Source organism: Linepithema humile, chromosome 4 (assembly GCF_040581485.1).
Source record: "Linepithema humile isolate Giens D197 chromosome 4, Lhum_UNIL_v1.0, whole genome shotgun sequence".
NCBI classification, from domain to species: Eukaryota; Metazoa; Arthropoda; class Insecta; order Hymenoptera; family Formicidae; genus Linepithema; species Linepithema humile.
This window is the reverse complement of record NC_090131.1, coordinates 12,535,895-12,592,397: the sequence shown is the minus strand read 5'-3', so window position 1 is coordinate 12,592,397 and position 56,503 is coordinate 12,535,895. Positions and strand designations below refer to the sequence as shown.

The following is a 56,503-nucleotide window of genomic DNA, read 5'->3' as shown; positions in this document are numbered from 1 at the left end:
TCGACTAACTTTTTGTTTTTACCGACCGAATTATCAGCTGTTGCCTTTCCGGATTTATCGGTTGTATTTTCGACAGATTCGTCTAGGTCTTTTAGGATTTCGCGAGTTCGAATAATTGCTAATCCTTTCGCGTTCCTGTTTTCGACTTTCGACACGGCTTCGTCCTTATTTCCTTTTCGCTCCGGAGTGTCTACGGGTTTTTTTCCCTCTTCACCTTCGCGTATTGCCGAGATAGCCTTTTTACGATCAGCTGTTTTACCGGTCCCCGTTTTTTTACTCGCGTCGTTCGATTTGAGTGCGGTTCGCGATTTGTTTGTCGCCTTTTTACGATCGTCTTCGCTTTCGCTCGATGGCATCTGAACAATCGGTTTTGGACTTTTGCCTTTCTGCCTACTTCTCTCGAGATTGTCACGCCACGGAAGAGCTTTTAGTTGCATTTTTCCCTCGTTTGGATTGTATCTCGCGTATCTATTCGCTTGCGTGGAATTTTTTACGGGTTCGACTCGTTTCTGAGAAGAATTATTTTGCGCCAAGGCTTTCCCTTCCGTACGCGTTTTCGCGAAGATCTCTTTCTCGTCCTGAATTTCTTCTAGGAGAGTCACGAGTTCCGTTATAGAGGATGCGGTTGTCGCTCGTATTTCACGTGCGATTTCTCGTTCGAAGTGTCTTTTTATGCATCGAATTAATTCGCGATCTTTCATCGGCGGTTCGAGCATTTTCGCTTGCTTTGCAAGGTCTAGCGCGTAATCTGACATACGCGTATTTTTCACCGGTTTGTATTTTCCAGTGTATAATTTTTCGCGGAATTTCGCTTGTTGATCCTCGCCCCAAAAATAATTTATAAATTCTCTTTTCGCGTTTGCTATGTGTTCAAAGTCCTGTAATTCGTACCAGGTTGAAGCATTTTCGCGTAGGCATTTACCGAAGAAAAACAGCTGTTCCGGATTGCTTATTTGCTCGTATCTAGCTACGTTTTCGAATTTCTTCAAAAATCGCATAGGATTTAACGAGTCTTGTTTTCCCGTGAATCTAATTTCTTCAAACGGGTTTTTTAACCATCCGCCTCTCGGTAATCGTATCCCTTCCGTACCTCGCACTTTGCTCGGTCTCGGCTCGTTCGCATTTTTATCGTCGCTTGAGCTAGTGCTCGTTGGACTGCGTCGTCTGCGCGAAATCGGCAATTTTTTAAGCGTGTTTAGTATTTCGGTCAACGACTCCTCCAGCTTCAGGATTCTTTCGTCTTGTGATAGTACTTCCATTCTCGCGCTTGTTTCAGTATTTTCGGATTCTTTATCCGCGGTAGGATTGGTTACTATTTTGCCTGATCGCAACGTCCGGTGTGGAGTGTACGATGTATTGGGTACCTTAAATTCGATTCTTCCCTCGTCCCTATCCATTTTGGAATTATTGAGAGTCTACGAGAACATTCGCAACACGGAGAATTTAACTCGCGAGCAATTTTGTCGTTTTATGAGCTTCCCGTGTAAGGATTTTATTAGTTATTATTAAACGCACGCTTTATTACGGTTTTCGCGTTACTTGTCTCGTCCGATTTGTTTATCCAGTCCGCGAGACGTTATTTCACCTTTTGAGCTACTTGACCCGCTGTGTCGGAATTTCGGCTTGTTAGAAGACGTTTCGCGTTACTAGTCGTTCACGTATATCGCGATAATAATAAAAAAAAAATTTTAAAATTTTTCGGCTTCCTTTCACCTATTGAAATCTTATTTCACCGCTTTGTGGATATATCCTTCTTTGTCAGAGTGTTTTTCTGTCTCACTCGACTTGTTTACGACGCTCGGCTCGAGAACCAAGGTGTTCGCCGCTTTCAATAGACTATTGTCTATATTTTTCCCGTGGGACAAAACTTTCTCGCTTGAAAAGAATTGACCGGGACAAAACATTCACGCTTGAATAGAATTGACCGTACTTCACTTTTGACTTTGATATCGGTTACCGCGCCGCCTCTACGCATTTTATTTTATTACGCGACGAGTATGTGATATTATTATTAACATTTATCACGGTCATTTTTACTTATTGACGCTAATGTGATTTTATGTTGGAAAAATGTATCGCGTCGCGTTTCTTGTTTCGCAACGGATATCTTTCTTACTATCGCCAATTTAATGGTGATTAGTAACATTTTCTTGACTCGTGTTTGTTATAAATTTTGCAAAAATTTCTTGACACCACGCCGCGCCTAACTTTATTTTCTTAAGCGACGGGTTACTTGTCACGTTCGCCATATTATTGGTAATAAGTGACAGTTGATTTATTTTCATATTCGCAAAGTTTCTTTACACCACGCCGCGCCTAACTTTATTTTCTAAAGCGACGGGTGTCCTGTCACGGTCGCCATGCTTTTCACACTTTTAGAAATTCGCGCACGTCGAGCTTGACACACGCGCGTTCCATGGCTTCGTGAGACATACTAGTTATCGCCTTTGATACTGTAACCGGACGCGCCCTATGGAGAGATAATACTCAGGACTCACCGGTCGCAGGCAGCAATACGTTCGCCGTAGTTTTGGTCGCCACTCGCTTTAACCTTACAAGCGAGAAGGTTGCGATCCTCGTCTCGTCCTTCCTTGACCCTCGGGCTCGGATGTCGCTTCCTTCAGCGTGGACGAAGACGCCTGATGAGATGTTGCAGCGTATCTCGTTCTAATCCTTTTATTGTGTTCACAGGTTCACCTCGCGCACGGACGACGGATCACCAGGATGCAGAACGGATAAGGTAAGTGCTACCAACTATCTTTACACAGGTTCGGACCGAAATAAGTTTTGCACATTTTATTTAATGGTTAATTAAAATAAACAGTATATATTTAACACCAAATAAAACAAAAGTACACTTGTAATTAGCCATGATGGCTTACAAAGTTTTTACACGCACCGATAACATTTCGGTAACTCGCGCGTTACTATTGGTCGTCGCGTAACCGACCACTATGAGTGGTGGACTCTCGCTTCGAGTCGCCTGTTCCGGCTCCTCTCTCAACTTCCACTCTCTACTACTACTACTTCTACTGGCACGGGTTTATATACCCGTCCGCTGGCATGGTATCCCTTCCGCTTGTTCTGCGGCCAATCACCGCTCTGGAAGGTCTACGCCAATCGTAGAGCTCGTGCTGGCGGTCGTCAGTTGCCGCCATGTTGGTTTGGTCCGTGTCTCAACTGTTGTGTAGTGGTTGAGACTTTACGCGCTTAATTTAAAATCGTCTTATTGCTAATTCTAAACTAAACGATTAAACAATTGTTTGTCAGTATATTTACATTGTCCTGACTATGTTCTATGTTAACCTAGGCTGAAAATCTTACATCGATTAACATGGATTTCTATCTCTACTTTATTAACATGTCTTTTTATTTACAGGCTTATGCTACTGAGGTTCTTACAACTACTTTATTTATCAACTAGGAAATGTAATTGTAGTATTAAAATGTTAATAAAGTCTTTAATAAGTATCGGTTATTTACAAGGTGCTAGTCGCTATTCCTAAACCTAACTTATCTTTATCGGGAGGTTATGTTTACCACGTTTTTATTTAATTACGCGTATTTCTAACATATTTAGAAATTTTAACCTATAACTTTATAATTATCGTTATGTAGCTGTTCTGGGCCTCGGTCTCTGCTCAGCTACCCCTTATGGTTTCTCGGCAGGATGTAGGATTTCCTGTTACGGATTCAACCCTGATCTACGGATGGCTCGTTCCGGCTGCATCCGCCTACCGGTTGCAAGGTTAGGTTAGGTTAGATCTGTCAATGTAAAATGTAAGAAAAATTTATCGAGACATGAAAAAAAAATGTTTTATTATTTAGGTAGAAAAATGTTTTATTTTTAACAATTTCTGAACTTTTTAGCTTATAACTGCGTCAGGCATAAGCAGCATTCATATAAAATATTTATTTACATGTTACAAGAAATAAATGTTTTACAATATTTATACTTTTGAAAAAAAATACAGCACGAAATTACAGAGCAATTTACATTATTAAAAACAGTAATAAAAGTATCTCGACATTTTGTACATTTGTACAATGTAAAATCTCTATATGTTAACTTGTATGTCAATCGTAATTACTTAGAGTAATTATATGAGCGAATTTTTATAACAGTTCGTTTCTGAGAAAATATGAACGGTTTTCTCTAATAAGACGTAATGAAGAAATGAATGCGAAATTTTGTGTTGCCAATCAACTTGTAGCTAAATATTCGCAACGATCGGATATAATAAATAGTAATCATCCCAGCTATGACAGTCAGATATAACGGTACATTTCATCGATTACATATGAATTAATTTGTGCAAATGTGTGAGATACCAAACGTTCTCTACTTATATTCAAATGAAAACGAAGCACTGATACTAAATATATAAAATGCGGCACACTATATTTTAAATATTTATTTAAACAATAGTTTAAAGTGAAAAATAAGAATTGAAATATCTTTGGCTCAAGAAACATACATTTGCAGAAATTAAATCTGTATCTTCATATAAATGACCTATATTACTTAGAAGTATAAAACTATCACAACACTTAGTACATATTCGTAACAGTATTACAGAAAAAAGTAAAAGTATCTTTGGCATCTTATAGCTTTGCACAAATTGGAATCTCTAATTACGTTATATGCGAAAGATACATTTTTCTTAGAATATAAAATGCTGCCATTTCTATAATGATACGTCTTTTAAAAGATATAACTTATAGTCATTCTTACTCGCATAGTTATAAACAGGAAAAAAATTAAAAAATTTGACGTCATCCATCAATTTGTAGCTAAATGTTCAATGCGATTGGATAAAATAAATTGTACGTACCATTATAGCAAAGACATTCCGGTACATTTAATTGATATCAACTTCTCAACTCTACTTATATTTAGGTAATAATCTCTGGTATTATATATAAAATACATACAATAAGTCAGGTACTTTGCCTTATTTGGTTAAGGCTGTATAATAGTATAAAATAAAATCACAGTTTCATACTATATGTAACAAAAAAAGAATAAAAACATTCATATATCTTTGACGCAAGAAACATACATTTAGAGAAATTGAATGTCTGTATCTGATTATAAATTATACCTATATTTTGACTTAAAATAAATCTGAAAAAAGCTGAAATTTCTATAATCTATACATCTTTCAAAATATACAAACTATTATTCTGAGGGTGATCCTACAACGCAAATTGTCGCCTGATTGTCAGTCAATACAAAGTATTTTTCAGTTAAAGCCATTATTAAGTTGTCATTCTTCGCGATAAAAACCGAAATTTTCAATGCACTGTAGAACCACTCTGTAGACAAATAGAAAAAAGTGTAACGTGTTTAGCACTTATTATCGGAGAAAAGAATCGAACTTTTATCTATCTTATTAAAGTAAGTTATTAACTCCGCTTGCAACAATGTATAATCAATCTATAGATGTGTATATATGTATATATATATATATATATATATATATATATATATATCTTTCCAAAGTAAAATTACACAAACATCTATCTCTATCACAGAATCTTTTTGTCATCAATATTGATATCATTCGAGTAATATTGATATCAGTGTTTTTGAAACTTAAATTCTCGAAACTCATCAAGTAATATTAATATCAGCAATTTTGAAATTTAAATTTTTTACGTGGATAGATATAAATGTTTTATGTAGATAGATATGAATGTTTTATGGTTTTCTAATTCTTACGTAATTATCATATGTTACGTTACATATCGGACATCGATCGGCTTCTAAACGTTCGATGCATAAAAAGCAACAAGCCAAATGACCGCAAGGTATAAAAGCATGTGTACGTTCGTTTATAAGACACACAGTACATATGTCTTTCGTACATTCTTCTTCTGATGCAGTTGTATCCTCCAAGTTCCAGTCCACAGGATGGTACGGAATGCCTGAAGTAGCATCATTAGCGTCATTCAAATACGAGTAATCATCATAGGGTACTTCGTAAATCGATTCATCTAAAATGAAAACATTAATAATATATATATTTATGTACTTTGAAGATTAATGTTAATCTTCCTTAAAATATTTGAGCTGTAATTACCTTCATTTATTTCAATATTGTTCTCAGAAGTAATGTCGTGATGTTGTCTTACTGCTTGTGTATTTGCAGGGATTTCTCCTTGGTTATTCCTGGTATCCCATACTTGTTCTATTTCACTAGAAGACGATTCTGTGTTTACTGGTTCATCTGCAAAAAAGAAGTGTAATTTTTACTATAGATCTAATAATTTATATTATTTCCCTTAAAATAGTTTGATTTATAAATTACCTTCTACTACAATTGTATTCTCTGTCTCTGTGTCAGAAATAATTATTTCATTCTCATTTATTATTGTCTGCATGTCTGAACTTTCTTCATCGTTATCTTCTAATGTATTATCCTCTCTCTGTACATTGTTATGTATGCGTCGAGATCTGTGTCTATTTTGTCTTCCTAAAACAAAAATAAAATAATTGTTTTTAAAACAAGTGTACCATAATAATTATTACGTAATTAAATTTTTGTATTTGTTGTATTTAACTGTGTTCTGTGTGAAAAAAGACTAAAGCAGTTAAATACTTACTTGTTTGTTGAATAGTTTCGTCCAAATCATCTGAAAACAACTCCATGTTTATTTGTTCATCAGTTGTTAATTCAGCATCTGCAAATAATAAACAATTATTAAAGTAGTTCAGAATAGATCTATGTAGTAATAAATTAACATAATTTTATTTTTCAATGTTATAAAAATTGTAACATTATAACATGTATTTATGATAAATATAATATAGATATAGCATATTTACCTTCCATTGATACTATTTGTTCCATTTGTTCCATTGGGAGGATATTATTGTTGGTGGTGAATATTAATAAAAATTCATTCAGTGACAATCTGAAAAAAATTGAAGTTTTAATTCATAATTCATCAAATTTTATTTAATATATAAATTATTACAAAATGTTACCTTTTATTTACTAGATCCTCTTGCGCATTTATAATTTTAGAATCTAGTTCTCTCCTTGCCCTTGTGCGAAGTCGTCGAGATCTAACACCATTGTTTAATCGACGTAAGTCTAATTCTTGATCAGTAATTAAATATGATAATTTATCTGGAAAAAGAGATAAAGCAATGTATAAGATACAAAGCGAGCTAAAAGAATGCAACACAGGAAGAGAAATGTATGAAATGAAGTGGAAGGTAAGAGTGATTGCTCGCGACAAACAAAAAAATCTTGATTTTAACTTACTTTCTGAAAACAAATCTATTTAATTTACTTAAAAAGTGGATATTTGAAATTTTGCACAATGTGGAAAAATGTTACATTTAATTTTCATATTAAACGCACGTTTAAAATATAGATAAAATGTGACATGTGTTATACGTTTATAATGCAACTACTTTATAATAAAAATATTTTAATCCAGTATTATATATGTAAAATGATACATGTAACTTTTTTTTATACATTTTTATCATTTCATACAATATACGCATTTCATAAATATGCGTTATTTCAAAAATATATAATAGTCGCGTACACATTATAGAATTTCATACTTGATATAAAATACTTTGACATAAAAATTACCTAGAAATGTCCAAACATTAATATTCCTTGTTCCCAATTTTTGTGCCGCAATGTTATGAAAACTTTCTACTATATTATTAGTACGCACAGGACAACGATAGGTACTAATTTTTAATGCCATGTTAGACCAAGTAAGTCTTAGATATGACATAAATTGTAAAATATCTGGATGTTCATTAGAAAGTTCATCAGCTTTGGTTTGTATTATTAATAAAGCTTCTTGAAACATATCTGGTGGTAATAAAGGCAATGCCATAGTCATTGAGAGTATCTTTTTTGGAACATTTGAAAGACGTAGTTTGCGCCATTTACGCAGTACAGCCTGAAATAAAAAATGTAATTTAATTAATGCAATGCAATTTTTCACATTTACTACGATTTTGATCAATGCAGAAACATAATATTTGTCACGTGTGATACATTCTGTCTGCATTGAAGAACTCCGAAAAAAGATAAACAATACTAACAATACTTTTTAATTTTTAATTTGAATAATATGGGTAATATGAGCACAATAGCTACAACAAAAGCGATATTACGACAAAAAAGCATTTCAGGCGTATATTCGAGCATGATTAAGAATAAAAGTTATGTATCACGTAAAAATCGCGAGGAAAATGCACGCATACGCTGTATTTGTCGGATAAAACACGAGAATGATGACAACAAAAGTGATAATATGTTAGAAGCACATCAGACACGTAACGACAAGAGCATAGATAGAAAACTAAGCACATCGCGAGAAAAAGCGCGGGAAACGTGTATGCGTGTGCACGCATTTATCACGTGCCTAGGCCGACATTCATTTTTCAATAATATTATTGGCCGCATTCAGCGGATTCAACAGTTGAATAAGCGATTATTGCTATTGGGCTGTTCTATTATTAAACTTTTCATATAACATATATACATATATATATTATACTTCAATCACAAATAAAATTTATCAAATATAAAATTTCTTATACTACCCATACATTACTTACTTTGATAATCGAACAATCAAACAAGACAAAAATATGTTTGGATAAGAACTATGTTCTTCTCGCAGAAATATTTTGATATATTTGATATTCTTCTAATTGTTACTTGGACAACATGACCACGATGGTTACGACAAAAGCGGTATTACGACGACAGCATTTCAGGCACATAATGACACGAGCGTAGGATAGATTAAAAGTTATGTACCACAGAAAAATCGCGAAAATCGAGCACATATATGTACTGCATTAATCACATACAAGGCGAGCACGGTAGTTATAAGAAAAGCGGTATTACGACTAGAACATTTCAGGCACATATATTGACAAGAGCATAATATGGACTGAAAATGATGTACCGTGTAAAAATTGCGTAAACGCGAGCTGTTTTATTAGATTTCTCACATATTTTGAATATGTGAGAAATCTAATAAAACAGTTCGCGTTTTAATAATATACTCCAATCAAAAATAATAATTATTAATTATCGATCTCTCATTCAATTGTTAACTCTATTAAATGCGATAAATATACTGTATATAAAGCTGATCTTACATTGTTCTTAATATTATTGTAGCATTGTGATAGCCTACTCATTTTCTTGTTATTCAGACACCCATAGAAATTTCGAAAAACCCATGCGGAAAACATGTTTTAAGTCAGCAGTGCACGTATAATACGTTTTTATCTATTAATTGCTTGCAAGATAGTAAAAAAAAAATTAAAAATGCACAGTATACAGCCTTGCTTTGTAACATACCATAAAAAATAATATTATCAGATGTATTCATAAACAAAATAAATTTTAAAAATGTTTTTACATGAAAAAATTCTTATAAATTTTTTTAGAGCTTTGTATCTTTAAACTTTAAAATATATTTTTTTAATATTTTATAACAATATTTTTAAAATATCTTTGTATTTATTACTTAAAATATGCAATAATTTTATCAATATTTACAAAAGTATTGATTGTTTTATGGAAATTTCATATGTTCTAAACTCTGTGAAAGTTATGAAAAAATCTGCCCCTTTTCTAAAGATTAATTTCTAAAATTTTCTTTATATAATTATTTATTAATAGCAAATATATATACAGGGTGTCAATTAAGTCCCGGGACGGCTGAATATTTTCTCATGTAAGGTATTTTTGAAAAAGGTCAAGGTCATTTCTGAAGTAATTTTTAACGAGAAATTCAACGGTGACCTTCAATTTGACCTTGAGCTTGACCTTCAAGGTCATTTCAAGGTTAGGTTAGGTTTTTTAAATAGAAACCCCTATTTTTGATTCCAAAATCTAATAGCTGGTGTCAAGAGCTTTTCAAAACACTATAATAAAGTTATTTTTCATTAAGTACTTTTCGAGTTATGAGGCTTGTAAATTACAGTATTTTGACATAAAATACAAAATATCTTGTAAAACATTCAATTTTTGGGAATCTTACCTTAATACTTTTATGCATAAAATAATGAGACAAATCAATTGGTATAAAGAAAACACATAGTTGCTTTCAAGAAAAAGTATGCAGTTGCATGTTGCAAACTACATATTTTTTCTTGAAAGCAACTATGTGTTTTCTTTATACCAATTGATTCGTCTCATTATTTTATGCATAAAAGTATTAAGGTAAGATTCCCAAAAATTGAATGTTTTACAAGATATTTTGTATTTTATGTCAAAATACGCACGTACGTATGCACACACAGACAGACAGAGAGAGAGAGAGAGAGAGAGAGAGAGAGAGAGAGAGAGAGAGAGAGAGAGAGAGAGAGAGAGAGAGAGAGAGAGAGAGAGAGAGAGAGAGAGAGAGAGAGAGAGAGAGAGAGAGAGAGAGAGAGAGAGAGAGAGAGAGAGAGAGAGAGAGAGAGAGAGAGAGAGAGAGAGAGAGAGAGAGAGAGAGAGAGAGAGAGAGAGAGAGAGAGAGAGAGAGAGAGAGAGAGAGAGAGAGAGAGAGAGAGAGAGAGAGAGAGAGAGAGAGAGAGAGAGAGAGAGAGAGAGAGAGAGAGAGAGAGAGAGAGAGAGAGAGAGAGAGAGAGAGAGAGAGAGAGAGAGAGAGAGAGAGAGAGAGAGAGAGAGAGAGAGAGAGAGAGAGAGAGAGAGAGAGAGAGAGAGAGAGAGAGAGAGAGAGAGAGAGAGAGAGAGAGAGAGAGAGAGAGAGAGAGAGAGAGAGAGAGAGAGAGAGAGAGAGAGAGAGAGAGAGAGAGAGAGAGAGAGAGAGAGAGAGAGAGAGAGAGAGAGAGAGAGAGAGAGAGAGAGAGAGAGAGAGAGAGAGAGAGAGAGAGAGAGAGAGAGAGAGAGAGAGAGAGAGAGAGAGAGAGAGAGAGAGAGAGAGAGAGAGAGAGAGAGAGAGAGAGAGAGAGAGAGAGAGAGAGAGAGAGAGAGAGAGAGAGAGAGAGAGAGAGAGAGAGAGAGAGAGAGAGAGAGAGAGAGAGAGAGAGAGAGAGAGAGAGAGAGAGAGAGAGAGAGAGAGAGAGAGAGAGAGAGAGAGAGAGAGAGAGAGAGAGAGAGAGAGAGAGAGAGAGAGAGAGAGAGAGAGAGAGAGAGAGAGAGAGAGAGAGAGAGAGAGAGAGAGAGAGAGAGAGAGAGAGAGAGAGAGAGAGAGAGAGAGAGAGAGAGAGAGAGAGAGAGAGAGAGAGAGAGAGAGAGAGAGAGAGAGAGAGAGAGAGAGAGAGAGAGAGAGAGAGAGAGAGAGAGAGAGAGAGAGAGAGAGAGAGAGAGAGAGAGAGAGAGAGAGAGAGAGAGAGAGAGAGAGAGAGAGAGAGAGAGAGAGAGAGAGAGAGAGAGAGAGAGAGAGAGAGAGAGAGAGAGAGAGAGAGAGAGAGAGACATTTATGTGTTTTATATACTACTAATGATTATATGTAAAAATCTATATATACCTGATTGAAATGGAACCAACATCCAGTTAACTTAGCTCTAGGAAACTTTTTGTTCAACGATTTTACTGCAGCCATTTCAAAGTCGCTCATGATAAACTTGATATTTTGTTCAAGTTGTGGTATCAGTTGTGTAATTTTATCCCATAAAGCGTCATACATAGTTATTGTACGTACATCACATAATATAAATAATGTTGCAATACCCTGAAAAAGTCATGTTACTTATTTTCGTCATCTATTCCTGATACTTGGAAAAATTAAATAATTAAAATTTTAATTTTAATTTTAGTATCTTACCGTATCCATATATCGCATATGTACAGAGTAAAGCTGCGCAATGTGAGGTTTACATGGGAGAACCTTAGGCAAAATATGCAAAATAAAAGTTAATTATTAAATAAAATTAAATAGTAAATAAAAGGTAATTAGACTCTATATGTTATATTGCTCTATATGTTATAATAACTTGGTTACTGTCACAATTTTATAAACACTTATAAAACTTATATACACTTATATAATTTTATAACACTTATAAAAATTTATATAAAATTTCTTTATTACAGAAAAAGATAGTCATATACTTACAGAAAAAGTTCCATCGACGTAGATTTCAGTAGCAGAAGATAATGCTTGTAATAAATAATTGGTTGATAAAATTATTGCATTTTTTCCATCACTTGTAATTACGTTTTCTTTATAGATATTTTGTATGATATCAGAACTTTGTAAAATGTCATATAATGATGCCAATGTATTAGGTACGGATGGCTGATTTTTTGTTCGTTCACGATGCATACTGCATCTTATAGCTGCAAAACTCAAGTATTGTGCTGCATCTGGGTTGCTGAAAAGAAGAGAGATATTGTAAATATAATATAATATTGATAGAAAAACTTTTGTGAAAATACAATTATATAAATTGATTGATTTTTTTCATAATTGTTTAATAAATTTATTCTATTATGACTGATGCGCTGATAAAGTAAAATAGAAAAATTTGTATTTATATAAATTTTAATAAAATTGTTAAATTAATATAAATTGAGAAGCAACATTTGAAATTAGTAAAAAAAACGTAATTAAAGTATATTAGCAAAATAATGTTTTTAATAATATTAACAGAAGTATTCAAACAATTAAAATAAACAATTTAAGTTAACATAAGAAATTAAAAAATTTAGTTGAAGTTTTTAATTTCTTATTTTAACTTAGATTGTTTATTTTAATTGTTTGAATACTTCTGTTAATATTATTAGAAACATTATTTTGCTAATATACTTTAATTACGTTTTTTTTACTAATTTCAAATGTTGCTTTTCAATTTATATTAATTTAACAATTTTATTAAAATTTATATAAATACAAATTTTTCTATTTTATTTTATCAGCGCATTAGTCATAATAGAATAAATTTATTAAACAATTATGAAAAAAATCATTCAATTTATTGCGACGACTTTTCCGTCGGGCAGAAGTAGTCCCGCCGGTAAGCGTATCAAACCTCGTTGCTTTATTTACCGGATGTTAATAATTCTCATGATTGGGCGCCAGGCGCGGATTAACGCGCCGCACGAACAAATTACGTCAACACAATATTTTATTTATTTGAAAGCAACGGCGATAAGCGCGACTAGCCCACTCCACAAATGGCAGAGGGGCGAGGTTCTTTAGAGATGCTAACCCGGTTTGGAGAGGGGAGTCTGAAATAGACGGTTATTAAGAACACACTAATCAGTAACAAATAACATGTATTTCCAGTAATGAGGTGATATAAATAATTGAGTAATCAAGTGAGTTTGACGCCGGGTGATCGGCGCCTTAACAATTCCGTGGAGCGGAGACATAAATTACCTCGGAGAGAGGCTCTATGATTTTGGATATTCGACTCGCGGAAATCCGCGTACTTCCGTCTCACGCGGTATAATATTTTCGACGTACCAGTTCTATACTTCTCATTGGGTACGGTCGTTGCTATTCACTCTACGTTAATCTCTCTTGATAATAGTCAGCGTACAACGCAATTCTTTCCTTACGCGGTTCTTAATTGTTCTTAGTATTAACGCTCGACAGAAGGTCGAGATGAGAAATACACGACAGGCTAACTTCAATAAGTTCTTACGCTCGGTACACCATTACGAGAATTGACGCGAAATTATTACTTATACAAAAGACATTATACTATACAAAACGACCGTCGGCTCGGCAGCCCCGAGGGGAATAGCATGGTGGAATCTTATTCTATAGAAGCGGTAGTCAGCGGGGCCCGGCCTAAATCTAACCTCGCACAATATTGCGAGACATTTCGACACTCTTAATACTCTTTCACGAAAACCAGGCGGGTTCTTATTTCCGCGAGGCTCGGGCCGCCTACTGATACCGCTCTTACCGCGAAGTCGAAGTGGTGGCCTTACAAAACGTCGGTACGCCCGGTGTGGTCCTTGAGGTTCCTCTCAGGTTGCTGACTCGCCGAACAGTGACGACAGCGAGGCTCGCCGGACAGCGGTGACATTCCGCGCATCGTCCTGCGCATGTAGATCCTCGCTATCGATTAGCGATTCTTGATCCTTCGATGTTTACTAGATCTCGATGCTCGCGTCGCTCCTCGATACTTCGGCCCTCGGTGACGCTTCTCCGAGGTGACCCCGGTCTCTCTCTTAGGGCAGCTGCCGTTAACGCCCCTCGCGGCCTTTTCCGTTTACGGATCCAAACCTTCTCTGAATCGGCCGGGAACTGATCAGGTTCCGACCTGATTCTGCTTTGGCTCGTTACGACAGCTCCTTTTTCGGGTACTCCACTCCGGGTCTTCGGCGTGTGAGAGCGCGCTTCCCTCTCGGGCATCATCTCTCTCGGTGCGTCCACCGGCCTTGATATGTTCCAAATCTGCAATTGTATCTACGGTAGCGACTTTGTCTGGGATCTAATTGTTTATTCAAGGATATTTTACTTGACCTTGTTCCGGATCTGTCTACACGCCGTCCGAGCCTCCGTCGTCCTGTCTGCTGAGTCCCTCGCAGGTCCCACGAAGGCTGCTCCACTTTATTACAATATGGGAGTTTGGCCACTCACCACGACTCGCATAATTCGTTACAACGCAAAATCTACAATCTCAAAAGAGAATTAAGAGGGAGAGGTCGTCGCCCCCCGCGGCGGGGTTTCCGACCTCAAATTTCCCTCCTCGATCGGGCTTTCTCGCCCTTGTGACGGACCTCAAAAATGTCACGTCACATTATATAATTGTATTTTCATAATAATATATATCTTAATACAGTATCAACTGTTTGTTATACAATATTAATTTTTCCTTATAAAATTTCTTGTATTGTATTAACAATAAAAATGCAAATAAAACACATAAAAAAACAATATATCTAATATGTTAAAGCAAAAAGATAATAACATGAAAAAATATATTGTTAGATTGTACATATTAGTAAACATTCAAAATCATCATTTGAGTTGAAAAATATGGAACATGAAATTGTACTTATTCCAGCAAAATTATGATTGAGAAAACAGTAAATGTATTCAATAATATAATTAAAGAAGATGCAAAAGTTGTAAACAATAATTTAATACAAAACTGTATTAAAGAAGTTTTCTAAAAGAGTCAATTAAAAACTGTAGCTATTTATTTTTTCAAACAATTGTTCACTAGGGACTTATAAGTCAACAACAAAATTTACAAGTCAACAAATGGATTTTTATATTTTATCTTTCTATTAATAAGAAAACTGCTAAAAGTCTGAAACATTTAAATCAAAATAAAAATATTGAAAATCAAAGGTATAAGATATAATTGTTCAAGATATTACAAAATTATTGTGGGTTCTAATATAAAAAAAATTGCTAAGTCCAAAAAATTATTTTTATAATTTTTATAAATTGTTTTATATATAATAATATTTATATAATATACATAGATGCATATCAGACTCTATTTTAAATGTATTATGTAAAAAAATTGTAGTAAATTATTTAAACTTTAAATGTTAATTATTATCATTTACCATTTAAAACAATTAATTTGGACTCAATCATTTCTATCTGAACGCCTATGTTATTCGATTCATCTAATACAAATAATTCCAATACAGTAATTATTCTTTTGTACAAAATACATAAAATCAAAAAATCTAAGCACATCAAAAATTAAAACTCAAGATGCTAAAGATGTCAAGTTTCAAAATAAAAATATCAAAAAAATTTCAAAATATCAGAAATATCAGAGATATTCCTATAAATTACAACATTTTGATGTAAAAGATATCTAAAAATAATGAAATTACAAAGTTTCAATTTTATTATGTTATAAATCATAAAAATTTCGATGAAATATATTGAAAAAAAGAAAATAATTAAACCTTCTGCATATTGAATCAAAGATTTCTTTTAGTGCAGTACGAGTCTCACGAGAGCGCTTTAACATTTTTTCTTTCATTTCAATTTGTGCTTTGATAAATGGTTTCTTAGGATGATTATGTTTTTTTAAAACAGTTACAATATTATCTTGAAAAGCAACTGAGCCAGGACATTTGGTTGTCCTCCGTGTATTGCATCGAAAGACATTGTTGTAGCGACTGTCTATATAGTACAAATAATCATCATATACGTAAAGAAGTGTCCCCTTCTTTTTTCCAGGAACAGTTTGCATCTACAGTGAAAAAAATATATCAGTTAAATCTTTCATATTGCAGAAATAATGTCAATATTCTCAGTTCTCAATTAATATGTACTGTTAAATTAAATTATTATAAAGTAACTTATTAAAGTTTTAAATATATAAACCTTCCATTAAAAATGAATAATGAAAATAAAAAATAAACAATATTTCTTTAAAGATGCAGCAAAATATTAATTATAATTTTTGCACATACAAATTCTTTATAAGTGAAATTTATATTGTATTGTACTATTGAGTAATTACAGAATCACATTATTTTTAATTTTTTTATATTTAATTAACCATGTTAACAAAAGCAATAAGTAACAGGTTAATAAAATATTTCATGTTGATGAATAGTTGATGAATTTAATCAACAAGAGAAAATTGCATAAAAGAAACATACTGTGTCTGTGAATATGTACATGTCTACTTTAAACATATTGATATGCATCAAATATAAAGTTCTTCATGCTACGGATACTCTATTACTTACTATGATAATCAAACAGGCAAACAGGCAAACAGGCAAAATATGTTAGATAAAAACGATACTCTCCTTGCAAAAAATATTTTAGTATATTTTATATTTTAATTGCTACTTGGAGATACAACACGAGCACGATAGTTACGACAAAAGCGGTATTACGACGACAGTATTTCAGGCATATAACGACACGAGCGTAGGATAGATTAAAAGTTACATACCGCGAAAAAATCGCGAGAATCGAGCAATAAAAACAGTACACATGTACTGCTTTTATCAAATACTATACCAGCACAATTGTTATAACAAAAGCGGTATTACAACAAGAGCGTTTCAGACACATAACCACACGAGCATGATATAAAGTTATGTACCGAAATCGAACCGGAAAAACATCGCGAGAATGTTTCTGCACGCGTACGCCGTATTTATCGGATACAATATTAGCATGTTTTAACAAAAGCGATTTTACGACAAAAGCACATCAAACACTTAACGACACGCGCACAGGTAGAAAACTGTAGACAGGGTGAGAAGAAGCGCGGGAACGTGTATGCGCATGCACGGTTTATTACGGGTGCGTTCCACTTAACGCAACGACCGCGACCACGACTGCAAAATTGCGCGTTCCACTGGCCTAGTTTACACCGATTGTTTAGTACGCGTATCAAATACTAAATCTGCTTCTCCGATAGGTATAAATCGTTTAGTGTAAAATTTACATCAATCAAAGAAGCTGATTTAGTGCTTGGTCCGCGTACTAAATAATCGGTGTAAACTAAGCCAATAGCTCGCAAATGTCGCAAGCAAAAATTTTAGTGGAACGCATTAGACGACCACGGCATCTTCTGATAAATTTATTTCTATAACTGTGTCGCTTTCAGTATTGTAAAAAAGAATTATTTGCGACGACATTGTCAAACACTGTCAAACACCACGAACATTCTAGTTTAAAAACACGCGCGAAAATAGCTAAGATTACGACGACCCACGTTTGAACCACGGACGTCGTGAGCTCGACGCGGTCGCAATGACGTCATCTATGACGTTTCAAGCGTGACCACAAAGTATTATAAAACAATGAAATTAACATGTAGTTTACTGTAGCAGCGCCAAGTTTTTTTGCGTTTTTTAATAAATATCTTTTTATTTTGATTAAATTTTTTATATTTTTTTATTTTTTAATTAAATATTTTTATTTTTTAAATATTTTAGTCCCACTTGGTGCCATTTCCTGATATCATATTTTTTTGTAGAAAGTATATATAATAGCTTTTTTGAAAATTTTAATATATACAAGTTTTTTTTTAAAGGTTTTAATATATCTCTTGATAATATATATGACAGGTTTTTTTGAAAGGTTTAATATATACAACAATTTTTTGAAAGATAAAACAATACGGTTTTGTTTTAGTTGTGACAAGATTAGAAGTTACGTACCGCGGAAAAATCGCGAAAATCGAGCACATTGTATGTACTGCATTTATCACATACAAGGCGAGCACGGTAGTTATAAGAAAAGCGGTATTACGACTAGAACATTTCAGGCACATATATCGCAAACAAATATTGCTTCTTCCTAATTGGTCAATTCCCAATCTTCAATCTTCAATCTCAATCTTCAATGCGTCGTCTGATACGGGCTTTATGGAAGTATTGTAAATTGATTAGCTACCGCGTTGTCTTTTGCCGCGCGGCAAGCGTTGTCGTTTTGTGTGCAAGAGTCAATAAATATGGTTTGTTCGTATCGCGTGCCCCAACATGTTCCTACTTGCTTAAATGCGCTTCAATTTATTTGTTCAATCAATTGAAACGCGTTAATCAATTAGAAGCGGGTAAGAGCGTGTTAAAGCATGTAAGAACATTCCGACGCAAACAAACCTAAAAGATGTGGCTTTGTGGTTTGCTACAACAATAATATAACGCAAAAATGATGATTTCTTAGCAAGGGGAGAATAAAGTATAAACTATTTACTAATGCAGCCAATTCAGCCAAAAAGAACAGACCTTATGAAATTGGCCATGCAACGCATGGTCTATATATTATTACGTCTATGGGTTACGTATTCCCGAGTCCAGAATCCAGAATATGACATTGTTGTAGCATGTGTTGTATATTGCTTCTGTAGTATTTTCGCTTCTGTAGTATTTTCGCTTCTGTAGTATTTTCGCTCGTCGTTTTCGCTTTTGTTGTTTAATTTTCATTTTGTTTTATATATTGGTTGTCAGATATGTCATTTTATGGCTTAAAACAACGTAGGTACTTTATATTATTCATAAAATTTTATATTTTATAACACATTATATAGTATATTGATTAATATTATTTCATAAAATAATACACCAAAAATGTTTCAGAAAATGTGCAGAAAGCTTGTCGAAAACCCAATTGCGATGATTTGGATTGTGGCTTTGTTCACTCATATAAATATTGTTATGAATACCAAAATACAAAGTGTTCTAGACAGAATTGCCCGTACCTACATTGCACCAGCGTCGAGCAATTTCGATACACAGTGACGGGTAAAGCAACAGACAATTTAAAAAGAGAAGTTGGCCGAACGTTACAAAGCGTGAACATATGCGGCAATTTTAAAAAAAATGTATGTAAACGAGCGATTTGTAATCGTCGACATATTCGTCCTGATACACAGCCGCTTGAGTGTCCGATATGTCGAGAAACAATTACAATGAAAACTTTTGGTGCTGCGACGTGCGGACATATATTTTGTTACAACTGTGTTTTACAATTTATAAGTAATGACGAAAAAATAATTATACAATGTCCAATGTGTAGGTTACATGTAACGTACAGAGAATTTATATAAACTTTAAATACATTCTTTTATTGCTATTATTTTCTTACTATTTACTATTAACATTTTTGTTTACTTCTACTATTTACTTACTTTACTTGTTTGTATTTTTATTACATTTTCTTTCTTTTACTTTACAATCTTTATCTTATTTTACCAATTATACCTATTATTTACATGTATTCATCTATTGCATTTAATCGACTAGTTCTTATATAATATTTATTTCATATTAAATTTTTCACTATCTAAATACTTAAATTGGCTCTTTGTTTCTTATTGCACTCCTATTTCCTTCTACTTCTATTCTGTATGTTACCCTTACTCTTTCTCTTTCTTAAAATTCCTCTTCTTATCCTCTTCTTATCCTAATTCTATTGTTTTGTCTTTAATTTTTCCTTTTTTTCTTTTTCTTTCCATTTTAGCCTATTTAGAATCTTTCCCTTTACCTTATCTAACTCATCACTCCAAACCAAGTAAGAGACTGACTATGAAATTTAGGCGAAAATCAAAGGTAAGACATAAGAATGTGTTCTATGTACACTGAAGAAGAATAAAAATTAATCTGAAACAGATTATATTGATACACAGATTAGGAAGTGAACAAAAAGCAAAAGTAACCTTGCGATAACTCTGGAAGTTTTTTATTTCTTTATACGATGAAATTTTATTATTTTTTTCATACTCACATAATGTAACTTTAACTCTTATGTTATGCATTTAACTAAACATTGAAGAAATTATTCTTTATTGTTATCTAATTCTGTATTTCTTTATCTAGAACCATAACAATAAGATGCTTTTTGCATATTTCAAATATCTTGTTTCGTAAATATTAAATTTGAATACAAAGATTTAGACGTAAAGTTTTTATAAGATTTGTGCAGTATCAAAAAACTTATGCTTTGAATATACAAAACATCTTTTGAATAGATATAATATATATTACTGTATTGTATTCTTAATTTTTATATTAAATAATACAAAGAAAATAATACAATAAGAAAAAAATAGTTTAGATATGATATGTAGAACATATATTCTCAATATTATATATTTCTTTTGAATATTTAATTTGTGCAAATAACTGTTTCTTACATAAACAGTATATACAAAGTACATAAACGCAAAAAAAGGACAAAAATAGTATTGATAAAAGATTATACTTGAAGTTCATATAAATTTTTTGTACTTTACGTGTAACTCACATATTCGACATTTTATGCTAATTCCTTCCTCATCAGGACTTATAAATTGTAAGGCACAGTTATAACAAAATATATGTCCGCAAGTCGCCGCACCAAAAGTTTTTGTTACAATTGTTTCTTGACATATCGGACACTCAAGCGGCTGTGTATCATGACGAATATGTCGACGATTACAAATCGCTCGTTTACATAAATTTTTTTTGAAATCGCCGCATATGTTCACACTTTGTAACGTTCGGCCAACTTCTCTTTTTAGATTGTCTGTCGCTTTACCCGTCACTGTGTATCGAAATTGCTCAATGCTAGTGCAATGTAGGTACGGGCAATTCTGTCTGGGACACTTTGTATTTTGGTATTCATAACAGTATTTATATGAGTGAACAAAGCCACAATTCAAATCAGCGCAATTCGGTTTTGGACAGAAAGCTTTCTGCAAGACATTTTCTGAAAAATTTTTGGTGTATTATTTTATGAAGTAACATAAATCACTATATAATGTGTTATAAAATATAAAATTTTATGAATAATATAAAAGCTATAATTACCTTGTTTTAAGCCATAAAATGACATATCTAACACCTAATATATAAAACAAAATAAAAATAAAATATATTTCCGAAATATTCTTACAATATTTGCACAAAAGCAAAAAAACGACAATAATTAATAACGAAAACAATAAGAGCGAAAACAACAAAAGCGAAAACGACAAGAGCGAAAATGTTATATCAACAATATGCAACATACGCTACAATATGTTATATTCCGGTAGCACCATAGACGTAATATAGACCACGCGTTGCATGGCCAATTTTATAAGTTTGTTCTTTTTGGCTGAATTGGCTGCATTAGTACACAGTTAATAATTTTTTTCTCTTCTTGCTAAAGGCCATTGCACGTAAAAAAATTTTAGCATTATCCGTAAGAAATAAACGAATCGACCAATCATAGTGAGCAATAACGCGAGCGCAATCTTAATTGCTCAGTGTGATTGGTTGATTTGCTTATTTTTTACGATTAATACTAAAACCTTTTTTGTGTGCAATAACCTTTGAGAAATCATCATTTTTGCGTTATATTATTGTTGCAGCAAACTACAAAGAGCCATCTTTTAGGTTTGTTCGCATCGCAATGTTTTTACATGCTCTAACACGCTCTTACCCGCTTCCAATTGGTTAACGCGTTCCAATTGATTGAACAAACAAATTAAAGCGCATTTGAGCGAGTAAAAACATGTTGGGGCACGCGATACGAACAAACGATATTTATTGACTTTTGCACACAAAACGGCAACGCTTGCCGCGCGACAAAAGACAAAGCGATAGCTAATCAATTTACAATATTTCCATAAGAGCGATTATCACGGTTCGGTTATCACGTCGCTTCTTGCTGCACAGCAAGCGTTAGAGCTTATCCAGACAAACTTACATTGTCGCATAAACATATGCATAAGAAAATTGATTGGTCCATTTCCTTATGCATTTGCTTATGGACCAATCAATTTCCTTATGCATATGTTTATGCGACTATGCAAGTTTGTCTGGATAGGCCTTTACTGCGTCCTGTGTGCAGAAGCTATATTTCTGCTTTCAATAAAATATCATTTATTTGCTACTATAGTGAAACTTAGCAGTTTCCTATAACATTGACATAACTCAAATATAATGATTTCTTAGCAAAGGGAGAAAAAAAGTATAAACTGTGTATTAATACAACCAGTTCTGCCAAAGGAACAGACTTTAAGTGCATGTCAGACTAAAGATTAAAAAATTGTGATTATGAATTGGAGATTGTAATTTGATTAATTAGTATAAAGCAACCTAATACTGTTATACAGGGTGTCCCAGACTTACCGTATCACCCGTTAATGGCAGATTCCTGAGGTCATTTGGAGACGAAAATCTTAATACCAAAATGTCGAGGCTACTATAGTATTTGAATGGGAAAGGCTTAAAGTTTACCAATCAGCTTGTCAGAATTTCGCGCGCTCAGGGACATCGCATCTCAAAAGAACCCTTGCACAACACTTTATTCAATACGTTTTATTTACTTCACTCAGCTCTTATTATTTCTTTATACTAATTGGCTAAATTACAATTTCTAATTCGCAATTTCAATCTTCTAATCTTTAGTCTGATACGGGCTTTATGAAATCGACCATGCAACGCGTGGTCTATATATTATAATGTTCATAGTACTATCGGCATGCAACTTTGGTATAGGTTATATTTGCTTGTGTCGTACATTTCGCTATTGTCGTTATTTTCTGTCTATTATTATTTTTGCTATTGTCGTTCTTTTATTCCAAAAATATAAGTTTTAATTGCAAAAATGATTTGTCGTGATTATATGATACGCGTGTGTTATAGAAAGCCTTGTAAAATGTATCATAAAATCATAGCCTGTAATAACGAATCATGCAACGGCAATAGAGTGTGCAAATTTGTACATCTAATGGAAGATGAAATAATTGAAATTAATAATAATATACGATCGTTTCGTGAAACGGTGTACAATGAAATGAAACGTTTAGCTTTCATTTTAAGAGAATCTTATCCTACAGAATTAAGAGTACACACCTGCTCATTATATATGCTGGGAGAGTGTGTGTGGCCGTGCTTATCATGCGGAACAATTTCCAACAACAGTAAGTCTTCTTTAACTGTTTAAAAATTTTAATTATTAATTTAAATTATTATGATAAATTAAACGTATTTTTAATTTCAGTAAATACTCCCCCAGTATGTAGCAAATGTTACATAATATTAAATGGGGATATAGAAGCATTGAATTGTGGCCATGTATATTGCAAGTATTGCATGGAACGACTGCAATTTCGCATAGATGGTGCCTTGCCAGCATATAATTGCGTAAAATGTCATATGTGGGAAATGTTTATCACGTTATGTAAGTATGAAGAAAATAAATTTCTCTTTATCTCTATTTTTAACAACGTATCGCTAATTTGCAACAACAGTGACTCAACAATTTGTCACAACAGTGATATAATTAAGAAGTAATGATTTTCCAGAAAATAAGTTTCAATGTTACAATTTATTATAATTTTTATATTACAGTGAAGCAACTTTCTCATAGAGATATTTAATATTTCACTTTTGTTCTACTAGTAACAAGCAAAATTTGTTCTTTTCTATATGAGTGACTCAAAGTTAGCAAATTTTGAATTATGTCATTGTTGCAGCAAATGAGCGATATATGAAAAATGGAATTGGAAGCTTATGCTTTTTGTATATCTTGAAAAAATTTTTTTTGCTATATATATTCATCATATGTTAAAAAAATGTTAAACTTGTACTTATGTTCTGTACATTGCCAAAGAGTATTTCAATTTTAAAAAAAATATTCATTTTTAACATTTTTTAAATAGATTATGTTAAAAGCAACACATTTAATTTTATTTTTATTATTTTATTTAAGAAAATCTATTTTAAAAAGTATAAATTTATATATTCTAATAAAGATAAAATATGTTTACAGATGGAACAGAAGGAACAATTTAAACATAGAAGAAAAGATGGAAATATTTATATTTACTTTTATATTTGGTATATAACGCATTTAATCAAATATTAAAAATTATTTCTTATTAAGGGAAAAAGTTAGTAAAAACATACCGTATCTATAAGACTGACTTAAAAACGCATTATCTGCATAGCTTTTTCGAAATTCTTTTGGGCGTATATATAACAAAAAAAATGAGCCGGCATCTCGATGTTACAATAATTTAACAACCAATGTAGGACTAGCTTTGCAGTACATTGGTCGCATTTAGCAGAGTCAACAGTTGAAACACAGTAATCAGTAAATATTATTTGTGATTGCAATATACTATTTGATATACAACTGTTATATCTGCTAAATGTGACTAGTAATATTGAAAAATGAATATCGGTCTAAGCATGTAATCAGTGATGCCAATTCGAGCTCGCTGGTACCATGGGTATCCCCTCCACTACGGTACCAATGGTACCAGCGAGCTCGAATTGGCATCACTGCATGTAATAAATGCGTATATGAGCATGTTCCCACTTTTCTTTGTGCGCAAGCCGCAAGAGGGGAGAACCTTCGGAGCCACGCCATATTTGTGCGCTTTTTGCCATGCCATGTACAATGGGCGCGTTCAGCAGAACATGGTTGCGTTCCGTTTCGCACATTATGCGCACGAATTACATAGAAAACGTTCCGTTTCACTCAATGCGCGCATGAATAGCGCTTAGAATTCCCTAGATTCCCACCACCTGCAGCGCATAATACACGCATCAGCTACCTCAAGTTTGAGTTGCAGCAGCTTATGCGTTCCATGCGATTGCGTAATTGCATATGGCGATTGATAGCGATATTATAAAAAGTGTCAAAATAGGAAGAGTCATAATGGAAGAGTCATTGATCGAATTCCCAGTCTTCATTGAAGAAACGTAGAGTATCATTACATTTATTGTGGAATCTATTTTGATTTTCCGCTTCTAATGCGTTCAATATCGTTCCGTTTCAAAGCATGTATCATGCGCATAATGAAACGAAACGCAGCCAATGCGCTAAGCATTAGCGATGCAAACGATGCGTGCTATGCGCAAAACGGAACGCAACCCAAATCGCTTGGTAGCAATCGAACGTGATTGGCTCTTACTTTTAGAACCAACAAATCAACGTTAAGTGATGACTAGACGACAATTCAGCAGTTGTTCTGCTGAACGCGGCCAATCTTCCACGAGCTCGTGTTGTTACATGTCTGATGTGCTTTTGTCGTAAAATCGCTTTTGTTATAACGTGCCAACGTTGTATCTGATAAATGCAGCGTATGCGTGCATGTTTCTTGCGATGTTTTTCCGCGGTACATAACCTTAAATCTATATTATATATTATATATATATTATGCTCGCGTATGTCGTTATATGTGCTTGAGATGCTCTTGTCGTAATACCGCTTTTGTTATAATTACCGTGCTCGTGTTGTAACTCTAAGTTACAGAAGAATATCAAATATACCGAAATTTTTTTTTACATTGTTCTTATTTTGCCTGTATTTTGCCTGTATTTTTGCCTGTTGTCAACATTCCGTTACCAATGTAAGTAAAATAGTACTTAAAGGAAAAATTTTTTACTTGCTATGTATTAATGTATTCAATTCTAGTTTGAAGTATCACGTACATATTCATAAACAATAACTTTTTCTTAAGAAATTAGTTTTGCCGTTATATATATTTATTTATATGAAATATTTAATCAGCATATGGCTAATTTCAGTTTAATATAGCTTGCTAAGCATAAAACAGATTCTGAATAAATTGCAAAATATTATAGATAATATTCGATAATAGTCAAATATTATTCTATATACTGTAATGTAAATTCAGCTTATGTGGAAAGAAGTTATGCTATTCCAAATTTTATTATATTTTATGTATTGTACTATACTTTTAAAAGAAAATAGCTTATTTTGTAATTTTAATGAAAAAACTATGTGTTAATTTTGAAAATAAATAGTAACACTTAATAGTTTTTGCATTTAAAAAATACATATTAATTGAGTACAGAGCATCTGTATATAGTGTGAGTGAAGTATTGTTTATATCTATAAGTGCATTTAAGGAGATGCTTATTAATAGTAGTACAGATATGTATGCCATAAATGAATTCTGTGACATTCTAAGAATTTGTGAGAAATGCTTATGTATAGCAAAACTGTTAGTAATTTCAATATAACATTATTATCCAGCAATTTCTAATTCTACTTTTTTAAATTATATTATTAATTTTAACGTTTTTTAATTATTTTTTAGATGGAGGAAATAAATGGGAGGAAATCTGGTACAATAATTTACGTAAACTTTTTTGAATAATTTTATGAAAATAAACCGAAAGAGCGTATAAAGGGTTATTGATGGAGGAAACTATAATTCTAAGTGGGAAACCAGGTTTGTGGATTTTTGGTAATCCATAGGCTCTAGGAAGGACGCCGTCACTTGTCATTAAGAGTCTATAAATATTGTCCTCAATAAAATTGTTTCTCTTCCACCTCATTAATAATTCCCTGTTTACTGTGGAAGTTGGTGTGGACAATCGGATTAATTTCCTCGATTTAACTCTGATTGTGAAAAATAACACTATCACATTTAACTGGTTCCGGAAACCTTCTTCTTCAGGTAGATTATTAAATTATCATTCCCACCATCCAATATCGCACAAAAAAGAGACCATTATAAGTTTAACGGACAGAATTTTTTTACTTTCTCATCCTGAATTTCATAACAAGAATTTTACAATTGCAATCAATATCCTACTTAATAACTGTTTTCCTATCAATTTTATTTTTTCGACTATACATAATAGGCTTAAGTTTTTAATTCATAAAAAATCTAGTGACTTTAATTTAATTAGTAATTGTTCAAACAATATTTATGACAATAATGACTTTAAGACTTTTTTTACCATTCCTTACATTCCTTCGGTTTATAAAGATTTTAACTCCATAGCCAGAAGCTTCAATTTAAAATTATCATGTTCAATTCCTAACAATCTAACACAATTCATACGGACGGGGAAAGACAGTTTAAATAAATTTTCACATTGTCAGGTTGTTTACATGATATCATGTCGAGATTGTGAGAAAACTTACGTGGGTCAGACAAAAAGACAGCTTAATACTAGAATCAAAGAACACAAGAATGACATAAAAAAGAGCTGTTCCCCCTCTGTTATATCCAAACATAAATTGGATTTTTCTCACGATTTTGACTGGGACAATGTGAGAATTCTGGACGGAGAACCTTCTTATGGAAAGAGATTGATATCCGAAATGGTGTTCATAAAAAGACAACGTGCAGGCTTGAACAATCAAAATGACACAGAACGGTTACCTGACTCTTATCTCCCCATTATTAATTTGTTTCCCCCTTTATAATTGTATCGTTTTTCTTTTCATATATTAATTCCTGTCTTCCCCTCCTAGGTACTTATACCCTCCCCTCCATACTCCTTGTTCTTTCCGTCCCCCCCCCCCCTTCTCCACCGCCCTCTCACTAATCTTTCATCGCTTGAATTTATCGTTATTCTATCACGTACATTGAGGTTTCAATCATCACATTATATGGTTCTAAGTTTTTTCTCCTACCTCGTTCCATCTTGTGTGGACGAGCTTTCTACTATGTTTAACACAAGTATGTTAAAATTTGTTTCTTTTTTCTGTTTTTTCGGTTTGCGCTCAATTTGTAACGGGAATTTTCTCATTTGGCTCTTTTTTATTACAGTTTAACGTGGTTTTAACTACTCTTCAGTTTATTATGTCAATTTTATTTCGTTTTTTGTATTTAATTTTTGCGTTGCGTATTTATTAAATTTTGTAATAACATTGATAAAGGCCTGATGACAGGCTGAAACGTTTGTTTTTTAATGTATTGTTCAATGGTTATAAATTAATACACGATAACCTTCGCACGAATATCTGGCTGTTGGCTCTTTACGCTCCTATCAAATTTATTGATTAATTAAAATATCTGCTAACATTTCTTGAACAATATTTTAGTTTTATTACTTTATTTTTAATAAATTTATATATGAATCTGAATTTAACATCTATTTTAGATGTTTGACTAGCACTCTATTTTTAATGCTATTGCATTGTGATTGTCTATATGTTTATATATATATATTACTGTACATTTAAAAAATGTACAATGATTGCTACAGTGGTTGACTCCTCGTTTCAATCACAGGACTAAAAATTTTTTATTGATCTATTTATGTTGTTTAACTTTTTACTACAAGTATCTCCCTTGCATTTCCTATCATTCATTTTTAATCCTGAAAATCCACTTGTGTAATGATATTTTTTTCTTTTAATTCATTAATATCTTCAATTTTATATGTACTCTAAATATTTTTTTTTGGAGATTTTTTCTTGTTTGATTACATTTTTCTTTTTCTAAATTAAAGATTATAGTAATATTGTATAAGTATACAATCTATATGTCAATCTGGTGTATTACATATTCTTTTAGATCTTTTTAAATTTGTTTCCCAATTTTCTTTGACTGGTTTTTCTTTTTTAATTTCTGTTGTTTTTTCTGCATCTTCCTATTCATTACCTTCATCTTGAACTTCTTAAAAGAGATTTATTTATTGTACTTTTTTTTAACAAGTTTTTAAGCTTTTTTAAATGTATCTAAATTTTACATTTCTGCTATTATTTAATGCTTTTCTTTGTTCCACAATGTATGCCCTATTAATATCCTATAAAGAAATAACTCTTACTTCTCTTATTATATTGTGTGTGTGTGTGTGTGTGTGTGTGTGTGTGTGTGTGTGTGTGTGTGTGTGTGTGTGTGTGTGTGTGTGTGTGTGTGTGTGTGTGTGTGTGTGTAAAGGTCTTATTGTTTTTTTAAATTAAACCACCAATTTTTTTTATAAATTAATTTTTTTTATATAAATCCATTCATCACATTCTGTGTAAAAAATTATAAGGATGCGGATGTAATGAACAAAAAATGAATAATTTACGAGATATTTTATATCTTAGTTTGACATATTTTTTATAAAATATAAAATATCTCGAAAAATATTTAATTTTCGGTAATCTTATCTTAATACCTTAATGCACAGAATAATGAGGAATCAATTAATTGTGTAAAAAAAAACAGTTGTTTTTAAAAAAAGTATGCAACTGCATGTTGCAAATTACATATTTTTTTTAAAGCAACTGTATTTTTTGCACCAATTGATTTGTCTCATTATTTAGTGCATAAAAGTATTAAGCTTCTCAAAAATTAAATGTTTTTTTTAGGTATTTTGTATTTTATGACAAAATAGATCAAACTAAGATATAAAATATCTTGTAAACTATTTTTTTTTTCTATTATACCCTTATAACTTTTTATACAGAATGTGATAAGAAATCGATTTATATAAGAAAATTATGATGATTCAACTTAAAAAAACAATGGTGACCTTTAAAACTCAAAAAGGTCACAAGTTAAAAAAAATTTTATGTACATTTTATTGGGGACTAAAAACCATATTTCCTTTATTTTCGTTACTTCAATCAGTTATGAGATATTTGTCCGAATAATTAGACGAACACCCTATGTATGGTTACTTTCATTCAATTCATGTTTTAACAAACCTAAGTTTTTTTTTTCAAATGCTCAACATATTTTTATAAGCTTAAAGTTTTAAATACAGTATATCTATTTTATATTGGCTTCTTACAATTTAAAATATTTTTATAAAATATATAGTATAAATAATTTATTTGTTGATTTGTAATGTAAGTTTTTAAATTTTATTAACATTAATATTATAAATACTACAAAGATGATTATAATATTCATTTTTTATTATTTTATTTGAATAGTCATGAAGATTGACAATTTTTATTTACATATTAAAGTAGAAAACAGAAGTTTTTAAGAATTAATTAATATAATGATTTTATTGATTGTTATTTGTGCAATGTTTTCTGCTATTGTTTCTTTTTTTTGGTAAATTTAGTACGATTAAATAATGACATTTTATGTCTTATATAAATATATGTGTATATTCTACAAAGAAGTTAAACAAAATTAAATAAAATTAAGGATCAAATATACGAATTTTTTGCAGAAAAACGAATAATTTGTTTACAAATAATTTTGCTCTAAATAAGATCATTTCTCACAAATACTAGTTAATGAGAACAAATTAGAGAACATTTGAAGAAATATTGTACATACCATATAATGTCTATACTACCTACTTGTTCAATTTATTTCTGAATTTTGTACGCTTTCATTTGACTTTAAATATGAATCATAGATTTGTTAAAACATGAATCATAGATATTACATACACTCTTTCTTGAGATATTAATTTTAATTCTGTAATTAATATAAGAATTTATTATTGTTGCTTGTAACTTATATTTGTTGTAATACAGATATTTGTTTGTAATATAGATATCCTGAAGCAGCCACAACATTATCATATGCAACATTGAAAACTACATTGTACCGTGAAAGAATCAAACTTCGCCCAACTTTACCAAAAGATATGGAGACTCTTGCTACGAATTTATCAACTTACCAACCTCTTGAAAAATTTTACAAAGGAAATGTAACTTGCAGCGATGGAAAAAAAGCATTAATATTTACAAGTAATGAGCTATTGCAAGAATTACAAAAATCAACAGAACTTTATGTCGATGGCACATTTAATGTAAGTTTGTATATCTTATAATACACACACAGTATATTGTTTCTATATATGTATATGTATATGTATATGTATATGTATACAATAAAAATAATATATAACGATACTCGGTGTAAACTGTGAGGATAACGAGCCAGAATTGGATGTTCTTTTGTAATAATTAATTTGTTAAAACTCTTAATGTTCATTTATTAAATTTTTGATGTTAAAAACTGTAGATGTTTCGGTCAAGTATGCAACCATTATCAATGCAATAAAATTAGTTGTATATAAAAGTCATGTATGGATGAGTGATCATAAAGTTTTAACAAATTAATTATTATAAAAGAATATCCAACTACTGACTCGTCATCCTCACAGTTTATACCGAGTATCATTATTAATACACACGAGTCTACTATTTAAGAGGTTAAAAGTAATACATTTAAATAATGTTAACTTTGCAGATTGTTCCACGTGTACCATTAATGAATCAAATGTATACACTACATACTCGATATATGAATGTAGTAAGTAATAAAAATATATTATAACATGAATTATCACTAGTTAAAATATTGCATATGTATAATATTACTCAATAAATCATAAAAAAAAATAGTATAAAAAAGTTGTAATATAAGTTAATTTATTTTATTAATAAATACTAATTTTATTCTTTTATAATATAGACATAGAAAATGTCAAGTTTAAAAAAAGTAGTTTTAAAAAAATATAATTTAATATTTATTTTATATGTATATCATGAAGTTATAAATTATATAAAAGTATATGATTCCTCTTATTCTTTATAATAAATCTATGAGCCTTTTAAATATGTTTTTTCTTTAAAAAACAATAAAATCATGATTTGAACAATATCAATTGATGCTTTATCCCATACTCTTATTCATTGTTTAATTATAATAGGAATACTGTAATTTGTTTATTTTGCAGGGTATTGCTATGATCTTTATCCTGTGTGAAAGTCGTTCTAGTAATATGTACAGAGCTATTTGGAACAAAATTCTAGAGTTAGTGCCAATGCTTCAACATAATGTAAAATTTATAATGAGCGACTATGAGACAGCAGCCATGAAAGTGATAAATGAACAATTTCCAGCAGCAGCAGCACATGGGTGTTGGTTTCACTATAATCAAGTGTGCATTATAATTTTACATAATTTATTTTTTATGTTTATTCTATATTATTTACATAAACCAGTTATTATAATACATAAATATTCACTTACAGGCACTTTTGCGTCATTGGCGGCGATTAGGCTTAATGGATGCACCAAGAAACATTTTATCAATAACTATGAGTATGGCATTCCCACATAGCACGAAATATTACGTAAATATTTCAGTAATATTGCAATATACCAGAAATATTACGCATTATCGTACTATATTACAGAAATATTACTGATATATTACATGTTGATAAATAACATTGAAATATTACAGTAATATTGTAATATATTGTTGCAAGATAATAAATAATACATATAATTAGAGCGATGTTATTGAGACGTTATTAAAATATCAAATATATTGATACATATATATTATATATATCATATAATATATATGTATCAATATATTTGATATAAGAAAAGTCTATTTGACCGTCATTATTATTTGCTATATTATAAACTCTATTTCGTTTAACCTTTTTATATATTTTTGTAAATTCATTTAAACTTCTTTTATGTGCTAAACGACGTTTGTGTCTATCTGTGTAATCTGTCCACACAATTTCGCCATCTGTTTCTTCACTAGATGACATGTTGATGAATGTCTAGTGTGTATATATATATATATATATATATATATACAATTTATATTCGTACCTTTTTGAAATTCAGCACTAGATTAAGTATATAATTTATTGGTGCCAAGTTATTTATTAAATCCTGACACTGATATTACGTGAAAGACACGCGCACGTTATGTTTAAGTAAGTGCGTCTTTATAGCGCCTTTACATTAGATGCTCATTGGTCGAGATAGTCTTATGTTATATATATGCAATTGTGTTATTTTGTGTGCGATAACCTTATATCGGATCGGAATGCATAGTGTGCATAATGTAACGTGCGCAGATTGTTTTTCATGTGATAGTGTCAAGATTTAATAACTTTGATACTAATAAATTATATACTTAATCTAGTGCTGAGTTCCAAAAAGGTACAGATATTAATTATATAATGTATATGTGTACATACATTCAGAAATTTCATGATTTCAGTTTCCTAAAATATCGGTTTATTTTAGGTCATATATTTATCTTTGCCGTGTTTTACCAAACTTGTTGCTTCTTGTATTATTACTAACTGACTCTCGATTAAATTGTAATAACACGCTATTGGGGTTATAATAAGCATAAATATCTTTTTTAATAATGCATAATTTTTCATTTTTCTAGTACTTCAGTTCCCAAGAAACCATATTATATATATATATATATATATATATATATATATACACATATATTACTATATATATATATATATATATATATATAATATATATAGTAATATATGTATATTTTTAATGAACTCATTATTTCTGTCATTTTTTTCAGATTCTCTTTTCACAATAGTTGAAAATAAAATTAGAACATGTATTCAATCGTTGAATTTAATGATGGAATATTTGCTATTCCAACTATTTGGTTAAGCACAGACAAGAAAAAAGCTAAATGGCCTCCATTTGATGAAAGAAAAACTTTGAAAGCTATCTCTAGGAGAGAAGAACCTGATGAAAATTGGGAATTTTTAAGTGTCATAAGAATTTTTGGAACTGCATGTAAAATAATAATATAGGTTTTATATGTTCAATTAATAATATATGTTATATAAGTGATAAAAATACTTGTTTTATTACAGCTGATTATGATAATGCTATGAAAAAAGTGTCCTTAGCAGAACAGCTGACTGATATTAGTGATTCAGAAAATGCAAAAAAGACTAGAAAACGTCGTGCACGTCGTATGTTATCAAGTGAGGATTCTGACAATGAAGAATATCCTCCAAGAAAAAGATCAAACAGAATTAAAAGTAGTATGAAAAAAACAATGAATTCCAACATCCAATATCCAGAATTTCCTTCAACATCCAAATTACCACTTATTAGTATGGAAAATGGTAATTATATATATATTTACAAATTGCATAGCAAGTAATATACTTCAGTCAATGTACTTCTTAAACGCTCCATTAATTTGTGATATACATATTATTTGCTTGAATATAACATAATTTCTTTTCTTGTTTCTATTATAGATAATTCAATTGAAAAACATGATGGTGATACATCAATTGTACATGATGATGATACATCAATTGTACAAAAGAAAAATACTTTTATGAAAACATTCACCATTAAAGATACTTCTACAGATATAGATGTAGATCACACAAGTAATGAAAAAATTGTTGACGTAATTGGTAAGTCATGCATAAAAGTGATTTACAAATAATGGAAATTAAAAATTTTTAATTTTTAAATATTTCTACAAAAATTATGTATGAGGAAGGAAAATATTCTCACGAAAATAAATGCCCAGATAATTTGTGCGAGTTTATATTCCTCTCACGCGTGAATATTACGTGTATAAACAAGATCTCGCAGCTTTTTTTATAAATTTATTAATATAAAAGAAATAGTATACCTAATTTTAATCGAAATGATTTCAAATCAATTACTTTTAAAATGATTCAATTTTTGATTTCTGCTTTATTTCAGAAGCACGTATCTAAAAGATCATGCATAAACCAGAAGAAGTGAAAATCCAATGATGCGATGTCCGAAGAATAGGCTGCAATAAGATTTTTCATTCAACATCAAGAAATGCTTATTTAACAGCAGCTTCTCATTATCATGGGGAAGACTTCGGCGTTTTTTTTCCTTTATCTATTTTGTATTTAATCTGTTCTCCGGACATCGCATCTTCGGATTTTTACTTCTTTTAATCCATGGAGCACGACTTTTTGGATATCCGCTTTTGGAATGAAATAGAAGTCAAAAATTGGATCAATGATTACTTTAAAAGGCGAAGCATTTTTTCGTCGAGAGATTGGCACCTTACCTGAGAGATGGCAAAAAGTAATCAATTCAAAAGGATATTATTTCGATTAAAATTGAGTGTACCATTTCTTTTATATTAATAAATATAATCTAAAAAAAACCAAGAACTTATTTGTACACTTAATAATAAGTCTGTTCTTTTTAGCTAAACTAGCTGCATCAGTTCAGAGTTTATCTTTCTCCTTTCATTTCCAATGTGGAGAGAAAAAGATAAACTTTGAACTAGTGTAGCCATTTTAGCTAAAAAGAACAAACTTAATAAGATTATTAAAATATTAAGTAATAATCTTTGGTTCTCTATAGCGTAAAATTTAAAAGCTTTTTAAAGCCCATTAGTCGAAGGGCGAACAATCCGCACGCGCGCACTGTGAAAGCATTGTGCAGACATTTTGTTATCTGGGTAATTGTTAAAATATTAATGTAAATATTGGGTTGGCAAGAAAGTCATGTCGTAATAAGTTTTTGTTTTCGCCTTTCATTTAAATAAAGGAAAAAACGACTTTCTTGCCAACTCAATAATTAATTTTTTTTATTTTCATAGATAACGCAATGTTGACAAAATATAATGTTGACACCTCAATTGTACAAGAGAAGAATACTTCTCAGAAAACATGTTGCATAAGAGAAACTTCAAGAAATATAGATCATACATTTTTAACAACTAATGAAAAAATAGATTATTTAATTGGTAAGCCATAAAATGGAAGTTTAAAAGATTGTTTTTTAATATTTAATTGTTTTTAATGTTGCAAATATTTATAGAATTACAAAAATTATCTATAAAGAAGGAAAATGTTGTTCTTACAAAAATTAATGATCTACTAAAATCTATCAATAGTCTGGATAAATCAGGATATATAGATAATGCTACAGTTAATAACAAGAGTGAAGATGATGATAATATTGCTTCTTTACTTCCAATTGAAGATGCAGAACAACTGAAAAACTTCGAAGAAAAATTAAAAAATAAGGAATTTTATAATCAAGCGGTACACATATTTTTGCAATTTTACAACTTATTAAACAATTTTTTTAAAACTTAAAAGTTTAGTTTAAAAGTCTTTCAAAATCATTTTTTTAATTACATTAATAAAATAAAATGCATTCAACATTATTATTATTACATATACATATTATTATACAATAATATTATTACTACATATAATTATAATATATAATTCTATCAAGAAATAGTAAATGTTGAAAAATTTTATAAAATAAGTAGAAATATTACTACAGTACAAAAAATTAGATATAAACTCTTTTGCTTTAACAAATAATATATATATATTAATAATATATATTATATATTACAAATAATCCACTTTTTAAAGTAGACAATTTCTTTTCCTGACAATTCATCTGCAATGCAAGGTATATATATATAAATTGATATTTTCTGTAGTAATAAATATATTGCAATTAATTTGTTCATAATGCTTGTGCATGTGTGTTAAATTTTCTATGCAGAGTAATCAGTATCTTTCTTTTTAAAAAATGAATGTTTTCATGAATGAAAAATGAAAATGATTAATATGTAAATTTGATTTCTATTTACGCTTATTGAATACATACTAAATAATGATAACGACTTACTATTTTATCATAAATATATATTGCATATGTTATCATAAACATATTGCTTATTATAAATAAAATAATATATTATTTATTTATTTGTAATAATTATTACAGGTGACTAAATTATATTATCGAGGAGGAAAAAATGTTGACGAAGTTGTGAACAAAATAATGAGGCAAATTTTTACTAACTCTCTAGCATGTAGTTACAGTTATCTTGGAAAACAGAAAAAGAAACCGTTTTATAATTTAGTTTTATGTAAATGCGTTTTGGGTAAATTTTGTAAAATTATAATAAATTCCCAGCAAACACAAAGTAATAGTAACATAACATTATTGTGTAATAATTTTTCAACACTCAACAGTGTAACTATTACATACAAGGCAATGTTACTTGCAGTTACATTTTTGAGTGGGAAATTATAACAATAATGTTATGTTACTATTATTTTGTGTTTGCGTAAGTTTATATTGTTAAAGATAATTGAAAATAATAATAGAAATTTAATATTTCAGGTGCCGTTTATCGTCATAAATTTGATGTAACAGAGGACTACATCATTAAAAAAATAGGATTTTGGCTTGCTAATGCACCTACTCGTCAGGCTCGAGAAAAGTAAGTACAGTTTTTTAAAATATCACTTACAATAATTAAATTAAATTTTATTGCACAAACATAAATATATATATATAAAATTTTTAGAATAAAGGAAGAAAAAAGCAAGAATATAGAAAAGGAAAATGTAAAATCAAAAGACACCGACGATATTCTTGCACTTTCAGGAAATGAAAGTGAAGATTAAAAAATTTACAAACGGAAAACTTATTGTAACCATATATATATTATATGCCATTCAGTTTGTACTAACATTGTACGTAACATATTTTAATATATAAAGTATTATTGTGTATTAAAATAATTTTATTATTTAATTCCTTGCTATATTTAATATCACATAAATATTACAGAAATATTCATTAATATTACAGTAATATAATTGTGATATATGACTACAATATTACTGCGATTAATCTTCGCGGACATTTTAATATTGCTGTGACATCTCAATAATATTTAATCAATATTTCTGCTATATTTCATGGTAATATTGCAATGGAAAAATAATATTGCTGCAATATTGCTGCAACATTATGTGCTATGTGGGATTGGTTCCTTCTGATTGTTTTGAGGAAGCACTTTCCTTTATACAATTTGAAGTCGATCAAATTTCTCATGAATATCCTGCTGTTAATGATTTTTCAACATATGTACGCAAAACTTGGTTACCACTAGCATCAAAAGTCAGCGTTTATGATTGTCCTGTAAGGACAAATAATATAACAGAAACTTTCCATAACATAGCAGGAAGAAAATTCAGTAAATCTCATGAAAACGTCTGGAGTTTCTTAGGTAATGTTCTCATTAATATTTTTTTTCCATTTTATATATAAAGTAAACAAACTTTGACAAAATAATATGCTTACAGATAATCTGCGAATATTAATAACTGACGAAGAAATAAAACTGAAACGTTTAAAAACAACCGAAACTACTGGGCATTATACAACTATTAAAAATAGAAACCGAGATAATAAAATATTAGAAATGCAAAACTATTTTGCAACAGGCAGGTTAGTTTATATAAAATTCTATAACACATAATCTTTCATCGACGTTTTCTTTCGCAATTTTTAATCTTTGCATAACACATTAATAGCGAATTGATTATACATTATATAATGTATTATGCAAAGACTAAAACAGACTTTAATTTTAACAATTCATAAATTGACGCGATAATCAAGAGCTGTTAGATATGAAATTGACTTGACAGCGAGAAATAATCTGCATCGAGATTCGAGACTTTTGAGAATCGATATAATATAAATTTTTTAAATGAGAAGAAAGTCGACTTATAAAAGCACACAAATAGCTTTATTTATAAAAAAATTTAATTTATTGTCGTTTTTTCAATTACTTTTTTGTATATAAGCAGTATATTTTTGAAAACCTATTGTGTACTATTTATATCTATTGATTCCTATCATTTTTTAAATAAAAGCTTTGAAAAAAACAGCTATTTAAAAAATAACAATATACGTAATCTTACATTTTTTTACATCAGATAATTACAAGAAAAATTGATGTATCTAAAAGAACAGATAAATGTGTGATTCTATTTATAAGATTACTTTTAGATTGATTTTTCGTAAAGATTAATTAAAAATGAATATCAATATTTTCAATTTTGTGTTAAATAATTTTCATTAAAAACGACTAAATTTGCGACTGAACATGAAATGAAGATATTAATTTCCATTTTCGGCATCCTGCATTTATATTGTAAATTTAATATTTTTATATGTTTCTTTTTTATTTCTACATATGTAATACATAGTAGTATATATGCAATACATAGTAAAAGTATTTTTTTATTCTTTTTAGGTTGGATCTCAACAATTTCTTACGTTTTTTCAACGACAAATATGAAAATATGATAAAGGATAAATTACTTTCTAATGGTATGTCTATTATTAGTAATTAATAAAATTTGATATTTGAAGCTTTCGCAAAGTGGAAAAATACTACCCTCTGATTTAAATTCATCTAAATAAATATATACAAAAAAAACTTTATCTTGTAAAGATATTATATTCTTAAAATATTTAATATATATGAAATAAAAATGTTAAATATCTTGATTGTATGGATATATATTTAAATTTAATATAAAAATTATATTTTTACAAAAGATAACATACCTAATTCAACATTTGATGAAGAATATGATCATGTGTATTTAGAAATAAAATCAAATACACTGCATAATATAGAAGATGACACAAAAATTAATACAAAAAGGAAAACACCATTACAAACATTAAATTATGAGGAAATGAATCATTCACGTACAAAATATCACAAAAGAAGACAAAATAATGTGTTAAACACTGATAAAGGTAAACATGTAAATTTTAATATTACATTTGCAAGCATCATACTTTTAAAAAAAGTGAAATACAGTGGTTCGAATAAAATGAAATAATATACTCCATTAAATTTATTTTTATTACTTTTACAACTGAATAACATAACATATATTATATAAATTTATAACAATTCTACTAGATAACAATTTTGTTTTTTTTTTGGATTTAGTATTTGACTGTTATTGATCTTATAAAGTTAATGTTTTTATACATCAAAATTGATAACGGATATATAATAAGTTATTGTATATATATTCAAATTAAACATATCATTATTTATATTCCCTTACAAACACAAATTATAATACAATCTTTTTTGTACATCTAAGATGTATATATTTGTTTATATTAAAAATAAATTTTGCAATTACAGTAACACAAATTTCAGATCCTACATAGAAAAATTTGGACATATATAACCAAATTTTTCTATGCGGGATTTTATGTTTTTAAAAAATATATATCGTTATCATATTATTATAATAAATATATTACTATAGTATCATATTTGTTAACAGAAAACTTTAATAGAGAACACGAAAACACACAAAAACAAGATATCTTAAAATTACCAGAGTTAAAGGTGATTTTACAAAGGATAGATAAAGTATCAAAGGAAGAAATAAAAATATCATCAAAAGAATCATCAAAAAAACGTCGCAAAATAAGAATTTAATTTAATTGCAACAAGGTAATTATTTCACAGCATTCTACTGATGCAGAATTAAAATAAAATAAGATTTGTTAACTTCGACAAATATTCATATACTTAATATTAACATTTTCTTTTTCTAATAAAAATAAAATATATAGAAAGTACTGGAAGATGAATATTTATATTTAAATTAAGTAAATCAAATTTATTCTTTGGATTAGAAACTGAAGGATGATATTAAACTGCATCAGAAGAAGAATGTACGAAAAACATATGTACTGTGTGTCTTGTAAACGAGCGTACACATGCTTTTATACCTTGCGGTCATTTGGCTTGTTGCTTTTTATGCATCGAACGTTTAGAAGCCGATCGATGTCCGATATGTAACGTAACATATGATAATTACGTAAGAATTAGAAAACCATAAAACATTCATATCTATCTACATAAAACATTTATATCTATCCACGTAAAAAATTTAAATTTCAAAATTGCTGATATTAATATTACTTGATGAGTTTCGAGAATTTAAGTTTTAAAAACACTGATATCAATATTACTCGAATGATATCAATATTGATGACAAAAAGATTCTGTGATAGAGATAGATGTTTGTGTAATTTTACTTTGGAAAGATATATATATATATATATATATATATATATATATATATATACATATATACACATCTATAGATTGATTATACATTGTTGCAAGCGGAGTTAATAACTTACTTTAATAAGATAGATAAAAGTTCGATTCTTTTCTCCGATAATAAGTGCTAAACACGTTACACTTTTTTCTATTTGTCTACAGAGTGGTTCTACAGTGCATTAAAAATTTCGGTTTTTATCGCGAAGAATGACAACTTAATAATGGCTTTAACTGAAAAATACTTTGTATTGACTGACAATCAGGCGACAATTTGCGTTGTAGGATCACCCTCAGAATAATAGTTTGTATATTTTGAAAGATGTATAGATTATAGAAATTTCAGCTTTTTTCAGATTTATTTTAAGTCAAAATATAGGTATAATTTATAATCAGATACAGACATTCAATTTCTCTAAATGTATGTTTCTTGCGTCAAAGATATATGAATGTTTTTATTCTTTTTTTGTTACATATAGTATGAAACTGTGATTTTATTTTATACTATTATACAGCCTTAACCAAATAAGGCAAAGTACCTGACTTATTGTATGTATTTTATATATAATACCAGAGATTATTACCTAAATATAAGTAGAGTTGAGAAGTTGATATCAATTAAATGTACCGGAATGTCTTTGCTATAATGGTACGTACAATTTATTTTATCCAATCGCATTGAACATTTAGCTACAAATTGATGGATGACGTCAAATTTTTTAATTTTTTTCCTGTTTATAACTATGAGTAAGAATGACTATAAGTTATATCTTTTAAAAGACGTATCATTATAGAAATGGCAGCATTTTATATTCTAAGAAAAATGTATCTTTCGCATATAACGTAATTAGAGATTCCAATTTGTGCAAAGCTATAAGATGCCAAAGATACTTTTACTTTTTTCTGTAATACTGTTACGAATATGTACTAAGTGTTGTGATAGTTTTATACTTCTAAGTAATATAGGTCATTTATATGAAGATACAGATTTAATTTCTGCAAATGTATGTTTCTTGAGCCAAAGATATTTCAATTCTTATTTTTCACTTTAAACTATTGTTTAAATAAATATTTAAAATATAGTGTGCCGCATTTTATATATTTAGTATCAGTGCTTCGTTTTCATTTGAATATAAGTAGAGAACGTTTGGTATCTCACACATTTGCACAAATTAATTCATATGTAATCGATGAAATGTACCGTTATATCTGACTGTCATAGCTGGGATGATTACTATTTATTATATCCGATCGTTGCGAATATTTAGCTACAAGTTGATTGGCAACACAAAATTTCGCATTCATTTCTTCATTACGTCTTATTAGAGAAAACCGTTCATATTTTCTCAGAAACGAACTGTTATAAAAATTCGCTCATATAATTACTCTAAGTAATTACGATTGACATACAAGTTAACATATAGAGATTTTACATTGTACAAATGTACAAAATGTCGAGATACTTTTATTACTGTTTTTAATAATGTAAATTGCTCTGTAATTTCGTGCTGTATTTTTTTTCAAAAGTATAAATATTGTAAAACATTTATTTCTTGTAACATGTAAATAAATATTTTATATGAATGCTGCTTATGCCTGACGCAGTTATAAGCTAAAAAGTTCAGAAATTGTTAAAAATAAAACATTTTTCTACCTAAATAATAAAACATTTTTTTTTCATGTCTCGATAAATTTTTCTTACATTTTACATTGACAGATCTAACCTAACCTAACCTAACCTTTCAATGTCATTTTTCTTTGATTTCACGCACTTTACGTTTATTAACCGGTATAACACTAAATGAACACACTTAGTTATATTTTTTACAAATTGTTCTTTATTTCTCACCATATATTACATATCAAAACGAATGGTACATATATCGCATGCGTCTTATTTCACTTTCTGGGAAGTAACCTTTAATAATCTTTAATGTCACATGTATATTTACAATTTCACACTTCACGTTTATTTACCGGTATAAAATTCAATAAAAACATTGTATAATTATATTTTTCACAAATTATTCTTAATTTATTTCCATATATTACATATCAAAACGAATGGTATATGTATCTTTTCGTGTCCAAGCGAACGCACAATTGAGCGATGCACAATTGAACAGTGCGCAAATAAACGGTGTCCAAACGAACGGTGTCCAAACGAACGGTGTCCAAACGAACGGTGTCCAAACGAACGGTGTCCAAACGAACGGTGCGCAACTTTCTGTGTCCAAACGAACGGTGCGCAACTTTCTGTGTCCAAACGAACAGTGCGCAACTTTCTGTGTCCAAACGAACAGTGCGCAAATAAACGGTGTCCAAACGAACGGTGTCCAAACAAACGGTGTCCAAACGAACGGTGTCCAAACGAACGGTGTCCAAACGAACGGTGTCCAAACGAACGGTGTCCAAATGAACGGTGCGCAACTTTCTGTGTCCAAATGAACAGTGCGCAAGTAAACGGTGCGCAATTGTACTGTGTCCAATTGAACCGTGCGCAACTTTCTGTGTCCAAATGAACCGTGTCCAAATGCAACGTGTCCAATTGAACTGTGTCCAAGTGAAGGCCACTCCCTCCCCAATCCCTGTAATCTTTCCTCCATATTTTTGTTCACATACACCCCCACTACCCTCCATCTTTCCTCCTCTTGTTTTACTTTGCCCACTATTATCCCTTCTCTTTCTGTCTCTATCTTTGTCCCTTTTTCTACCATCTCTCTTCTTATCTTCATTATTATTTTCCCCATTGCCCTTCCTTTCCTATTCCTTCTCCTTGCAAATTGCGCTTCTCACATATATCCCCCCGGTAACTTTATTCTTATTTTCTCCCACCCTTTTTGGTCCATCCATGTCTCCAATAATGCTATAATATCCCACTTCCCTAATCCCCTCCAAAAATCTTTATCCTTATTCTCTATACCTGCCACGTTCCAGAATACTATACTCCATCCTCCTCCTCTATCTCTTTCTCCTTTACCCTCTGCACTCCTCCCACCTTACTTTATTCCCTCTATTCTCTCTCCTCTCCCTTCCTCCTGCTCCTCCCCTCTTATATTCCCCCTCCCGCCTCTTAATATCTCTTCCTCCTCATCCCAACTCCACCATTGTTCATCTATTTTTATCCTCCAATATCCTACCCATACTCTTCTTCCCTTCCTTGCTATTTCCTCTATCTTCCACTTCATCTTCCTTTCTTTCCATGTTCTGTCCTCTATTATTCTTTCTCTCCTACCTCTCAGACTTCTCTTCTTTTCCAGAACTTCTCTCCTTTGTCCTTTGTTTCCCAATTTACTACTATCATCTCTCCCCCCTCTCCCATACCCTTCCCTACTTTTTTGATTTCCTTTATCTCTACTTTTGCTCCAATCTCCCTCAGAATCTCCTCCACTGTTTCCCTCCTCTTTTCCTCTTTATTCCCTTCTTTTACTCCTACTCCTTTTATTATTATATTTTTCCTTTTCTCCTCCCTTTCTTTTCCCTCCAACCTTCTTTTTATCTCTTTTATTTTCCTTTCTACTCCCCCCTTTTTTCCCTCACTTTCTTTTTCTTCCCCTTTCTCTTCCTCTCCTTTATTCTTTCCTATCTCTTCTACTTTTTTCTCTAATTTTTGTATACTCCTAACCATCTCCTCCCTCTCTATCTGACATTTCTCTTTCCGTTCTCCCCATTCTCTTTTTATTTTTCTTATTTCCTCTCTTATAATCCTCCCTTGTTCCTTTACCCCTTCTTTTACCTCTTTTCTCATCTGTCTTATCTCTTCTTTCCATCACTTCATCCCTCTTATTTCCTTCATAATTTCCTCCATTTCCCCTCTCCAACTTCTTATTATCTCCCCCATGCCTCCTTCCTTTGCTCTCCTCTTTATTGGTGATCTTGGTGTCTTTTTGCTTTTATTAAACATAGTCCCCTCTCCCTCTCCTTCTTTTTCACCCCCTTCCCCCCTTTTCCTTTTAACATCTCCTCTATGTTCCCAAAACTTCCACCTCTCTCTCCTACTTTTCCTCCCTCCTTTGGTCCCATCTTTCAATTCCCATCCATCCCGCTTCAGCGCTGCCGTCCCCTTTTCTCCTAGACCCCACCTCTGTCTCTCTATACTCTCTATACTTCGTGCTCGTTCCTTCTTTCTATTTTCCTTGTCCTTTTTCCCTTTCACCCTTCCTATCTCATACCCTCCACACTTTCATTCACTCTCTCACTCTCTCTCTCTTTCACCCACTCTCTCTCACCTCACCCACCTTGCTCTCTTCCACTCTTTTTTGTTCACAAAACTTTCACTCTCTCACCACGTGTCAACGTCTAACGCACCGAAAACGGAAGTTTTATTTAAAAAATTTGATTTGACCTTCAAATGAGCTTGAAGGTCAAGGTCAAAGTAAAATTGAAAATTACCATCCGATGTCCCCCTCCGAACCCAACAACTTTTATGAGGGTTATTTTCGGATTGGTGGCTCCCCTGACGAGATATTCAGGTGCGTAATTTAAAATGGGACATCCTGTATATATATACATATATAATGGAATTATCAAAAAACTTATAAAAAAGTACTTATAATAGATAAATTATTGATGATAAAAATGTATCATTTTCGAATATTTGTGGCGTATGTATTGTTTTTTTTCAGCATCACTTGAGAATTTTGCTTCGTGATACAGACGTATTTTAACATATATTTCAATGATACATTTTATCAACTGTATCTTATGGTTATCGAAAATATCTTGATTTCTAATATGTTCAAACATAGCATCGTGCGTAAAACTATAATCAATCACAGCATTAAAGACTTTTAACGCTAAAAAATCTTTAATATTTTTTTAAATAAAAATAATATGGTTATTCTGTCTTATAATTTTTTCGCACGCGCTTGTAATTTTTATTACATCTTCCGAGGGAATCGTCAATTTTCCTTTATTTTTAAATGTAATTAAATTTGAGGTACTATTCGTAGATGTTAAAAAAGAGGCACATGTCTCACATATTTTTTTATCATGAGTCAATTTTTTTACTACGAATCCACTGATATATTTTACAACATCTACGCACGAACTAAGAGACCATAACGAAGCTAAATAATTATAGTCAAACATGTCAATAGCAAAAATTGTTTCAGAATCATATGATTCGGTGTATATTGGGTCAGAGTATTATTTTGTTGTTTAAGATGCGTACAATATATGAATATCGTTAATTAGGCAATTTCCTTTTTCCGACGCACTAATTTCATGCCTGACCATTAACCTTTTGTATGCTGCTTCAAACTGTTGAGCGTTATGATTGTTATTGAACCCTCCCCGACTTCTCAGAGCGCTAAAAAATGTTTCCAAATAATCTTGATTAAGTTTAAATGTTAATAAATAATTTAATTTTAATTGTTTTAAAACATTCCACAACTCAAATATATTTTTTAAACAGATAATAAATCCTAGAAAGCCAATTTTTCTACTACTTCTTAGAATAGATTGATTTTGTACATTTTTTAAATCGCTTATATATTCTATAATTTTATCAGCATGAGCTTTTAACTCGTCATAATTTTTATCTGTTAAAGGTACTTTATAACTTGTTCCTCTTGAAAACTGACGACGCACGTTCAAGATATCAAGAGCATTATTAAACACCGAGCAAAATTCAGCCGTTTTTTCAGGAGAATGGAATTGCTTATAATTACTTGTGTGCACATATTTGAGGGCAGAACAAACACTTTCACTTAGAGTTTAAGCAGCTATCTTAACATTCATTCTATTATTTTGATAGAAAATATTGTTGCGTCCGCGGAACGAAGTATCGCACACGTCAACGAAACTCGCGGAAATTAAAGAACACAATACAACACTTTTATGAAAAGAGAACACTTTAATAATGAACACAGAACTGTTAGAGTAAATATTCAAAGTAAGGTTGGCATTATCTAGTGATTTTCATGTGTCACATTGCGTATGTGGCCTGCCTTGTATATGTATAGTTTATAACAGTTATATCGCTTATATATAAAAGGCTGAACGTTTCTTTTTGTATTCCAAAAGTTTACTTAATAAAGCATATTAATGTAAATCAACATCTCAAGCCTACATTAACATGGTAGCAGAGCGTGGTTCTGTGGTATAGACCTTCTTTTTGTGTGCATGGAAATAGCAAACATTGCTGGTACGCACGGAATAAAAGTAAGGTTATTCGAGTCTTTACTGGAACTATTGCATCAGATAAGATGGAATTCCACGGAATTGAAAAGTTACGAGGTGCTGATAACTGGAACATCTGGAAGTTTGCGGTAAGAAATTTGCTACGCGGAACTGAAGGTGCGTATGAAATATGCACTGGCGAAATTGAAAAACCAGCGGCATTAACAGTGGATGCAAGTGCAGAGCAGCAAACTATTTATCAAACAAGCTTAAAAGCTTGGGATAAAGCAGATCGTGCAGCAAGTCAAATTATTGTTAAGACTTTGGAATCCAAAGTAATGACATTGTTGGTTACATGTGACAGTGCAAGAGATATGTGGCTCAAGTTACACGCTGTCTTTGAGCAACAAACTAAACAAGCTTCTCACACTGTTCAAGCTGAGTTCTTCAATACAACGTTTCAATAAAAATTTAGCAGATGATATGGTAACACATATTGCTAAATTTGAAGGATTAATTTTGCGTATGCAGCAATTAAATGTAAGGCCTGATGAATCATCTATAATGGTTAAATTATTAGATTCTTTGCCTGATGATTATGAGAGTCTTCGACAAGCGTGGTGGGCAAGACCAGAAAATCAACAGACTTTTACAAATTTAGTAGGAGTGTTGACATCTGATGAGAAACGGAGGCAGCAACGTGCGGAAAAACAAGAAGAGATAGTCGCTCTAATGGCAAGTAAAGTCAAGGTTCAAGGAAAGAATGAGCGTGGTAACACAAGAAACAGCAAAACCTATCAACCAAAGAAGTCGTCTGAATCCGAAAATATTAAAGAGAAAACAGACAAGCTTGCATCTTATAAATGTTACAAGTGTGGCGGAAAAGGTCATATTCGTAAAAATTGCCCAAGTAAGGATAAGAAACAGAAGAAAATACGTGAGACAGATGATGAAGCATTTGTTTGTGAGGCTATGAATATTGAACTTGATAGCAACTTATGGATTGTTGATTCCGGTGCAACGGATCATGTGACAAATCATAGTAAGTGGTTTTCATCCTTTGAACATTTTGAAACGCCAGTTAAAATACATATAGGAAACAAGACAACAATGGATGCACTTGGCAAAGGAATTATCAAGTTTGAAGCCTTGGTTAATGGAACATGGTTTTCATATCGTATCGGAAAATGTTCTGTATGTACCAACTGCACGTAGAAATCTATTTTCAGTAACTTCCGCACTTGACAAAGGTATGTCATTTGAATCATCCAAAAGTGGATGTAAATTTACTAAAAATGGTATTGTCAAGGCACGAGGCGTTCGAGTCGGTCAATTGTTTAGGATGATAATTCGTATAAAATTACCAGAAATGTCATATGTTAATGAAGTAAATTTATTTTCAAAGGATCAAGTACAAATTTGGCATGAACGACTCGGTCATCAAAATATACGTCATGTCAAGAAGATCTTGGAAAAGTATGACATTCACTATACGGAGGATAATTATTTTTGTGGAGCCTGCGTCGAAGGAAAGCAACAACGTAACTGCTTTAAAGAACGTCAACAGCGAGCAACCGAAGTCGGTGAGATTATTCATGCTGATCTCTGTGGCCCTATGGAATGTGCGTCGTTGGGAGGAGCCAAGTACTTTGTATGCTTTACGTGTGATTATTCAAGACTGCGCATAGTCTATTTTCTTAAAGAGAAAATAGAGACTGCTGACAAAATTGCAGAAGTTTTACGAATCATAAAAACTCAATGCGGACGACCTATGAAGATTTTTCAGTGCGACGGAGGTACTGAATTTAAGAACAGCAAAGTACAGGAACTCATGTCATCTAATGGCGTAACCTTTGCTGTTACTAATCCATATACACCACAACAGAATGGTTGTGCTGAACGTACAAATAGAACTGTAGTGGATCTTGCACGGACAATGCTTCTAGCAAAGAATCTACCTAAATTCTTGTGGGCAGAAGCAGTTAATTCGGCGGTGTATATACTCAATTGAACTGGACCTAGCAGCGTTGATGGAAAAACGCCGTATGAGCTGTTCACCGGAAAGACTGTACATCTAAGCAAGTTTCACGTTTTTGGCACAAAATGTTTTGTACACGTGCCAAAAGTGCAACGCAAGAAATGGGACGCTAAAGGACAACAAGGTATATTTGTTGGTTATTCGGATAACATAGACGGCTTCCGAGTTTGGATGAAGTCTGGAAATAAAGTTATTCGTAGTAAAGATGTCATATTTGAGCCGGAAACAGCAGGAAAATTATGGACGTTATTTCCTCTTGAGACGAATGAGACGAATAAGCAACCAAATGACAATAAACCGAATAGTCCTACGAAGGAGCTTACAGAAAAACCATTAAAGTCTTCAGTTGGTCCGTTGGTTGATTCTTCGGAAGATCCGACGTTGGATTCAGAAAACGATTCACTTTCAGAGACTCCAATGTCTACGGCTACGAGACGAGGATTAAGAGATCGAAGTAAATTGAAGCCGCCAAAACATCTAGTTGAAATGATGCTGGCTGAAGTGGATGAACCTAAAAATTTTGATGAAGCAATCAAGTCAGAAGAATGGTCTTCTTGGAAATCAGCAATGGAAGATGAACTTGCATCATTGGAGGAAAATTCGGCTTGGACTTTAGTCGAATTACCAAAAGGTTGCAGACCTATTTCAAATCGCTGGGTATATCGTGTTAAACGTAACACCAACGGTGATATTACTCGCTATAAAGCAAGACTAGTTGCTCGAGGATTTAGTCAACGAAAAGGGATAGACTATGAGGAAACGTTCAGCCCTGTAGCTAGATTTGACACGATACGCACAGTGTTAAGTATTGCAGCAAATGAGCATCTGGAATTAGCACAGTTTGACGTAAAAACGGCCTTCTTAAATGGTCTTCTCAAGGAAGATATTTACATGGACCAACCTAAGGGTTTTCAAGATAATACTAATCGTGTTTGTAAACTCCAAAGAAGTCTATATGGACTTAAACAGTCACCTAGGTGCTGGAATAAACGATTCAAGGATGTTTCATTGGACTTTGGATTGTGTGAAAGTTCGGCGGATCCATGCCTGTTTTATCGCATAATAGGCAATGAAAAACTTATAGTAGTACTATACGTTGACGATGGACTAATTGCTGCTTCAAAAGGAATCAACATAGAAGAATTCTTGAATAAATTAAAAGAAGAATTCAAGATAACTGTAGAGCCAATTGGAAGTTTTCTAAACATATACATTAATCAACTTGAAGATAATTCAATTTTTATTTCTCAGAAGATGTATGCTGAAAATATTCTTCGAAGATTTAAGATGGATCAGGCAAATCCTGTCTCTACTCCGATGGAAAAAGGTCATCAAGCAGGGGAAGTAGACAACGAGAGTAAAACAAGTGCTCCTTACCGCGAGGCTGTAGGTTGTTTAATGTATCTGGCAATCGCTACACGACCTGATATTGCCTACGCTGTGAATTATGCTTCACAATTTCTGGAAAATCCTCAAGAAAAGCATTGGACTCTAGTTAAGCGTATACTAAGATACATCCAGGGCTCAGTAACTCTTGGTATTTATTATAATGGAACTACAAATAGCAAGGAATTAGAAATCTATAGTGATGCGGACTATGCTAGTGACGTAACAACACGACGCTCAGTCAGTGGAACAGTATGTAAATACAGCAGTGGAGCAATCATATGGGCAAGCAGACGTCAACAAAGTGTCTCCTTGTCCACTACGGAGGCCGAATACGTTGCTGCATCTGAAGCAGCAAAGGATGCTGTATGGTTGAACCAGTTATATAGTGAAATTGCACCTTTAAAAACTATACCAACACTTTATGTGGACAATGCTAGTGCTATTAAATTAGCTAAAAATCCTAGTTTTCATAAGCGGTCTAAGCACATTGACGTGCGCTTTCATTTTCTACGAGAACGAATCCAACAGGGGCAATTAAGAATCGAACATGTATCAAGTGAAAAACAAGTGGCAGACATTTTAACAAAACCAATTTTACGTGGACAGTTTGAAAAATTACGTAAAATGTTGGGAATGACTGAGATTATTTTAAAATAATTTTGTTATTATTTTGTCATGTTTAAGTTGTAATTTGTCGTTTTTGTTTGTTCCTAGATAGAGAAGTATTATCGTTTTTTGTTTAATTTTGAATATTTAGGGGAAGTGTTAGAGTAAATATTCAAAGTAAGGTTGGCATTATCTAGTGATTTTCATGTGTCACATTGCGTATGTGGCCTGCCTTGTATATGTATAGTTTATAACAGTTATATCGCTTATATATAAAAGGCTGAACGTTTCTTTTTGTATTCCAAAAGTTTACTTAATAAAGCATATTAATGTAAATCAACATCTCAAGCCTACATTAACAAGAACTCAACAATAAGTAACCGGGAATACAATACAAAGATCGGAGCTGTCATAGACGTCCGCCCGAGCAGACAGCTTCCGAAGATCTGAAATATGACAGTTTGTTTACAAACTGTCATAGAGACCTTTAAAACCGCTAATCAATATTTGTTGTCTTGACAATGAATATAAGAAAGATTATTAACAAATGCCATTTGGCTTCAACTTTCTAGTGACCAATCGATATTATCGATATTATCAATCGGTCCGTCAGCTGTAACACACAGCATCAGTGGCGAAATAATACGGGCGCAACACTATGTTTTTTTGTTAATTTTGTACCAGCACGCAACTCTTCTTCTTCCTGCAGTTTTTGCAGGAGCACAATATCCTGCCAATGGATATCTGCATTTTTACTTTTCATAATTTTTTGATCACCCAAAGTATTTCGAACTAATTTTAACATATAACATGGATCAAAAAAACAAAAGACTTTTTTTTCGTTACAGGATTGATAAAGTATGGCTTAAAAGCAGTTCCTAATTCAAAAATTTGCACTTAAACATTTGCACATATTTATGTTACCGCTAGCTCTATCGAAAGTTACGGAATACACTTCTACTTCTGTCATTTCTATCAACTCCAGGCATTTTTCTAATAAACTGGTTCTCTCAGCCCCATTTAACGAGTTCAGTAAGAAATATCCTACAGGAATTTTCCAATGGCCATTGATCGCGACAAGCATGAAAATTAGGGCGTTTGTTGCTCTAAGTGAATGATCTACATGAAAGGCGTCATTATGATCAACTCCGAAATCAATAAGTCCATAGTATCTTTGTCCGTCATAAGTTACTTGTTGTCGAATCGCTATTTTGTCTATTACGATATTACAAATAATCGAATTATCACTTTTTTTAACTTGACACTTTAGAGCTTCAAATGCTTCTGCAGTAAATCCAGGGCGTCCATTTAATACTGAATACCATTTTTGAATTGTAGAGGGTTAAGGTAAAAAATTACAGAAACTCTTTCGTACGTAATTGTAAGCTTTTGAAGAATAAAAGTTTAACATAAGAGCAAATGCTCTTAATTCAGGTGAATATTTTTTTTCTTAGTTTGCTTGCGTTTAAAGATTTCTCGCATTGGGTCAGGTAATTCCTGTCTGAAAAAAATCAACGTGTATACGTGATTACATTATTTTATTACGCTTGTGCACTGAAAATTAATCTTATTATTATATACAATTTTTTCAAAGGTTGTATTCATAGTCCATTTTTATTCTTAGATTATCTTAAATACTGTCTTAAGATACTAATATGACTTTTTAATCGATTCATAGTATTTTAAGATTATATTTAAAACAATCTTAAATATAAGAACGGATTATGAATACTGTCCAAAATGTACCATTAAACAATCGACAGCATTATCTGATATGAAATTCTTCTTCTTGAGGTGATCTATTAAGTCTTTCATAGTTTTAAGACGCTTTTTCAATCTATCAGTAGTTTGTTGTAATGTTAAAATTTGTCTTCTTTGTTTCTTTACTACCAGCTTTGCTAAATTTAAAGCTCTCTTAGCTCTTCGTGGTGTCTAACTAAATGTGGTGTCTTAATATCACCATTATAACGTGGAGAGTTTGGAGGAGTTACATTTATCAATGAAACTACATCAATGATACCTGATAAATAATAATGATTAGTAATACTATTTTCTCATGTAATAAATAATTAAAGCTTGCATTAGATTATGCAACTTGTTGCAGCTTTTCACAAGCGATCTAATAAATTACTAGTATACACTATGTGTTGTATGGTTCATTTTTAGTAATTTACTAAATCACTTGCGAATTGCTGCAACAAGATGCATAGTCCAATACAGATTTAAGATTTTACTTGTGAATATGAAATGTTAAATAGTGATACTTCATAAATCATGACACATTTAAAAAACTCACTGCGATAAATTTCTTCTTCATCTGGAATTACCCAGTAAACATTCGATATCCTATGTATATACATGAAATATCCATAATGTGAAAAAAAATGTACTGTATATACTATGTACATACATATGATATACGCTCATGTAGATACATTTGTGGATATACATAAGATATCTTATAGATCAGCGCTCGGAATTAGTTGCACATTTCGGGCCGATTCCCGAGACGACGCCTCCTGTTCCCCCACTACCGCTCGGCCGCTGGCGGCCGAGCCGCCGATAGCTCTGGCGCAGGAGCGTTTTATATAAGAAATAGGCTGGGTTGTTGAGGCACCTCTCAGAAAATAGTAATATTTTTTTTGCTACATAAATAATGTTTATTTTCATTAATAATTAAATATATATATATATATTATGTATTAATAAAAATAAACATTATTTATGTAGTGAAGAAAATGTTACGATTTCCCGAAAGATGCCTAAACAATCCAGCCTATTTCTAATATAAAACGCTCCTGAGCCAGAGCTATCGGCGGCTCGGCCGCCAGCGGCCGAGCGGTAGTGGTGGAACAGGAGGCGTTGTATCGGAAATCGGCCCGAAATGTGCAACTAATTCCGAGCGCTGTTATAGATATACATAGAATGTATATTCGAACGAGATCGCTGCCTGTATATACATAGAATATACCTCGTGTACATTTCATATATATACATCAAACGTATATACATACGATATACGCTGAGGTAGATACATTTATGGATATACATAGGATATCGTATGGATATACATAGAATGTATATTCGAACGAGATCGCTGCCTATACAGGGTGTCCCATTTAACTTGAAACAACTAAATATTTCGAAAAATAAGCATTGTACGAAAAAATGTCCCAAATAAACTTATAATATTATCAAGGGGGACGTCTGCCTGTGTAAAAATTAACCCGCCCCCACCGCCCTTTGAAGGTGGGACGGGTGGCAACTTTGAAATTTCAAATGGGAACCCTCATTTTTTATTGCAGATTCGGATTCCTTGGAAAAAAATACGTAAGTTTTGTCTGAGACATTTTTTCGAATCGTGATAGATGGCGCTGTAATCAGTGAAAATTAGTTTTTGCCATTTTCTCTCACCATCGGGGTGCTTTCGGTGAGTCCCCTCGCTTCTCACTATTCAATTACAATAAATGCTCGAAATGATGACCATTTCGATGCATTTATTAACTCGAGCTTGGAATGCTTGTACACATGTAGAAAGTGTATCTGGCGTTATTTGTGCGCAAGCATATCTAATACGTTCCACCATGTTTTCTCGAGTATTTGATACTTCTGTATACACTTTTTCTTTAAGGTAACATAAAATTATTTCAACTTTCAAAATTGTACAATATACATATATACATATATATACATAGGATGTACATAGAATGTCCTAATGTTTATTGGGTAGTTCATTCATATTTTCATCATCAGCTATATGCTGAATTGAAGTACATGCTTCCTCTTTACAGATATTTACCATTTTGTTCCGTTTCATATCAATTTCCTCATGTTTGCAATCTTTATCATTATGACTCCTAAAATTATGTTTTATATAACTAAATCAAATAATTTGTTTTACATAATACAGTTTGTCTTTTCATATACATACCTTTTCCACTTTTGATATGATAAATAGATGGTATGCTTCCATTTTTTAAAACTTTATTTTTTGTTGTTGTGAGAAGATAATCTTTTTCTGTGAAGTAATTTGAGCATAAAAAAGTGGAGTTTTGAGAACAACTTCATCAAAATTACAAAATTTAAACCATTCTGTTCTTATTTGCACATTATTTGGAAATCTGCAAAAATTGGAATGTAATTTTATTTAACCTAAAATATCATGCAAGCATAAAACACATGTATTTATTAATATTAGAAGCTGTGAAATACATTTACTTACTTGTGATAAGATATTGTTTTGTCACGATTACCACATAAAACACAATATCGAACCATTTTACATTTAAAATTAACGATCTCGTACACAGAAAACAACAAATCACAAAAAACTGTGAAAATTGATGAAAATATTACGATCATGTGTTGTTCTGAAATCTGAAATTTTGATTGGTGGAACTAAGGTACTATAAAACGTGAGTATTCTCACGTCTGCTCACGTTTCCGCCATTTTTGTTCCATTTCCCCACTCCTTGCTCTCTCGCCTCTGTCACTGAGCTGAGAAGTTTATGATGATTAGGTTATGGCTTCTAAGCTGCTCGAACTCTGTGTTTACGTGTATTTTGATTATCCGACTGTGAACAAAAAAAAGATACAAAATGCCTTGCTGCGTTGCGGTCAATTGTACCAATAGAACAGAAAAAGGCGCTGTTACGTGCCGCAACTTATAGTTTCTTAGATTACTCTGTTTATTCAAACTTTCGAACATTTTTTATCTTTACTCCTTCTTGATCCTAAACACATGACATTTCGATAACTACAACAAACATGGATTAACACTGTCCCTATGCCTAACGCGTATTTTCTCTGCGATAAAACCGCCTCCTTCCAATAAACATTCCGCCGCTACGATTTTCCTACAGCACTTTAAACGAAGATCATTCTCGCCTGTTCAGTTCTCGATCAAAGCTTAAACCAACAACACCGAATAAAGACTTTTTCCACAAACGTGTCCTGACTTATTCTAAATAATCTATTACGTAGCTATACGCTCGTAACAATTGGTGGCAGCGGTGGGATTATTTGTGCGTAAAAGTGTGGAAATTTTTGCTATAATTGAGCTGATTGCTGTTAGTTAATATCAAGTGAAAGAAAGTTAGAGACCCAAAATTCGAGAAAACTTCGTAGCCAAGCAAGGTTATCAAGTAGAAGAATCGAAGTCAATCATAACTTGGTGCTATCCTGGCGAAATTAACGGGAGCACATTCCGATCAACCTGCTGAGATCCTGTCTGTTAGTCGATAAAACCACGACGTGTAGTTTACAACCTACCCCGAGGAAAAAGGCATCAGGGCGCTCCTGGACGAGCACAGCAGCTAACGAAGGAAAAGGACAGCAACAATGAGACTCCGTGGACGGCCAGCACGAAAAAAGGTCAACCCTCATCATCATTTCATCTACGTTATCATCATCAATTCATCTATATCTACCAGCGGCGTGAAACCATCTCGTCATAGATATGCTGCGCATCGTACTTTTGTAAGTCTATGAATTTTGTAAACTTTAGAGACGCTAAAGGGCATTACAATACAGACAG

General features: G+C 31.7%; 3 protein-coding genes and 2 long non-coding RNA genes across 18 annotated transcripts; 2 read left to right on the top strand and 3 right to left on the bottom strand.

Moving 5' to 3' along the window:
- Positions 1–4,744: 4,744 nt before the first annotated feature.
- Positions 4,745–56,236, bottom strand: LOC105668601 (uncharacterized). 2 transcript variants are annotated; one of them, XM_067354105.1, is made up of 11 exons: positions 55,407–56,236; positions 12,070–12,328; positions 11,779–11,841; positions 11,482–11,685; positions 7,620–7,941; positions 6,995–7,139; positions 6,833–6,921; positions 6,610–6,687; positions 6,315–6,479; positions 6,087–6,233; positions 4,745–6,000 (listed from the first exon to the last, which is right to left on the bottom strand). In XM_067354105.1, the coding sequence occupies exons 1-11, from the start codon at positions 55,415–55,417 to the stop codon at positions 5,705–5,707; spliced, it is 1,779 nt and encodes a 592-aa protein (XP_067210206.1). In that variant the 5' UTR covers positions 55,418–56,236; the 3' UTR covers positions 4,745–5,704. The 2 variants fall into 2 exon arrangements, with proteins under 2 accessions (XP_067210206.1, XP_067210205.1); XM_067354104.1 differs by lacking the exon at positions 55,407–56,236 and adding an exon at positions 13,896–14,834.
- On the bottom strand, positions 15,681–17,812 carry LOC136999660 (uncharacterized). Its single transcript, XR_010889967.1, has 2 exons — positions 16,641–17,812; positions 15,681–16,135 (listed from the first exon to the last, which is right to left on the bottom strand). It is a non-coding gene; the product is annotated as an uncharacterized lncRNA (long non-coding RNA).
- LOC136999654 (uncharacterized) lies at positions 17,787–37,518 on the top strand. 12 transcript variants are annotated; one of them, XR_010889961.1, is made up of 16 exons: positions 17,787–18,887; positions 18,990–23,302; positions 23,383–23,562; positions 24,154–25,741; positions 26,456–26,590; positions 30,605–30,863; positions 31,307–31,369; positions 31,797–32,000; positions 32,095–32,196; positions 33,429–33,652; positions 33,733–33,990; positions 34,129–34,293; positions 34,592–35,621; positions 35,696–35,922; positions 36,271–36,307; positions 36,629–37,130. XR_010889961.1 is itself a non-coding variant. In XM_067354112.1 (14 exons), the coding sequence occupies exons 10-14, from the start codon at positions 35,483–35,485 to the stop codon at positions 37,315–37,317; spliced, it is 726 nt and encodes a 241-aa protein (XP_067210213.1). In that variant the 5' UTR covers positions 24,725–25,741; positions 26,456–26,590; positions 30,605–30,863; positions 31,307–31,369; positions 31,797–32,000; positions 32,095–32,196; positions 33,429–33,652; positions 33,733–33,990; positions 34,129–34,293; positions 34,592–35,482; the 3' UTR covers positions 37,318–37,518. The 12 variants fall into 12 exon arrangements, 11 of the variants coding, with proteins under 11 accessions (XP_067210213.1, XP_067210224.1, XP_067210216.1 ...); XM_067354112.1 differs by lacking the exons at positions 17,787–18,887; positions 18,990–23,302; positions 23,383–23,562; positions 36,271–36,307 and adding an exon at positions 37,218–37,518 and having other exon boundaries at positions 24,725–25,741; positions 36,629–36,788; positions 37,031–37,130; XM_067354123.1 differs by lacking the exons at positions 17,787–18,887; positions 18,990–23,302; positions 23,383–23,562 and adding an exon at positions 37,218–37,518 and having other exon boundaries at positions 24,725–25,741; positions 37,031–37,130.
- On the bottom strand, positions 31,010–33,281 carry LOC136999658 (uncharacterized). The gene is made up of 2 exons (XR_010889965.1): positions 33,070–33,281; positions 31,010–32,643 (listed from the first exon to the last, which is right to left on the bottom strand). It is a non-coding gene; the product is annotated as an uncharacterized lncRNA (long non-coding RNA).
- LOC136999652 (uncharacterized) lies at positions 37,588–41,774 on the top strand. Of its 2 annotated transcripts, XM_067354111.1 has the most exons (6): positions 37,588–37,925; positions 38,002–38,146; positions 38,961–39,037; positions 39,269–39,475; positions 40,024–40,196; positions 40,382–41,774. In XM_067354111.1, the coding sequence occupies exons 1-5, from the start codon at positions 37,667–37,669 to the stop codon at positions 40,179–40,181; spliced, it is 846 nt and encodes a 281-aa protein (XP_067210212.1). In that variant the 5' UTR covers positions 37,588–37,666; the 3' UTR covers positions 40,182–40,196; positions 40,382–41,774. The 2 variants fall into 2 exon arrangements, with proteins under 2 accessions (XP_067210212.1, XP_067210211.1); XM_067354110.1 differs by having other exon boundaries at positions 40,024–41,774.
- Positions 56,237–56,503: the final 267 nt, after the last annotated feature.

Bases quoted from the DNA above. Each gene is read 5' to 3' on its own strand.
- LOC136999652 (XM_067354111.1), top strand. From the start codon at position 37,667: ATGTGCTATGTGGGATTGGTTCCTTCTGATTGTTTTGAGGAAGCACTT. The intron at 37,926-38,001 runs GTAATGTTCTCA...ATATGCTTACAG, and splicing joins AAACGTCTGGAGTTTCTTAG to ATAATCTGCGAATATTAATA. The intron at 39,038-39,268 runs GTATGTCTATTA...TTTTTACAAAAG, and splicing joins GGATAAATTACTTTCTAATG to ATAACATACCTAATTCAACA.
- LOC136999654 (XM_067354115.1), top strand. From the start codon at position 35,483: ATGTTGACAAAATATAATGTTGACACCTCAATTGTACAAGAGAAGAAT. The intron at 35,622-35,695 runs GTAAGCCATAAA...AAATATTTATAG, and splicing joins AAAAATAGATTATTTAATTG to AATTACAAAAATTATCTATA. The intron at 37,131-37,217 runs GTAAGTACAGTT...TAAAATTTTTAG, and splicing joins ACTCGTCAGGCTCGAGAAAA to AATAAAGGAAGAAAAAAGCA.
- LOC105668601 (XM_067354104.1), bottom strand. From the start codon at position 14,014: ATGCGCAGGACGATGCGCGGAATGTCACCGCTGTCCGGCGAGCCTCGC. The intron at 7,140-7,619 runs GTAATTTTTATG...CTCTTTTTCCAG, and splicing joins TAATGTTTGGACATTTCTAG to ATAAATTATCATATTTAATT. The intron at 6,480-6,609 runs GTAAGTATTTAA...TTTTTGTTTTAG, and splicing joins CGAAACTATTCAACAAACAA to GAAGACAAAATAGACACAGA.